This window comes from Haliotis rubra, unplaced genomic scaffold (genome assembly GCF_003918875.1).
Source record: "Haliotis rubra isolate DU_JTF1 unplaced genomic scaffold, ASM391887v1 Scf36, whole genome shotgun sequence".
In the NCBI taxonomy this organism is placed as follows: domain Eukaryota; kingdom Metazoa; phylum Mollusca; class Gastropoda; order Lepetellida; family Haliotidae; genus Haliotis; species Haliotis rubra.
This window is the reverse complement of record NW_025767035.1, coordinates 3,264,802-3,336,890: the sequence shown is the minus strand read 5'-3', so window position 1 is coordinate 3,336,890 and position 72,089 is coordinate 3,264,802. Positions and strand designations below refer to the sequence as shown.

General features: G+C 40.0%; 4 protein-coding genes and 2 long non-coding RNA genes across 8 annotated transcripts; 3 read left to right on the top strand and 3 right to left on the bottom strand.

Annotated features, from left to right (window-relative positions):
• The first annotated feature begins 2,933 nt into the window (after window positions 1–2,933).
• On the top strand, window positions 2,934–6,771 carry LOC124285340. The gene is made up of 3 exons (XR_006900797.1): window positions 2,934–2,966; window positions 6,576–6,651; window positions 6,757–6,771. It is a non-coding gene; the product is annotated as an uncharacterized LOC124285340 (long non-coding RNA).
• Window positions 6,772–29,584: 22,813 nt separating this feature from the next.
• On the bottom strand, window positions 29,585–31,832 carry LOC124285400. 2 transcript variants are annotated; one of them, XR_006900812.1, is made up of 4 exons: window positions 31,743–31,832; window positions 30,846–31,420; window positions 30,221–30,488; window positions 29,585–29,771 (listed from the first exon to the last, which is right to left on the bottom strand). It is a non-coding gene; the product is annotated as an uncharacterized LOC124285400 (long non-coding RNA). The 2 variants fall into 2 exon arrangements; XR_006900811.1 differs by lacking the exon at window positions 31,743–31,832 and having other exon boundaries at window positions 30,846–31,596.
• A 296-nt stretch (window positions 31,833–32,128) lies between these two features.
• Window positions 32,129–47,548, bottom strand: LOC124285445 (coiled-coil domain-containing protein 97-like). Its single transcript, XM_046721670.1, has 8 exons — window positions 46,755–47,548; window positions 45,561–45,603; window positions 44,460–44,468; window positions 44,308–44,416; window positions 41,951–42,222; window positions 33,143–33,218; window positions 32,587–32,719; window positions 32,129–32,140 (listed from the first exon to the last, which is right to left on the bottom strand). The coding sequence occupies exons 1-8, from the start codon at window positions 47,403–47,405 to the stop codon at window positions 32,129–32,131; spliced, it is 1,305 nt and encodes a 434-aa protein (XP_046577626.1). The 5' UTR covers window positions 47,406–47,548.
• A 315-nt stretch (window positions 47,549–47,863) lies between these two features.
• LOC124285404 (cytochrome c oxidase assembly protein COX20, mitochondrial-like) lies at window positions 47,864–55,183 on the top strand. Its single transcript, XM_046721627.1, has 4 exons — window positions 47,864–48,060; window positions 49,263–49,374; window positions 52,882–52,945; window positions 53,403–55,183. The coding sequence occupies exons 1-4, from the start codon at window positions 48,001–48,003 to the stop codon at window positions 53,539–53,541; spliced, it is 375 nt and encodes a 124-aa protein (XP_046577583.1). The 5' UTR covers window positions 47,864–48,000; the 3' UTR covers window positions 53,542–55,183.
• On the bottom strand, window positions 55,178–61,685 carry LOC124285403 (G patch domain-containing protein 11-like). Its single transcript, XM_046721626.1, has 6 exons — window positions 61,513–61,685; window positions 60,414–60,643; window positions 59,864–60,117; window positions 57,180–57,377; window positions 56,311–56,392; window positions 55,178–56,045 (listed from the first exon to the last, which is right to left on the bottom strand). The coding sequence occupies exons 1-6, from the start codon at window positions 61,569–61,571 to the stop codon at window positions 55,987–55,989; spliced, it is 882 nt and encodes a 293-aa protein (XP_046577582.1). The 5' UTR covers window positions 61,572–61,685; the 3' UTR covers window positions 55,178–55,986.
• A 1,493-nt stretch (window positions 61,686–63,178) lies between these two features.
• On the top strand, window positions 63,179–71,740 carry LOC124285339 (proton-coupled folate transporter-like). 2 transcript variants are annotated; one of them, XM_046721543.1, is made up of 7 exons: window positions 63,179–63,306; window positions 67,250–68,128; window positions 68,328–68,561; window positions 68,715–68,798; window positions 69,956–70,112; window positions 70,250–70,347; window positions 70,629–71,740. In XM_046721543.1, the coding sequence occupies exons 2-7, from the start codon at window positions 67,276–67,278 to the stop codon at window positions 70,664–70,666; spliced, it is 1,464 nt and encodes a 487-aa protein (XP_046577499.1). In that variant the 5' UTR covers window positions 63,179–63,306; window positions 67,250–67,275; the 3' UTR covers window positions 70,667–71,740. The 2 variants fall into 2 exon arrangements, with proteins under 2 accessions (XP_046577499.1, XP_046577498.1); XM_046721542.1 differs by lacking the exon at window positions 63,179–63,306 and adding an exon at window positions 65,014–65,134.
• The last annotated feature ends 349 nt before the right edge of the window (window positions 71,741–72,089 follow it).

Genomic DNA, 72,089 nt, shown 5'->3' with positions numbered 1-72,089 from the left:
AAAAATTACCAGCGCCTTGAGCATGCACTAGTTGCGTGGATATGTGCGCTATATAAATATCCTAATAATAATAATAATAATTAGCAGGCGTCCCTCAAGGATCAGTCTTAGGACCCCCTAATGTTCATAATATATATTAATGATATTGTAGATGATATTGCTAGTAATATTAGACTTTTTGCAGAGACGACACGTCTCTATATGTTATAATTGATGATCCTGACATTGCTGCAGACTGTTTAAATAATGACTTATTAAGAATTTCAAATTGGGCCAAAGAATGGAAGGTTTCATTCAATCCTAACAAAACAAAATCAATACACTTCAGTAGAAAACTAATTTATCAGTGCGATCAGTTAAATGTAGAACGATGACATATGCCAGATCATTTCTACCTGATACAATAAAACTATGGAATTCCCTAAGTTCTGAAATTCAAAATATTGATACTTTATCACGATTCAAAAACTCGATATTAAGACCAAATAACAAAACTATTATCTTTGACCTAAACTATGGACCAAGAAGATGCCAAATTATCCATTCTCGTCTCAGGCTCCGTTGTAGTGATTTGAATGCTGTTTGGTTTGATAGACACATCATCGACAGCCCCTCGTGCTCATGTGGTCATCCAGTCGAAAATGCTGTGCATTATTTCTTCACATGCAATAAATACACGGAATAGAGACAAAAATCATATTTCTATTTAAAGGGGTTTAGTATCAACACTGTACTATGGGGATGTACATCCCTCACTAGCAATGATCTACACAAATTATCAAAATCTATTCATGATTACATAATAAGATCTGATCGATTTGATGTTTCATAAATACTTTGATTTTGACTGCTTAACAAACGAATCGATATTAATCGATTAAGGTCATTGTCACAAACACAGCTATTACTTCCGCCACATGTCAATATCTGAATATCGCAATAATCTTCTGCGTGACCCTGCAAATTATCTAAACGTTACCGAAACTGTAATCGGAAGCCTTGATACAAAAAGCGAACAGATTCCATCCATTAGTTTGGGGGATATCGCAAGCATACTCGCTGTGACCTTGAACATTATCCGAAGATCACTGAATTCGACTGGCGTTAGACTATACTCCCAGCACATTTTCCTAACATACTTTTAAGCAGAGTATATTACTTCTTTCTTGTGTTTTCGCACTAAAAAGTTAGAAATGTGCAAAACAATACAATTTTCGCTGTAAACTCAAAATGAGCACAAGTTCCCCAATCAACTGGTGTAGGGGGAATCCCGCCAAGACACCTTGATATAAAATTGGATCAAAATCTATCAATTCTTTCTTGAGTTATCGCGCTAACAATCTTTATATTTTTGCTGTGACCTTGCAAATTATCTCAAGGTCACTAAATTCAACTGATGTCTGTGAATCTCGCCACAACACCTTGGTACCAAATTTGAACAAAATCCATCATTTCTTTCTTGAGTTATCGCCCTCACAAGCTTATATGATGTTTGATCATGAAGTGCAATCAAAAACGAACACACGCGTATTTACGAACGATTGAAACTGTCATTACAATTTACGTAAATATTTATTTCATTTTACCGCAACGAAAATTATTACAATTTACGTAAATTTTTATTACAATTTGCGTATTACAATTTACGTCAATTTTTATTACAATTGACGTTTTTATTACAATTACGTCAAGGGTTATTACAATTTGCTGCAAGTATTACAATTTACGTTTTTACTACAATTTACGTCGTAACACGCGTATTTACGAGTGATTAAAACTGTTATTACAATTTACGTAAATATTTTTTACATTTTACCGCAACGAAAATTATTACAATTTACGTCAATGTTTATTGCAATTTGCGTTTTACAATTTACGTCAATTTTTATTACAATTTACGTTTTTATTACAATTTACGTCAAGTTTATTACAATTTGCTGCAAGTATTACAATTTGCGTTTTTATTACAATTTACGTCGTAACAGGCTGTTGTCCAGAGCGGCGTCAATCTTCCATGTTATGTATTTCTTGTTCTGACTTTTGTGTCCATCTGCAACATGCCTATGGCACGTCAATGTCCAATTAATTGCAAATGTGGATCAATACCGTCTTAATGATTAAATAAAATATGTTTGATAAAGTGTTTTTGGTTCCAAGAAAACAAATGCGTTTGTTCACAATCTGGCAATGGTAAATCTGACAGACCACCCAGGGCGTGTTGTCAAGGCCACGTGCTTCACGACCGTCACAACATTGTGATTGAGAGCTTTACTTCTTTGTACATGTTCTTGCCACATAAATAACTTACGTTAATTGAGGGCGATGGAGTAGCCTAGTGGTTAAAGCGTTCGCTCGTCATGCTGAAGACCCGGGTTCGATTCCCCACTTGGGCACAGTGTGTGAAGCCCATTTCTGGTGTCCCCTGCCGTGATGTTGCGGGAATATTGCTAAAAGCCGCGTAAAACCAACTTACTCGCTCACACTACGTTAATTGACAGACATTGGTATAAGTTATCGTAGTTTCAAAATGTGTCCTCACTTTCATATAGTATATATGTATTACCACGAGGGGCGGTGTGGTAGTCTAGTGGTTAAAGCGTTGGCTCGTCACGCCGAAGACCCGGGTTCGAATCCCCACATGGGTACAATGAGTGAAGCCCATTTCTGGTGTTCCCCTGCCGTGATATTGCTGGAATATTGCTAAAAGCGGCGTAAAACCAAAACTCAGTCAGTCAGTATTACCACGATGATGATAACAAATCTTACCAGAGTGACTGCATCCAAGAATGAACCCCCTCACTGCTATATCATTCTGTTATTTCTGTCATTTACGCTTGTCCTAAACCTACTTAGGTTTGTAAGTACATGCACGAGACAAATTTACATTCAGTCTAAAGGTTACTGCATTAGGTGATTGACAGCCACAGTGAAGTAACGTCGTTCCGCAGGATACTTTCAATACGCAGGTATGTTATTAGTCGTGTATTTGGTTTGTGTTTGTTCTTCTGCTTGCATAGGTACTGGAAGTAACATTCCACATGGCTTGCTTCTGTTAGAGCATGTATATTACGTTATATTACCACATCATGTTGCAGTGTGGTGCTCGTGGCTTGCTTCTGACAGTGCATGTATATTACGTTATATTACCACATCATGTGACACGTACGGTGCTCGTGGCTTGCTTCTGACAGTGCATGTGTATCAAATTATATGACCACATCATATGACACGTACGGTGCTCGTGGCTTGCTTCTGACAGTGCATGTGTATTAAATTATATGACCACATCATGTGACACGTACGGTGCTCGTGGCTTGCTTCTGACAGTGCATGCGTATTACATTATATTACCACATCATGTGACACGTACGGTGCTCGTGACTTTGTTCTGACAGTGCATGTGTATTACATTATATTACCACATCATATGACACGTACGGTGCTCGTGGCTTGCTTCTGACAGTGCATGCGTATTACATTATATTACCACATCATGTGACACGTACGGTGCTCGTGGCTTGCTTCTGACAGTGCATGCGTATTACATTATATTACCACATCATGTGACACGTACGGTGCTCGTGGCTTGCTTCTGAAAGTGCATGTGTATTACATTATATTACCACATACTATGACACTTGCGGCGCTCGTGACTTTGTTCTGACAGTGCATGTGTATTCCATTATATTACCACGTCATGTGACACGTACGGTGCTCGTGGCTTGCTTCTGACAGTGCATGTGTATTACATTATATTACCACATCATGTGACACGTACGGTGCTCGTGCCTTACTTCTGACAGTGCATGTGTATTACATTATATTACCACATCATGTGACACGTACGGTGCTCGTGGCTTGCTTCTGACAGTGCATGTGTATTACATTATATTACCACATACTATGACACGTGCGGCGCTCGTGGCTTGCTTCTGACAGTGCATGTATATTACGTTATATTACCACATCATATGACACGTACGGTGCTCGTGGCTTGCTTCTGACAGTGCAGCGTATTACATTATATTACCACATCATGTGACACGTACGGTGCTCGTGGCTTGCTTCTGACAGTGCATGCGTATTACATTATATTACCACATCATATGACACGTACGGTGCTCGTGACTTGCTCCTGAAAGTGCATGTGTATTACATTATATTACCACATACTATGACACGTGCGGCGCTCGTGACTTTGTTCTGATAGTGCATGTGTATCACAGTATATTACCACATCATGTGACACGTACGGTGCTCGTGGCTTGCTTCTGACAGTGCAGCGTATTACATTATATTACCACATCATGTGACACGTACGGTGCTCGTGGCTTGCTTCTGACAGTGCAGCGTATTACATTATATTACCACATCATGTGACACGTACGGTGGTCGTGGCTTGCTTCTGACAGTGCATGTGTATCACATTATATTACCACATCATGTGACACGTACGGTGCTCGTGGCTTGCTTCTGACAGTGCATGTGTATTACATTATATTACCACATACTATGACACGTACGGTGGTCGTGGCTTGCTTCTGACAGTGCATGTGTATCACATTATATCACCACATCATGTGACACGTACGGTGCTCGTGGCTTGCTTCTGACAGTGCATGTGTATCACATTATATCACCACATCATGTGACACGTACGGTGCTCGTGGCTTGCTTCTGACAGTGCATGTGTATTACATTTAATTATCACATACTATGACACGTACGGTGGTCGTGGCTTGCTTCTGACAGTGCATGTATATTACATTATATTACCACATCATGTGACACGTACGGTGCTCGTGGCTTGCTTCTGACAGTGCATGTGTATCACATTATATTACCACATCATGTGACACGTACGGTGCTCGTGGCTTGCTTCTGACAGTGCATGTGTATCACATTATATCACCACATCATGTGACACGTACACCACGGGGACATAAAACCCTTGATATAGCTTTTACAGCAAAATAGGACTGCACGGTATTACCGGTATACCTGTAAACCGCAATACGAAATTGTAACAATTACGTATCACGATACGTTTATGACGTACCGGTATACCTCCAAAGTTTTATTTGTTCAATTTTAACCCATTCAACACTGCACATAGACTTCCGCCCGTATACCCCCTAAATTGCAATGGTGAGGAAAAAGATATATATGCATATTCAGGTAATATGGGTGGTGGTGGGTGGGGATTGGGCGGAAGTATTTCCAAATGATTGGCAAAAATGTCAATGAGCAAAGTATGGACGTTTCGAGGAAATCATTAAAATTGAATAAATTAATGAATAAAATCAACAGTTTTCATAAAAGTTGTCAAACGTACATCTAAGTTACTATTTCCATCTTTTCGTGCGATCATGTTATGCAAGTCAAGTGACATCTCAGCTTTCGTCACCTCGATCTTTATGCTCGGACACGATGTTTAATGAGAAAACATTTGCATAAAGAACATTTGTCACAGGTCGCCACCTTGCACGATGCGTCCAGTAAGTTCCATAAGTTACGTATATTGACGATTTGTTGCTTAACACATTCAGAAAAGCATTATTGTTTCCAAATATAAACAGAAGATTGTTCTGGATTTTCCTTTTTTCACTTTGAAAGAAGCTATACAATGCACAATGGTTACTCACATATACTGTGATTCAATTTGAAGGTAAAAGAATATTACCAAGTGGACAGATCTCACTATATATTGTAATACGTATCGCAATGCAGAAGAGTGTATCGCAATATATCGCAATACGAAATTTGGGGCAATACACAGCCCTTCAGCAAAACATTGAAAGTTTTATATGTACAGGGTTGAACCAGTATGAGCGTTATTTGCCCCATAAGAGCTTTTAGCGTATGTTTCCATAAGAATGTGTCGGATTTTGTTGGTAATAGCTTTCATATTTAAACATGAAATTATGTTAAAAATAAGCCACCCACTGTTCGAGTTCCACGAATCAGTAACTGGAAAATGTAACACGTCCAGCAACTGGCTTAATTTGTCAAAATCTATTCAAGAAACACAATACTTTTGCTTTCTTTGTGTCCAACTTAAGGTAAACCAATTGGCCGTCCGTTTTTGTCTTCTACGTTTAAGCACATTTATTTCCATGTCTTGTCATTTTGTCATGTTGTTTGCATGTGTCCTGCTGTGTTATGTCATGGTTGCTGCTTGCAAGGGTCTTTGGTGTTATGTCGTTTGCCGGTGTTTTGTTATGTTGTCATGTTGTTTGTGGCGTGGTGTCATGTTGTGCGCAGGTATTTTAAATTATATCGTGTTATTTGCATGTGTTTTGTTATGTGTTTCATGGTGTTTGCGGGTATTTTGCTATGTTGTCGTGTTGTTTGTAGGTTGTTTCTTATGCTGTCATGTTGTTTACAGGTGTCTTGGTATGTTGTCATTTTGTTTACGGGTGTTTCGATGTGTTGTCATCTTTTTTGCAGTTTTTTAAAATTATGTCGTGTTATTTGCATGTGTCTTGTTATGTTTTTTCATGTTGCTTGCAGGTGTTCTGTTAGGCTGTCATGTTGTTTTCAGGTATTTTATCATGCTGTCATGTTGTTTGCAGGTGTTTTGTGGACTGCTGTACAGAATGAAGTTTGCAGCTCTCCTGCTTTTGGGAATTATGATGTCAAGAGCACAAGGTATGAAAAGATTTAATCGAACCAAATAAAGTTACATAGGAGGCTCTGTGCTTGACATCTACCCATTTTAAACTAACAATATATCCAATGACCCTATCACTGCAGGTAGATGTAACCTTATTAGCTTCTTGTGGTACATTAACGACGTCTGTCACATGAGACTACTGAGATATTACGTCACCTTCGACGGTGTTCTGACACAGCTAGACATCCACAACACCCTCAACGCCGTGTGCAGGTAAACCTTGCACATCTTCCGCTATTTGGGGCAATACGTCTCGATTCCAGTATTGTCAATACATTGTACCGAGCTGGTGCCACAGCACGGTCTGAAATGACAGTCGTCCAGTCACATTGCACTCTCAACGCTGTCTGCGGGTATACATGGCAGTACACTAATATATATCCATTCCATCATTGTAAATCCCCGTACATATTCACTGCCTACCAACAGCAGAGTGAGTGAGTGAGTGAAATAAATGGAGTTCGCACCATATACCAATATTGGAATCGAACTAGCAAACGCTTTAACCGCCAGGCTACACCTTCCTCCATGGACCGTATAACCTTAAAGTGCGTATGGTTTCTTTTGCGGTTTCTGTTTGTGTGCAGTTTACATACAAACTAGACGGCTATTCAGTAATGAGAAGACATATCTATATTAACTCAGTTAGCTTTGGCTTGATAATTTGAAAAACATCCTCATAACTCAGTTGAAATAGAACATTCTGGTTATGCCTTTAGGTCATTCTGCTTCTTTTACCAACTACAACTGTTAAAGTTAAACAAAGCAGGGACACTTTAATATGGTTCGCCGCTGGCGACCAGTGAGCCGTTATGTATGTTCTTTTGTCTGCGCTGTCTTCATATCCCCACAGGAACGCGTTATTTTTGTGAGTGAGTGAGTTAAGTTTTACGCCACTTTTAGCAATATTCCAGCAATATCACGGCGGGATCACAAGAAATGGGCCTCACACATTGTACCCATATTGGGAATCAAACCCGGGTCTACGGCGTGACGAGCGAACGCTTTAACCACTAGTCTACCCCTCCGCCCCGTTATTTCTATAAACATTCACCATTTAGTGCACACTGTTAAAGTGACATATACGGATAGATATTATCATCAGCATATGCGTGTGTGTGCCAGTGTACCTCATGGCGGCAGCTAATACCTAAAGTAAGGGATCGTAAAACACAATATGGCCAGAAGACACCACCTACTCACGCGTTTTTAAATCTAACAGTTATTGGGATGTTTTCTTCCAGTGAGGTGACCGAGGAGCGACTTCTGTGTGCATCCCAGTGGACGTCGGCCTGTGACAACCGAGACACCCTCATCAGCTATGCTGCTGTCAACGGCATCTGTACCGACGACCACCCCTCCCAGTATGCTCAGCAGCGTAGGTTCAGGGATAATCATGCTAAAATGTTTTATCATCATCGTCGTTGTCGTTGTCACCACCACCATCATCATCATCTTCTTCTTCTTCATCATCAGACCGCCTCCGTGGTGTAGTGGTTAGAGCGTCCGCCCGGAGAGCGGAAGGTCGCGGGTTCGATCCCCGACCGCGTCATACCAAAAAGACGTTAAAATATGGTACTTGTTGGTCCTTGCCTGGCGCACGGCATTAATGGGTACGACAAGGACTGGTCGGCTCGGAGTCAGTATAATGTGTCTGAGTGGGGTATTCATGCTTCACTGCGGCATGGTATCTCAGTGGGCTAGCACTATAAAACCAGCTTCAGTCTGGGCTGGTACAAGCAGCCGCACATACACACGCATGCACGTCGTCATATGAGCAAAATATCTCAAGCACGACGTTAAACCCCATTTCACCTCACCTCACCTTCTTCATCATCATCATGAACAACAACAACATCAACCACCACTCTCTTTCTCTCTCTTGGTGCTTGTCGTCGTTGAATTCGTCGCTGCCACCATCATCATCATCAACTTCTTCTTCATCATCATCTTCTCTTGGTGCTTCGTAAAGTCTATATCCCTCTCTGCTAGTTCTGACGTCGATCCCTCCCAGTGTGAACGCTACCTGTATGTGGGGAAGAGTGGCTGCAGCCATTGGGGCCTGTGTGGAACTGATAGCGTGGAGAGCAGCCTTTGGCTACAACCGTTCCATGACGGAGGCTGACATTTTTCAGCATCACCAGACGTAGGTATTTTTTGAAACAATCCGATAGTAGATTGAAAAGAGATTTCGGTTTTCTTTGAGTAAGATTTCTAAAAGAATTCGCTCATAACACGAATAAGACCTTATACCCGAAAGACAAGTGAAGTGTCAAACTTGTGGCGTCGCCTGAGGCAAGTGACCTTGTCCAAAGTAGCAGGGAATGGGTGCATGAAATAGACATTAACGCCGTTTAGAAGTCTGGATTATAAACTTCCCAGAGAGGTTTTTTAGAATGATTAGATAAATGCATACGGATCCGATGGTCGTGAATGAACCCAAACAGACACCAGCGAGCATCTGGATAAGCGGTGTATGTAAGTGAACAGAATCATTAAACTATATTATCACAGAGGAGACCGCCTTTTATATTTCGGGGGATTGATCCCGAGCCTTCATTGTGACGAGTGAATAATTAAACCACTAGATCTACACTAACCCACCAGTTCCGATGCCGTTGCCAAGTTTACCACAACGTCTGAAAGTGAACCCGATGCAATGTTTGCTGTCACAGATGAGGTTTCTGCATCCATACGTTTGGTTCGTGGAAGCAATTCTGGGTCCAAATATCTAGCAAATAGTGTCGTCTGCTTCCAATACTAGGAGAATGCGACGCACCCGTGACGTCGTTTTCTATCCCGTTTTGTTCAAACGGTGGTGGATCGGGACAAGACTGTATAACCAGACACAAATTCAGCAGGAAGACAGCCGTTCCTTTTTACATTATGTTAGTTATTTTGTATACGACAATAATATGCAGGTTGGTTTCATCTAGTATGATAAAAGATCCAATTTCCTTGCTGATCGTTAAGCTGTAATCCTTATACAAGTGTTTTCTTAATATACGAGACAAATATTCATAAAATTCTATGCAAATCCTTGCTACAAGTAAACGGTATTTTATCGAACAGTATATGATATTAAAGAAAAATACTGTATGTATGAATGATTGAAATACTTTAAGAAAAGACAAACATGCCGATCACAAGTTGTTCTTCAGTGCAGGTTCCTGACACATATTCGTTCTCCATTTCAGTCAGATGAACAATGGCCTGTTGTGTATGTACTCGAGGGGGGAGAGCATAATGGCCCGGTGTGTGGAAGGGGAGGAAGTAGAGGAAGTGGAGGGGTTGAAAGCTGCCTATCTGTTGGCTCTCCTCGCATATGCTCCCCCAGGATTCATCTATAACATCACCTACATAACCGATGTCACTGACAGACATTAGACATCACCTACATAACCAACGTCACTGACAGACATTAGACATCACCAACATAACCAATGTCACTGACAGACATTACACATCACCTACATAACCGATGTCACTGACAGACATTAGACGTCACCTACATAACCGACGTCACTGACAGACATTAGACATCACGTACATAACCAACGTCACTGACAGACATTAGACATCACCTACATAGCCGACGTCACTGACAGACATTAGACATCACCTACATAACCAACGTCACTGACAGACATTAGACATCACCTACATAACCGATGTCACTGACAGACATTAGACATCACCTCCATAACCAACGTCACTGACAGACATTAGACGTCACCTACATAACCAACGTCATTGACAGACATTAGACATCACCTACATAACCGATGTCACTGACAGATATTAGACATCACCTACATAACCAACGTCACTGACAGACATTAGACGTCACCTACATAACCAACGTCACTGACAGACATTAGACATCACCTACATAACCAACGTCAAAGACAGACATTAGATGTCACCTACATAACCAACGTCACTGACAGACATTAGACATCACCTACATAAACGACATCACTGACAGACATTAGACATCACCTACATAACCAACGTCACTGACAGACATTAGACATCACGTACATAACCAACGTCACTGACAGACATTAGACGTCACCTACATAACCAACGTCACTGACAGACATTAGACATCACCTACATAACCGACGTCACTGACAGACATTAGACATCACCTACATACCCGATGTCACTGACAGACATTAGACATCACCTACATAACCAACGTCACTGACAGACATTAGACATCACCTACATAACCAACGTCACTGACAGACATTAGACATCACCTACATAACCGATGTCACTGACAGACATTAGACGTCACCTACATAACCGACGTCACTGACAGACATTAGACATCACCTACATAACCAACGTCACTGACAGACATTAGACATCACCAACATAACCGATGTCACTGACAGACATTAGACGTCACCTACATAACCGACGTCACTGACAGACATTAGACACCACGTACATAACCAACGTCACTGACAGACATTAGACATCACCTATATAACCAACGTCACTGACAGACATTAGACATCACCAACATAACCAACGTCACTGACAGACATTAGACATCACCTACATAACCAACGTCACTGACAGACATTAGACATCACGTACATAACCAACGTCACTGACAGACATTAGACATCACCTACATAACCAACGTCACTGACAGACATTAGACATCACCTACATAACCAACGTCACTGACAGACATTAGACGTCACCTACATAACCAACGTCACTGACAGACATTAGACATCACCTACATAACCGACGTCACTGACAGACATTAGACATCACCTACATAACCGATGTCACTGACAGACATTAGACATCACCTACATAACCGATGTCACTGACAGACATTAGACGTCACCTACATAACCGACGTCACTGACAGACATTAGACATCACCTACATAACCAACGTCACTGACAGACATTAGACATCACCTACATAACCAACGTCACTGACAGACATTAGACGTCACCTACATAACCAACGTCACTGACAGACATTAGACATCACCTACATAACCAACGTCACTGACAGACATTAGACATCACCTACATAACCAACGTCACTGACAGACATTAGACATCACCTACATAACCAACGTCACTGACAGACATTAGACATCACCTACATAACCAACGTCACTGACAGACATTAGACATCACCTACATAACCAACGTCACTGACAGACATTAGACATCACCTACATAACCAACGTCACTGACAGACATTAGACATCACCTATATAACCAACGTCACTGACAGACATTAGACATCACCTACATAACCAACGTCACTGACAGACATTAGACATCACCTACATAACCGATGTCACTGACAGACATTAGACGTCACCTACATAACCGACGTCACTGACAGACATTAGACATCACCTACATAACCAACGTCACTGACAGACATTAGACATCACCTATATAACCGACGTCACTGACAGACATTAGACATCACGTACATAACCAACGTCACTGACAGACATTAGACATCACCTACATAACCAACGTCACTGACAGACATTAGACATCACCTACATAACCAACGTCACTGACAGACATTAGACATCACCTACATAACCAGTCTCACTAACAGACATTACACATCACCTACATAACCAACGTCACTGAAAGGCGAAGGACTGATGTTCAAGGCGGTCGCCTTCAGTCGAGACAAGTGTCGCCATATTAACCGTCCTTTTTGCGGCCGAGTACCTGTACACTGGCTGAATATGCTCATAATAAATAAATATGCTGAATGATACCAAACGCTTTTGTTTTGTTTCTGGATGTGTCAGGTGAACGTTTCCGGATGCCTGTGACATCGAGTACTGGACTTTGGAGCATCGCGTGAGTGAATCCATAGTTTAGTTTCAATAAATCAGGAAATACACCATTCACCAGACTTTCTGGTCACGTGATTGTCTGGCTTGTTTACAAGTCTCAGTGGCATATTAGGTCCACTGCTGTGCACAAGCAAACAGTACAAGCCTTTATGGAAAAATGGGTGAGTGGGTGTGTTACCTCTGGGGCAGGGCATGCTCACCCTCGTCAGGAACACCTGTTATCATCACTGGTGGGAAATAACCCGGGTGTGTTTGTTTTAACTCTAATGATTGTACCGAAGACGAAACCCATGTGTTACTGTCCTCTCTGCAATGATTTTCGACAGGTTTGACTACAGAGATGTGCTGAAATGGAGTCCGACTGTAACACTGCTGATGACATCACCCAAAACAGCATGCAGATTGGTCAGTTTGACACCTTATATAATAAAACAATAAATTCGAGATTTCCTTAAACTGTGAGATATTTACCCGTCTTGTACATCTCACATATGGAAAGAAAAATACACTTAAAAGCGGCGACTGTTTTGCTCCAAAACACAGAGCGACGATGAGAGGTATCAGAGTGGGGGTATCCTCCGACCCATTACGCAGACAGACAGTTCGCAGACGCCTTAAAACAACAACATTTACGGTTCAATTAACAAATTAGCTACTATCTGTTGTTGTTGTTTTTTTGTGTTTTTTTGTTTGTTTTTTCCCCATTACATATAGTTTTTTTTAGGTTTTTTTTATTGTTCCCAATGTGATGAGTACAAAAACATGATGAGTACAAGCATATAGAGGAATGTGTGCACATACAAGCTAGTGGGCTCAATAGCGATATAGTACACTTAGTGCATTGAATATCAATGTTAGTGATATGTTCTTTGTTTAATAGTCATTCAGGGTTAAATTCAGGGATGAGAGGAAACCATTTGACTAAAAAGCTTTAAAAAGCTTTTAACTGTTACCTATACATTATAATTGAATAATCCAAAGAAAAACACAAGAAAAATATTTCATGCCAAGTATATATTTATTGATGACAAGAATGACATAATATTTTTTTCAAATAACAATGTATAATGATAGCACAGTAGCTTCTAGTAGATATATCTTTTTCATAGAAATATTTTATCTATATATATAGATAGAGTGGGGTATGTTACAACATCGCTTGAAGCGTATCTTATATGTTTACATAACTATTAATTCATCTCGCTCATACATACGACACTGCTTGTGCGAAGCTCACTGGGCATGGTACAGCACTCCATGACCCGCTGGTCAAACAGCACACTAAATATGTAATTCTAACAGATAATAAACGAAATACTAAAAAGAATCTACAAGCCTTAGGCGAAAAGGTAGAGTTCAAAAGTATTAAAACTGACAAAGTAAATACCAAGATTCAAATTCTACACAAAAACATCTACTCAAAAAAACCTCAAATACTACAAGTCTACATAAATCTGAAATATTGACAGGGAGATAACCAAATTACAAACATGCCACACAAAATTAATTCTCATATACATAAAATTTGAAAAAACAACAACAACAAACAAACGGGCAAATGCACGCACTGCAACGAAGCATATATCATCGAACATGTCCCTCTACTCTGCATGCACTACCAACAACACGGAATAGTGCTCAAGAGTTCACTGAATACTAACAAACACCTATCACTACAGACCCGTGAAGGTCCTTGTTAGAATATTGGTCTTAAGTCACCCATGCTTGTCGTAAGAGGCGACTAACGGGATCGTATGGTCAGGCTTGGTTGACACATGTCATCGGTTCCCAATTGCGCAGATCGATGCTCATGTTGTTGATCACTGGATTGTCTGGTCCAGACTCGATTATTTACATACCGCCGCCATATAGCTGGAATATTGCTGAGTGCGGCGTATAGCTAAACGCACTCACTCACACTAACACTACAAATACTCCTACGCCCACTAAATAACACCCAAATCTTCAAAGCCTTGGGTATATTTTTAATAGAACTTGTCTTCCAGGTCGCATAAAATCCCACATAACCAACTAGTACGAATATTTAAAATATACAAACCACATAACCTGAAAAAGAACAAAAAGCATTTACCAACCAAACTGTCTCACGTATATGTCTAGTTTACGTCTAATATTTACCTGAAGAGTGTGTATGTGTCTTAATGGTGATGTGATGTGATGTGAAATGGGATTAACGTCGTACTGTTTTCATAAAACCCCCAAAAGGTGACATCCACTAACAAGTGGGCTTATGTTGCATTATTGAATTCATTGACGTCAATGATTTCATACTGTTGTGTACACTTTTGGGGTTTACGATATAGGCAGTCTGTGATTTTTTTGTATTTTTGCATAATTTATGAAAGTATAAATTTAAGAACATGTGGGTACACTTTGCATAAAATTACCGTGCACAGTATTTATCTCAATATGTTTGCTGTTTATGGAGTAATTAATGTTGAAAAACAATATGCTCTGCAATTTAATCATGTTTACAACACAAAAAATATATTGAAGTCAAATTCCTAAACTGACTAATTAAGTGAGCTGTTATTGTGCTTATAAATTCTTCAAGGAGGTGAGGTGAAATGGGGTTTAACGTCATATATTTCGCTTATATGACGACGTGCATGTGTGTGTATGGGTGGCTGCTTGTATTAGCCCAGACTTAAGTTGGTTTTATAGTGATAGCTCACTGAGATACCATGCCGAAGTTAAGCATGAATACCCCACTCAGACACATTATACTTTCGTCTGTAGTAAGTAAGTCGAGGATCGACCCGCGACTTTCCGGTCTGAATGGTGAACGTGTATGGAGTATGTCTAATATTCACGTGAAGGATGACTAACGTATCTGTCTAGTTTACGTCTTATGTGTCTGAAGGATATCTTATTTGCCTTAAGTGAGCGAGTGAGTGAGTTTAGTTTTAAGCCGCTTTTAGTAATATTCCAGCAATATCACGGCGGGGATACCAGAAATGGGCTTCACACACTGTACCCATATGGGGAATCGAACCCGGGACTTCGGCATGACGCTACCCAACCGCCCCTATTTGCTTTAAGGATTTGCAAAGTATGTCTATTGTCTATAATTGCAGTAAAATGTGCGTTTTGACAAGTCTGATTTTTTCTGGAACCGCTAAAGTATGTTTCTTCCGCCGTCATGGCAAACGTTCCCTCACGTCGTTATAAGCCACGAGTTTAGGTAGAGAATGCCTTTGTTTCTTCAGAATGTCTACAGCCAGCTTTAATGCTTGTTCACTGGACGTGGCCATCAGCGCCGTGGTCAAGCCTTTCGTCCACGTCTCGTGAAATGACGTCAGTTTACGTGCAGGATTGTCCAGCATGACGTGGGGGATGCCGCACAGAATGGAGAGGATGTGTCCATGCAGGCGGTCAGTAATGACCACCCGGCCTCGCTGAAGAAACATGGCTCCGGTGCTGGTGTGAAGAAAGGCATTCTCCATGGACGTTTCGCCTTTTGGCGTGATGAAGGTCGTCCAGTCTGCCACGTGTACAGTGTAATTCGCTATCAATGACGGGATAGTGTAATTGGGTGTTTCGTTATCACTCCGTTTCAGCCACAGTATGTCATATATTGGAGACATAAACCTAGGGATAGATCCAATTTGGAACACGATATCTGGCACCAAGAGCAGCTTTTGCCCCGGAAAGAGCTCTCGTCCTATCGCAAGGGACTTCCGGTCTCTCATGAGAAATGTAATATTTGGATACTTTCGATAAATTTCCTTCACGTGAACCATTCGGTTTGCTGGTAGACGGCCTCCTTTGAGCCATATGCTTTGTGGAAACATCAAAACGTTAAAATGTTCATAGAACCGGCTTAGAATCTGGTTCCGGAGAGCGTCATTTAGTAAATAGCCAATGAGATTGCCTCCTCCATGGAGCAACACAATAGTGTTCTCTCTGCTGTAGTTTTTGCTTAACGAGAGGGCTTTATCTAGAATTCCACCTTCCAGACACACAAACGTGTTACAGTAGTACACGAGCTGAATACCCAGTCGTCTCAAGGTATAAACTTCACCTACCGTGATGGCAGGATCTCCTTTGTTCTCAAAGGCGTTTATGTCAAACAGAAATGCATATGTATAGTTTCCTATAAGAGTTTGGAAAATGCTGATTTGCACACGCTGCATCTCCGTGATAAGATCATTATTTGTGGTTATGAAAGGCAGGTAGAAATCTGTCTGGTATGGATGATCCACTAAATTCCATTTGTAATAGGCTCTGGAAGCATTAGGAGATGGTGGTAGACTTGGACGGACATGTGTGATGCTGTCTAGTCTGTTGAGGACAGACGTCCACTGAGAAGCATTTATTGCCAGCTTTTCATACGGCTCCCGTCTGTCAGGTGGAGCAGGTCCATCTGTCAGTGATCTTGTCGTATACATGTATATGCCACAATTGAATACCAGCAGTAGGAACAGTATTTGCTTTGCATACTTGGTACCTGAAAGTGTCAATGAAAAGAAACGTAACAACAGTAACAATGAAATAAATATAGCCATCTCTGATATCTTTATTTTGAAAATCAAAACTCGATTTTACGTATGCTGTCCGTTCGCTGATATTTGATCATTTCCTTGACAAGCTGAATCCCTGTATTAATATAAAAAAACCGTCATACTCGTGCATTTGGATCTTTTGTAGAACTCGTGGTTTCTCTGCTCCCATGACATCTCGTTCAATACAAAACATCCAAATGCACGAGTATGACATTCTATATATTTACAGTATTAGGGTGTCTATTTCCTAAAATGGCCCAGGTTGGTATTCTCTATTGGGCTAAATAAACTAACGCCCAAAAGAAACTTGGCAACTAAAAAATTAAATTGTTCAAAGACAGATACTTTCACCTAAGCGTAACCAAGCCAAATCCAATACCCAAACCATACAGAATACGAATTCGTGTAAAGACAGTAGTGTTTTGAACGGATGTTTTGAAAAAAGTGATTTTTTACAAAAAGCACGTGATTTACGTGATAAGAAATTGCATATGCACACAAGGTATAAAAAGTGTTCAGTTCACATGTTAGAGATGCAGTATTAAGAAAATCCACAAAAGAAATGCCTAGTTTAACACAAGAACAGCGTGAGCGAACCATAGCAATGCTACAAATGACCCACCACAGACCCATGTTGCAAGGGCATTGAACAGCTTCCGTAATACTGTAGGCAACTTAGTCCAGCAATTCAGAAAAACAACCAGGTCGGGTGACAGACAGGCCAAAAACAGGCAGATCAAGGGTGACCACACACCCCTTGACGATCGCTGCCTGCGCACCTTGCACCTGCGCAACGAAGAGGAGAACGTACTGCCCGTTGTTGCGTACAATAGGTCGTACCATTTGTGGGTAGCAGTGTCACTGCGTGGGAAGGCATTTGTGGTGACGAGAGGACGCCATTGGTCATCATTGATGGTAACTTGAATTTCGTACGCTACAGAGATGAGGTCCTACGACATGCCGTGCTTCCATTCCTTCGTCAACAGCCACTGGGTATTGTGTTACAACACGGCAAATCTAGGTCTCACACTGCTAACGTCGTGCAAAACGTCAACGTCAACAACGTTCACGTGTTACCCTGGACATCTCGCACTCCAGACCTAATCCCATGGAGCACATTTGGGATATCATGGACCGACAAATTCGACGGCGACAATTATTAACCTGCAAATACCGGTAATGAACTCATTGCGGACCTGCATAAAGATTGGCGACGCATTCCACGTGACGTCATCAGGGGACTGACGAATTAAGAGCGTAGGACAGTGTTTGCCTGCATTCAAGCCACTGGAGGTCAGACACACTACTAGGGTGGCACATAACACCACCTATGGTCATGTTGTGCCGAGCTGACCATTTGGACATGTATTGAAAAACTGTTTTGTGTTACCCAAATGGACATTACCAACTATATTTATCTCATTGTTCATGGTATTGTTATGACTGTTTGCACAAGGTTTTAGCACACATTGATGTTTACAATTACGTTTATGTTGATCATTTATGATTTGTTTGTTTTTTCGCCATCGAGCTTCAAAACGACTGCCAAGTGTCATTTGGGAAGTAGTTTAGTACTGTATGATATCTCATGACTGATGTATTTCTTTCAAAGGCTTACCTGCTTCCACCGCTACACCTTGTGATGTAACCTTCCCCATGGTATAAATCCCTAGGCCCAAAGCTGCTAAAGCAAGTCCAGCAAGGTTCCACATCGTCAGGGACCTCGTCCCAGCCAGCACCAGAAACATCACAACTGCGAGCCGCTTCAGATTGTTCAGGATGGCATGGGTGACGACAGACACTGCCTTCAGCACCACACACGTCGACAAAGACGAGTACAAGACGTGAAACTCACTTGATGAAAACAGGAGGAACACAATATGTGTAACACGCCCGAAATGATGAATATCCAAAATGGCCGCCGACGTAAATGCTAAGATACTAAAGATGAGTACAGGATGTGAACGCATTTTGATTTGAGATTCGCCTTTATATTTCATGGCCGTGTTCCTCAAACCAAAACCTAAATTTGACAAAAGTGCAAGCATGATCCCCGACACGTGGTTGATGTTTTTCAAGGACTGACCAGTAAAGATGATACATCCTATCACGACCAATGGTAGGCTGGTTTGCACCGACACCGGAAGTGACGTTCTGCATACCAAAGCATATAGCAGGGCTGTTGTGATTGGTTCCATGAGTCTCATAGCAATGGTTGAGGAAGCCTCTAGGAATGTCATGCTATAGATACTACAGAATGTACCAAGGAGGTGACCGAGGGCCGGCAGGTGGCGCCATACCATCCCGATGGCGACGTTATCTTTGGCAGCCGGTTTCATCAGAATGAGACAGAGACCCATCTGTGCTGATGTAGCAAGACACGCCCAAGCGAGACCGGGGACCCAGGGGATATGTTCTTGGGAGCTGGTCAGGAAACATTTCGTGGATAGGTGACACAAATATGATGTTGTTGCCCAGGCCAAGTAGGCCGAGGTGCTTGTGACGATTTTCTGAAACACGAAAAACTGTTTTGAAATTTAATGTTGCCCCTCTCAGAAACCATACATCGGTAAATGGTCTCTTCCCCACTTTAGACTAGATACGTTTCATTTATGTCAAAATAAAAGACATGTTATCTACTGTGAGACTAATTAAAATTAGAAGATTGATGAGTCTATCTGTAAAGCCATATTCTCCTTCCAAGATTTTCATGCACCAAGCAATGCATGTGCTCACGTTCACAACAGCCTGTGCGTATATATTATCTGTACAGTACTAATTCAACCCTGTCGTGTTATCATTAGGTCCATTCCATTGTTGTCCTGATGTCATCATGTCTAGGCTAAAGGCCGCTCATCGCATTGTTGTCCTGTTGTCATCAGGTCTAGGCTAACGGCCACTCAGCACATTGTTGTCCTGTTGTCATCAGGTCTAGGCTAACGGTCGCTCAGCACACTGTTGTCCTGTTGTCATCAGGTCTAGGCTAACGGCCTCTCAGCACATTGTTGTCTTGCTGTCATCAGGTCTAGGCTAACGGTCGCTCAGCACACTGTTGTCCTGTTGTCATCAGGTCTAGGCTAACGGCCTCTCAGCACATTGTTGTCTTGTTGTCATCAGGTCTAGGCTAACGGCCGCTCAGCACATTGTTGTCTTGTTGTCATCAGGTCTAGGCTAACGGCCACTCAGCACATTGTTGTCTTGTTGTCATCAGGTCTAGGCTAACGGCCACTCAGCACATTGTTGTCTTGTTGCCATCAGGTCTAGGCTAACGGTCGCTCAGCACATTGTTGTCTTGTTGCCAGTAGGTCTAGGATAACGGCCACTCAGCGCATTGTTGTCCTGTTGTCATCAGGCCTAGGCTAACGGCCGCTCAGCACATTGTTGTCTTGTTGTCATCAGGTCTAGGCTAACGGCCACTCAGCACATTGTTGACTTGTTGTCATCAGGTCTAGGCTAACGGCCGCTCAGCACATTGTTGTCTTGTTACCAGTAGGTCTAGGATAACGGCCACTCAGCACATTGTTGTCCTGTTGTCATCAGGTCTAGGCTAACGGCCGCTCAGCACATTGTTGTCTTGTTGCAAGTAGGTCTCGGCTAACGGCCGCTCAGCACATTGTTGTCCTGTTGTCATCAGGTCTAAGCTCACGGCCACTCAGCGCATTGTTGTCCTGTTGTCATCAGGCCTAGGCTAACGGCCGCTCAGCACATTGTTGTCTTGTTGCAAGTAGGTCTAGGCTAACGGCCACTCAGCACATTGTTGTCCTGTTGTCATCAGGTCTAGGCTAACGGCCACTCAGCACATTGCTGTTCCGTTGTCGTCCGAGATGTGACACTGTCAGTGAGTTATCTTTTGAATGCAATAGACAACCCATTGTAATGACTGTTGTATAAGAGTCATTCTCAAAATCCGTGGATATTTCACGAAAATTGTAAATTGTGTTTGCTTGTTTTACCTTGAAATGTTGATTACGTTTGTAGTATTCTGAATATACAAAACATAAATTATGCAAGCTTAGCGACATTTCATTTATCATATTTTACCATTTTTATAAGAAATTTCATGAAATTGCGTCATTTTGAAAAGGAAAAATAAAAGCTGAAATCATTTAATGAACATAGATATTAGAATATCTAGTTTTACAATATAACACAGCTAATGAGTTTTTCAAATTTTATATTTAATGCTTAAAAGGGGCCAACTAGCCAAACATTTCCTTTCACTTCTGAATTGCAATTATAAAGTAATGTGTAACAAAAACAAAATGAGAATATGAATTATATTATGTTTACTTGAAGCTCTGCTACCAAACATACTTGCACTAAACATTTTGGACACGAAGAGATAAATCAATTTTAATTAAATGAGGAAAATGATAATGTTATAGCATGGCCAGAGGCATTTGTTGTTACGGTAGTGACACAATAACGATAGCAACATTGTTAATAATAGCCAGTTTTATATGTTTACTTTAACAGCTGATTTCATTAAATTTGTTACTCAGATATTTCAGAATGTTTGAAGAATATGCAATAGGCAAAATATTTACTTAGATGTCCCTGTTACGTAAAAAAACAGGTAAAGACTGTATGTTACGGCAGTGACATTGTTACGGTATATACTGTCACTACCGTAACAGCCCTGTCACAGCCATTTTCTTCTTTGTCACAGCCGTTACCCTGTCCTTACCGTCACAGAATATCACACTTATATGATGTACCCATGGTCCCTAGTATGGTGATCTACCTACAGTCGTTGGCAATCTATGTCCTGTTTTTATATTGAATTGTCAGTTATAGGTGACATATTTTAGATTTAGTTACTAGTTTTAAATGGATATTTGTGATACACTAGTAGTTTTACTGTTCTTCGTCAACAGGTTTTTAATTTCTAACTTTATTGATCTTTGATATAATTATAAATTGTTCTCGTCACGATATGGCTGAAATATTGCCGATGTGACGATATAAATATTAACTCACTCACTTATTGATGTATTAATTTGATACTAAAGTTTTCTGTTAAATAAGATTACAAAACATCTGATGTCTTTGAATTGAAAAAAAATATTAGATACTAACAATATTCAATTAGAAAAATGACACTGCCGTCACAAAATCTGTCCTTACCGCAACAAAACGGCAGTGATCATATGGTTTCAAATGATTTCCCCTACTGCCTAAGGTACTTGGCGTTGTTTGCCTTCACAAAATTAATTGGTTTCAGTCCTAGCTACCGTAACGGTTAGGGCATGCGAAAAATTCTCAGATATCATTTGTACACGCCTTTTTCGCGATAAACTTCAGAAAAATGAAGTTTTTGTGTGTCATGATAGTCATGATATCTTTATTCATGAAGAATGTAGGCCTCCGGCCCATGTTCATACATACATGTGGTCAGTCAGCATATAATGTATATGACGATATATATAGAGAGAGAGAGAAAGAGAGAATAATAATTAATCAGCAGGTTATTCTGAAACAGTTTGCATAATAGATATACATGACCAGCTTTCTAACGACATTAACATCAGTTGATCCCAAGAGCATGTTAAATTTATCACGCGTAGGGTATGATATAAATTTAGTAGGTATATACCTCTCACGCAGTGTTTTATACCGAACACAAACCATCAAAAAATCATACTCATCTTCGATGTAGCCTTCATTACACACAGTGCACACCCTTTTATCTACAGGAGTATTAACATATCTGCCTGTTTCTATTTTGAGTCCATGGGAACTGCAACGAAATTGTGCCATGGCCACGCGGAAATTTGCAATTGTTAGTCTTTTGAGATATAACTCCGTTCCAAAGGTACGTTTAAAGAAAGTATAATTTCTAGTTTTAGAACTGCTGAAAAGAGAGGAGTGCCAGTCCTGTTCAAACGAACATTTTAATCTTGCCATAACTTCCGCAATAAAGGGTTCTTTACTAATTATTGCTTGTGACTCCCATATATAGCCAAATCCAAGTCGAAACAATAAGTACTTCAATTTGGAAACCCAATTATTTTTACCATTATTAGCTGCTTGTAAAAACATGTTATAATACTTCTTTAGATATCTTACATTAGGCATATATAACAATCTAATCCGAAATTTTATGGAACGTTCAAATGCAAAAATATACAAAGGGTATCTGCCACATTCACCCAGTACTGTGTAAGTTGGTGTCGATTTCTTCACTCCAAGGAAGCTTTTACACGCAAACATATGAATGGTTTCTATATTTGTTACACTATCTAACCACCAAACCTCAGACCCATAGAGTAAAATAGGCATATTTTTGGTGTCAAATATCCTGAAAAATAATTCAAACGGAATTGGTTTAAATCTAAATAATGTCTTAATATGCCTAACAGAAATTTTCTAGCCTGGGCAGCTGCACTTTTAGTATGTTTATCCCACGACAATGTTTTAGTAAAAGTAATACCCAAATATTTATAGAATGGCACGCACTCGAGACGTTTTCCTCTATAATACCATCTTTCCCTTCTCGAGAGAATACCCCCATTCTTGAAAACAACCACTTTAGTCTTATCCAAATTAACTGTTAACTGGTAATTGTTGCAATATGATTCCAGAATGTCTATTCTTTATTCATGTCATGTTTCCTCACGGCTATGGCTTGAAAACAGGAAGTAGGAAGTAGATTAGCAGACAGTCCAGGGAGTAATCATTATTGCAATTTATTTTTAGGGACATCAAACCTTCTGATAAAGTTTGACCTCAGCATGTAGCTGTAACATCATTAATTATGATACGTTAAAAAATTCTTTTGAAAAACATGAAAAAGACACAAAAATTCAAATTGCACATCGGCCACTTGAGTTGTGACACATGAAAATGAGTAAATTTGGGTGTGTGTTTTGGGGGGTTAAAATAAATATAAATTGTTTTCCCCAAGTCTGTTCCTGTAAAGTGTAGAATAAACTGAGATCGGTTTACATAAATGTTTTTATTGATTTTGACTTAAGTTTGTCCTGTACAAACATACGACATAACATGCATGAATTTTGACTGGTCACGCACCTGTCGAGGGTGAGTGCTTATAAACAGACATAATCCCCACGTCTACAGAACATAGAAATACAAAGTGACCGTAAGTTCAGTAGTGAATGACAACAGATACAATAAAACAACGATGTGTCTCTGCTAATTGGGTCAATATAACGCCTCTCCTATAATTCATGCTGATAATAAGTACATGTCAGTTAGAACACGTTCATGAGTTGTGTGATCACAGGTTTTAACACCAGTCCTCTGAGAAACAAACAGATGGTACTACTGGAGTAACTAGTTGAGACAGGAGACCCTACAGTTTGGACGACATGCATGATATTGTCATATCTAAATGAGAAGATTAAAAAATTACCAGACCATTGGGCTGGCTGTAAATTTAGACCTTTCGTCAGAAATCTAGACCGTCTCGGGCGATCGGACGGGCCTTATTTCATACACTGAATTAATACTTTTACAAATGCATCTGAGCTGAACTAACATATACGTATTATTTAAGTCTGAAATACACAACATCACAATGCTTCCCCAACACCTTGTCACTAATTCACGGTGATCTTCTCTATTGAATATATATTTGTTGTTACGGTAGTGACACAATAACGATAGTAACATTTTTAATAATAGACAGTTTTATATGTTTACTTTAACAGCTGATTTCATTAAATTTGTTAGTCAGATATTTCAGAATTTTTGAAGAATATGCAATAGGCAAAAGATTTACTTAGATGTCCCTGTCACGTAAAAAAAAACAGGTAAAGACTGTATGTTACACTGAATTAATACTTTTACAAATGCATCTGAGCTGAACTAACATATACGTATTATTTAAGTCTAAAATACACTACATCACAATGCTTCCCCAACACCTTGTCACTTATTCACGGTGATCTTCTCTATTGAATATATGTATGATTTCACTGCAGCTCCACCTCAAAGGAATGTGTCTCCGCAGATAATCAAACGGGATATTCTCTGGCGTGGATGTTATTTATTTAATTCGCAATGTGACGTGCAAACATGCTATACTTATCTTCTTTTATGCTGTAAGTAGTAAGTAGTGTGGTTTACTTACACGGGATGGTGTAGAAAAGGAATACATTGGTAGGTTCCACACGCTTCGCTGGCTAGACATGTGATTAACGTGATGTGCTCGACTAGTTTGTCCTGAGAACAGTCACAACTTGAATCACAATAGTACGAGGTATCTATCAATGTGCGTCGCGACTTTGCCGTAGATAACATTCCAGCCCGCGATATCATGTCGTGCAACGATAACCTTGTAGCGATAGTTGACGATGCTTAGTCAGACAGACAGACAGACAGGTTTATTCGGTAATGTAGGCCCAAGGCCCATAATACATGCATTTGGCAAAAGTAAATACATACTGAGTAAAGCTAAGTAAAGTTTAGTATTGTTTTGTTTCTGTCGATGTTTAGTTATGTAACTGGATCGATGGATGAAATGGAGGAATTTTGTTTTAGGCTATGAGCTTTTCAGAACGGACAAAATGTGGGATGTATACATTCTTTCGCATTCAGTGTCCTCCCGTATCATTGATTAATCAACCCGGGATGAGGACAATAAGTGAGATTAGAAGAATTCATTTATGTCAATATTATTTTCCATTTTGTTTGAGGATATGATAAGTTGTTAAGGTACGAGGGTGGGTAAAAAGCTCTAAAAGTCGATGACACACAAGGACGTTTTATTTGAAAGCACTTGCCAGGAGGCACCATCACGTCTACCGACAGACCCATCACTAGCGCATGCACAAATTCTTAAACTTTCCGCCCTGGTAGTCGTTGCCAAGGAAACGTTACTCGCGTTCCCTTTGTAAACCAACGTGGCTTCAGAAAATATATATTTGAGAATGCGTTAAGGGGAACAGACGTTTGCAGCTAAATCTTGGTACTGGCATTAAGATGAAATCACGTGACAAGCAAAAGCAATCTGATTTGTAGTTTACATGCAGATAAGTAACAAAATATACAATGATCTTTCTGGGTGCGCAAATGTCGTCTTGGAATAGACCAGCGTATAGCCCTCGCAAAGAGATGCTGAGGTGAAAATGAAGTCGTAACGGCGAGGCAAATCAAATGTGTGCTTTCAGTTGGAAGATGTCTAACTGAAATTACCTCGAATGTCATCCGCTTAAACTGAGAAAAATATTTCTGTGGACATTACATCATAGGGGTATGTCCGCTGCAAACTTGCTTTGAGAAGTCAGCAGCATAAACATGGGTGTTTGACCGTTTGGGCAGATTCAGGAAACATGCGATAGTACATTTATACTCATGCCAATAATGGTTGTCACCCCCTTCAATTTTTTTAATTGGAGAGGGGTGTGGGTTGGGGTGTGAGTGTGTGGGGGTGGGGTGGGGAGGGGGTGACAACCATTATTGGCATGAGTATATTATTCTGTTCTATTACTGATGCCATCGTGCCATTCCATCAATATCAAGTAATCAGAAAAAATACCCGTGTGTTATTGTTGCATTAATAGTTAATGTTATTACCTTGATCAAACAACCTTTAAGCAATAGTGATATGAGGCTCGACTGTAACTGAAGGTGGCGAAATGTGAACACCAAAGGGTCGAGTTACTGGAGTATTGCTCGACATTAAGGTAAAGGTGATTATTGGAAAATCAAATCATCCCTTTTCAATAAGGATATATACTCGGCGTCGTTAATGAAGGGTCAAGCTATTGGTAATACTATTTCTTAAAAGTTGTAAAATCTTCGTTTTTGTTTGAAATATATACAACTGAATGTGTTACAAACGTTCTTAACAGTATGGAAAAACACATCAGGCCGTTGAAATGTCATTATTACGTTCTTTGACGTCCGATACATTCTGTTACAAATTGCACATTTTGTATTCAAATTGTCAATATGGAAATCCACCTGCCACTTAATGTCAATACGTGCAAGTCGCTCTATCCATGGAATGTGGAGGACAATACACATGCATTGATGCTTTTCTTCACTGTCGTTCACTGTTCAGGTACCTGTTTGAAATCGCAGCTGAAAATGAGACGTTTTTTTACACTTGCTGAAGGGGGTCAGGCTATAGGCCTTTTGGAATCTGGTCAAAATCAGTGGCAGGTTGCTGTCCGCTTTAATGTGAGTCAGAGTGCCATTAGTAGACTGTGACAGAAATTTCAAGCCAATGGGTCCGTGGGATATGCACGTCGACCAGGTCGCCCCAGAGTCACAACAGTCCGAGATGATAGGCACATGATTAATACTGCGTTGCGTAACAGATTCCTTAAGGCAGCAGATCTTCAGACAGAACACTTCAATGTTAACAATGTAAGGATGTCCAGGAGCAGCGTTCGTCGACCTTTAACGACAGTCGGACTCCGCTGTAGGCGACCTGCAGTTCGTCCACCACTAACACCACGTCACAGGCAGGCGCGTTTGAGATGTAGTGGACATCATGGCCGCTGGAATCAACGTCAATGGTCTCGTGTGCTCTTCACAGATGAAAGCAGATTCAGTTTGTCCGTCCATGATGGTCAGCATAGGATTTATCGTCGCAATGGATTGCGAATCACAGATGCAACTGTGGTCATGCATAACCGATTTGGCGGAGGGTCGGTCATGATTTTGGTAGGGATAACTCCTACTGGACGTACTCCACTGCACGTAGTCGACGGTAATCTTACCGGACAGCGTTATCGGGACGAAATTCTGGCTCCTACAGCAGAACCATTCCTGCAAGCTATGCATGGCTTTTATGGTCGACCCTCTTTACTGCAAGACGACAACGCTTGGCCTCATAGGCCCAGGGCTGTCACAGACTTCCTTAGGATGTAGGGTGTAGAGCGGATGGAGAGGCCAGCATGCTCGCCAGACCTCAACCCAATTGAGCATGCCTGGGATGTGTACACACGTCACCCAGCAAAAGTGGATCTCCCAGGACTCCGCAGAGCTCTAGTAGATGAATGGAATGCGATTCCGCAAGCTTTCTTTATGAACTTGATAAGGAGCATGAGAACAAGGTGGATCTGTGTCTTGGACACGCGAGGAGGGTACACAAGATATTGAATATCTAAGTGCTTCATGTCATTTTCATTTTTAGGGGGTTGGTCTATACAACTGATGTTTGCTGTAGCTGTTTGAACGTTTTGTCTGTATGTCACGTTTGCCAACACATTAAACATTATGATGACACTCTTTGTTCTATTATTTCTGAGAAACTTTTCTTGACATGTGCTATATATCATTTGGCCCTTTATTAATGACGCCGAGTATACTTTTGCAGGAATAAAACTTGGCAGTTGTGGGATGATTGACTTTCAGTAGGGTAATCTTGCTACTGAATTAAAATAAGAATGAAAAATACCCTCTGGCCCTGGTATTTAGGTTTATGGAGTAAATGGTTTCATAATACGAACAGTTCCACTGATGTGCTTTGGTTACAGGTAAACGGCAGAGAATTCCCCAAATACACGACACACCGTGTTCAACAAACACTAAACAAAGGGTAATGCACAGGTAGGATTTCATTCATCCAATCATCCAAACCTCATTCCCACCACAGGGGCGTGTCAAGCTTAGAAACAGCGTTAGAAAGACATATAGGTATATAGACCCTACCCTAGTACTATATATATAGGTAGGGTCTATGTACCTATATGTCTTTCTAACGCTGTTTCTAAGCGTGACACGCCCCTGTGATTCCCACATCAATGGAAGTAAATGTTAACATCAGAATAATCAGATTAGAAACATGCATCTGCCACCTTTAGTGCCACACATTCATCCTTATTCCAAGCTGCCACCAAAACCGTCACTAGAACATACAGCCTATACATTTCCAGCACATATACTCAAAGATGCTTCGATGTCCATGTAGAAAAAGACAACAAGAAGCTCCACACAAGTGTCTATAGGAAACCAACCCACACGGACCAATATCTTCACTTCTCATCTTACCACCCACTACAAGTCAAGAGAGATATAATCTCAACCCTAGCCAGAAGAGCAAAGAACATCAGTTAGACGACCCAAACCCTTGACGTCGAGTTAGAACACCTTCGTCATGTCTTCAGAAACCTTAATCAGTACCCACCTAATCTAGTCAACAAAACCATCAAGGCCAACCTCAAATCAAAAGACAAACCACCACGTCAGCAATCAGCCAAGTTCATCAGCAGCATACCATACGTCATACCAGCCACCATATCCGCAGACTACTAAAAAAGCAAGCCAACATAGACGTCATGTTCTAGAGGGGCACATCAAATCAGCGTATCCTACAAGCCAACGGTAAACCAGCTATAAGCAACAAAGAAGATCCTTCGGTCGTTGTCTACCACATTCAATGTGAATTTGGTGACTCGTACGCAAAGCATACGAAAACATACAGCACGAAGTGGACACAGTCACAGACATACGAAAAAACACATACAGAAGCGTAAGCGGTCACAGGCATACGAAAACGTGCAACTAATATGCCAATGAACAAAACAAAAATATTTTGGCACCATTCATAACATATTGTTTATTGCGTCCACAATTACAGCTAATCCGTAAACAAGAAGCAGTTCCTCTGGCGGCACTGGTCCCACCTGTAGGCGAGCTTCGTGGACACCGTTTGTCAGTGACGTCAGTTATGTCGGTGATAATGTATGTGGGTGAGTGACAATGATTCTGTACGTGACGTCTGATGAGTGTCAGTGACAATGATTCTGTACGTGACGTCTGATGAGTGCCAGTGACATTGATTCTGTACGTGACGTCTAATGAGTGTCAGTGACATTGATTCTGTACGTGACGTCTAATGAGTGTCAGTGACAATGATTCTGTACGTGACGTCTGATGAGTGTCAGTGACAATGATTATGTACGTGACGTCTAATGAGTGTCAGTGACAATGATTCTGTACGTGACGTCTAATGAGTGTCAGTGACATTGAGTCTGTACGTGACGTCTAATGAGTGTCAGTGACATTAAATCTGTAAGTGACGGCTAATGAGTATCAGTGATATTTAATCTGTACGTGACGTCTAATGAGTGTCAGTGACATTAAATTTGTACATGACGTCTAATGAGCGTCAGTGACATTAAATCTGTAAGTGACGGCTAATGAGTGTCAGTGATATTTAATCTGTACGTGACGGCTAATGAGTGTCAGTGACATTAAATTTGTACATGACGTCTAATGAGCGTCAATGACATTAAATCTGTACGTGACGTCTAATGAGCGTCAGTGACATTGGTTATGTAGGAGAGGTCATAAATGAATCCCGGCGGAGCGTGTGGCAAGACAAGACAAGAGTATGGCAGCCTTCATCCCCTCCACTCCACCCTCCCCCATCACGCCTCGGGCCAGTCTGCGCTCCGACATGGAGTACGCGCATCGGGCACCCATGTTCATCGAGCTGAAACCAAGGAGCAGTATTACAGAATCTTACATTATGTTCAGGAATCAACACTTGTGAGAGGCGATATTGTTCATATTTCACTTGTGTGTCTTCTTAAAACATTTCACTCATTCAAACTATTGTGTCTTATTAATACAGGCTGGAGCAGAGACCGGTTTCACAAACCAATCTGATCGCAAGCCGATGATGAAGTACTAGAGCTGCGATTACCGCAGAGGTCGCTTTGAGGAACGGGATCTTTGGGCTTGCTTAAAGTTTTTAGCATATGTGGACATGTTTTTATCATATGAGTTGACATGAATGCAATCTTTTTGGTATGTGTGCAAATAGCTAACATGGTGTAAAAAACCCTACCTATCTTCCTGACGAATCTATATTTTGTTACAGTATGTATTGTGAATAATACACGTTTTGAAAAACGACGTCCATCCAGCATCATTTTAATGTACAAAACGTGCGAATAAGGAAACCTTATCTATGATAGCGAAAAGTAGCACTGGGTCAACTGTCAGCACAGTAATTTAGAAACCGAATCGCGGACTGTGGGATAGTCCAGAGGTTAAAGTGTTCGTTCGTCATACCGAAGGTTCGGGTTCGATTCCCCACAACTGAAGACACGAGTATGTTACACCCTCCGTGAAACGACTTAAATAAAAGGCACCTGAAAACTTATGCTAAACCCTATTCACCCATATTGAACAAGATTCATAACTCTTTTTACACAACTCGACTATCGCCACCACACTGTGTTAGTTATTTTACAAACAATACCTACGTCTGGTGATGCTGATAAATGTCAGCCTCCGTCATGGTACTGTTGTAGCCAAAGGCTGCTCTCCACGCTATCAGTTCCACGCAACGATCAACAGTTGAAGACAAATCCCCCCACAGACAGGAAGCGTTCACTCGGGGAGGGAGGGACGCCAGGACTAGCACAGAAAAAGAAAACATAGAATGCAAGCTTTACTAATCTTAACTTTTTTCACAGTATTAGAGGCGAGAGACATACATTAACGGTTAGAAATTATGATGATAATGATGATGATGGTGGTGATGATGATGATGATGATGATAGTGATGATGATGATGATGATAGTGATGATGATGGTGATGATGATGATGATGATGATGATGATGATGATGATGGTGGTGGTGGTGGTGATGATGATGATGATGATGATGATGACGATGATGATGATGATGATGATGATGATGATGATGATGAAGGTGATGACGACGACGACGACTTACGCTGCTGAGCATACTGGGAGGGGTGGTCGTCGGTGCAGATGCCGTTGACAGCAGCATAGCTGCGGAGGATGTCGCGGTTGTGACAGACCGACGTCGCTCCTCAGTCACTTCACTGGAAGGAAACAGCCAAGTAAATATTAGATATGAAAACGCGGGAGTTGCTGGTGGAATCTGAACGCCGACGGATTTGGGGCGATATTGTGTTTTAAGTAGTTTTGTTTTATCACCAGATTTTGAACAGTGAAAAGAGATCATTTTGTATTATTTTAACTATCAGGACATGTCCGTTAGATACGACGTAAGTCGAAGGAGGTGAAACCAAACAGTGAAAACGGCATACGTTATTGACTCCACCAAGAACACACTGACGGCATACGTGCATGTGTTTAACAGCTGTGCTTAATAAAGAATAATGACAATTATTATGGATATACAACTTCTTTTATTCTGTGGAGGCGACGTTTCGACATAGATTCTAATGTCGTTGTCAAGCAAGTGGTTAATAGTTTGACACCAAAACAGGGTCCAGGTAAGTCCAAACAATTGGCATTGTTCGGGGTTCCGTTTGGATTATATTTTATATTTATTGAATCACACGATATTTCTGGGACTAAAATATAATGTTAGTGTAATATATGCTTGAACCCATTCGCCACCATGAGTTCATCGTCATCAACATCCCTATGTTTGCCAGCTGAGCACAGAAGGTCTCTTGCTGACAAGTGCAATGTGACTGGACGACTATCATTTCAGACCATGCTGTGGCACCAGCTCGGTACAATGTATTGACGATACTGGAATCGAGACGTATTGCCCCAAATAGCGGAAGATGTGCAAGGTTTACCTGCACACGGCGTTGAGTGTGTTGTGGATGTCTTGCCGTGTCAGAACACCGTCGAAGGTGACGTAATATCTCAGTAGTGTCATGTGACAGACGTCGTTCATGTACCACAAGAAGCTGATAAGCTTGCATCTTTCTGCAGTCATAGTATGACTCTTAAAATTGTCACAATGAAATGGAAGGGTATCAAACACTGAGCCTCCTTTTTAACTGAATTTTTCGGTTCGAATGATTTTGTAAAAGACAATTCATATATGAATATATGTTATCACCTGTCACGAAGCATTCATTTATTCTGTTGAGACAATTTTAATTAAAGTTTAATTTTAGAAAACTTTGAACGACACTGAGTCATACAAGAATAGTCCCAGTTATGAATTTTGGGACCACATGAACTAATTATCAAATGAACATAAATGATGGCATTTTGGTCTCTTTTATTCATTATCGCCATATATAGTTATACATGTAGTTATATCAGTTACGTGTGATTAAGTGTCTATATTTGACTGCGAAATTCCTTAGGAGAAAACAATATCTAGACTGTGTTCACCCATACCCTGTGGTTGGGACATCACCAACCCCAGAAGCAGGAGAGCCACAAACTTCATTCTTTAGAGTAGTCCACAAAACACCTGCAAACAATATAAGAACATAATATACTGCGAACAGGATGACAGCATACCTAAATATGACAGTATGCTAAACAGTATGACAGTATGCTAAAACACCTACAAACAACATGACAGCATGCTGAAATACCTGCAAACAACATGACAGCATACCAAATTACGTGCAAAAAACATGAAAGCATACAAAATTACGTGCAAAAAACATGACATAATGCAAAAACCCTGCAAACAACATGACAGCATACCAAAATACGTGCAAAAACATGACATAATGCAAAAACCCTGCAAACAACATGACAGCATACCAAATCACTTGCAAACAACATGACAGCATACAAAAATACCTGCAAACAACATGACAGCATACAAAAATACCCGCAAACAACATGACAGTATACCAAAATACCTGCAAACAACATGACAGCATACCAAAATACCTGCAAACAACATGACAGTATACCAAATACCTGCAAACAACATGACAGCAAACCAAAACACGTGCAAACAACATGACAGCACACCAAAACACATAAAAACAGCAAGGCAGTATGTTAAAACACCTGCAAACAACATGACAGCATACCTAAACACCTGCAAACAACATGACATATTGCAAAAAAACCTGCAAACAACATGACAGCATACCAAAACACCGGCAAACAACAAGTTGGTATACCTAAACACCTGAAATCACCATGAGAACGTAACATTAATTGGGTATCTTTATACACCTTTAAATAAAGTTAAGCATCCCTGAATATGTTGAACCTAACAAAACCATGTTCAAGTTCAGCGTTTGTTGGATGAGACGTGTGATAACAATGTTCATTTAAGGAAGTTAGATGAGACGTGTGATAACAATGTTCATTTAAGGAAGTTAGATGAGACGTGTAATAACAATGTTCATTTAAGGAAGTACTTGGTGGAAGGTGTCTCCCAAACACACCCTGTGGAGCATGTCCAGAAGCAACCCATGCATTCCGCGGTATTAAAACGTTGAAGGAAGTCCCTGTTTGTGCATTCTTGTAGTTAAGACATGCTATTATTCCCAACACTACTACAGACCCGTGCAGACAGGGGTTATAATTAATCTTCGTAATTTAATGAAGTCTGCAACATTAAACACAACACAACAATTGATATTCAGTAAGCCATGCTTGACTAACGGGATCGGGTGGTCAGGCTCGCTGACTTGGATGACGCACTTCATCGCATCACAAATGTATAGATTAATTCTCGGTATGTTGATCACTGGATTGTCTTGTCCAGATTCGATTATTTACAGACCGCCGCCACGTAGCGGAAATATTTGCTGAGTGAGGCAAACAACAAGCAAGCAAACGTATGCTACATGCGTTGATATATGCAAGCTACATGTTGAATGTTACATTCTGTTCCTTTACAAGCTGCAGAAACATCATAAAACAATTACAAGTCCAATACCTTCGTCCTGTATGTAGTCTGCAGAAAATGCGTCGTTTTCACTGTGATGTTCAGTCACTAATGTAATAACCTTTAGACTGGATTGGAGTGTCTCGTGCATACACTTAGATACACAAGTGGGTTTATGTCAAAGGTTAAACTACAGGGCAGAAATGAGGGGGTCCAATAGTTGGACACCGAAATATTAGCTTGAATGAGTGAATAGTGTTTTACGGCACATCAACATCTTGCCTCTGTTCGATGTGATACGTTCATGGAATGTTAGGGAGTGAAGAGTGTTTTACGAAGCATCAACATCTTGCCTCTATTCAATGTGATACGTTAATGTAGTGTTAGTGAGTTAACAGTGTTTTACGACGCATCAACATCTTGCCTCTATTCGGTGTGATACGTACATGTAGCGTTAGTGAGTGAATAGTGTTTTACGACGCATCAACGATCTTTTCTCTATTCGATGTGATACGTACATGTAGCGTTAGTGAGAGAATAGTGTTTTACGAAGCATCAACAATCTTGCCTCTATTCGATGTGATACGTTAATGTAGCGTTAGTGAGTGAATAGTGTTTTACGACGCATCAACATCTTGCCTCTATTCAATGTGATACGTTAATGTAGTGTTAGTGACTGAACAGTGTTTTACGACGCATCAACAATCTTGCCTCTATTCGGTGTGATACGTACATGTAGCGTTAGTGAGTGAAGAGTGTTTTACGACGCATCAACAATCTTGCCTCTATTCGATGTGATACGTTAATGTAGTGTTAGTGACTGAACAGTGTTTTACGACGCATCAACAATCTTGCCTCTATTCGGTGTGATACGTACATGTAGCGTTAGTGAGTGAATAGTGTTTTACGACGCATCAACGATCTTGCCTCTATTCGATGTGATACGTTAATGTAGTGTTAGTGACTGAACAGTGTTTTACGACGCATCAACAATCTTGCCTCTATTCGGTGTGATACGTACATGTAGCGTTAGTGAGTGAATAGTGTTTTACGACGCATCAACAATCTTGCCTCTATTCGATGTGATACGTTAATGTAGCGTTAGTGACTGAACAGTGTTTTACGACGCATCAACGATCTTGCCTCTATTCGATGTGATACGTACATGTAGTGTTAGTGACTGAACAGTGTTTTACGAAGCATCAACAATCTTGCCTCTATTCGATGTGATACGTTAATGTAGTGTTTGTGACTGAACAGTGTTTTACGAAGCATCAACAATCTTGCCTCTATTCGATGTGATACGTTAATGTAGTGTTAGTGAGTTAACAGTGTTTTACGACGCATCAACAATCTTGCCTCTATTCGGTGTGATACGTACATGTAGCGTTAGTGAGTGAATAGTGTTTTACGACGCATCAACGATCTTGCCTCTATTCGATGTGATACGTTAATGTAGTGTTAGTGACTGAATAGTGTTTTACGACGCATCAACAATCTTGCCTCTATTCGATGTGATACGTACATGTAGTGTTAGTGACTGAACAGTGTTTTACGAAGCATCAACAATCTTGCCTCTATTCGATGTGATACGTTAATGTAGTGTTTGTGAGTGAATAGTGTTTTACGACGCATCAACAATCTTGTCTCTATTCGGTGTGATACGTGCATGTAGTGTTAGTGAGTGAATAGTGTTTTACGACGCATCAACAATCTTGCCTCTGTTCGATGTGATACGTACATGTATCGTTAGAGACTGAACAGTGTTTTACGACGCATCAACAATCTTGCCTCTATTCGATGTGATACGTACATGTAGCGTTAGTGAGTGAACAGTGTTTTACGACGCATCAACAATCCTGTCTCTATTCGATGTGATACGTACATGTAGCGTTAGTGAGTGGACAGTGTTTTACGACGCATCAACAATCTTGTGTCTATCCGATGTGATACGTACATGTAGCGTTAGTGAGTGAACAGTGTTTTACGACGCATCAACAATCTTGCCTCTATTCGGTGTAATACGTACATGTATCGTTAGTGAGTGAATAGTGTTTTACGACGCATCAACAATCTTGCCTCTATTCGGTGTGATACGTACATGTGTCGTTAGTGAGTGAACAGTGTTATACGACGCATCAACAATCTTGCCTCTATTCGATGTGATACGTTAATGTAGTGTTAGTGGGTGGACAGTGTTTTACGACGCATCAACAATCTTGCCTCTATTCGATGTGATACGTACATGTAGCGTTAGTGAGTGAACAGTGTTTTACGACACATCAACAATCTTGCCTCTATTCGATGTGATACGTACATGTAGCGTTAGTGAGTGAAGAGTGTTTTACGACGCATCAACAATCTTGCCTCTATTCGATGTGATACGCACATGTTGTGTTAGAGATTGAACAGCGTTTTACAACACCGTTTTATTCTATGGGATGAGTGCGCGCAGTTTGAGTGAATACTACATTGCCAAATATTAGCAATCTTGCCGCTATTTGATTATTTGATGATTACATGTAGAAGGACTGGGGAAATACAGAGGCATATACATGTACAACTTTTAGCTTGATAACGGTGTGCGCATCTACATCGAAACGTTGCTTGGTGCAGTAAACATGACATTATTACCTAAATGGACGTTCCCTTACATGTATTTCACATTCTAAGATGCCTAGCGGTTAGAACAATCGAAAAAAAAACACATTATCAGACAATAAAGGTACAGTTTTTTGATGACGTAACAATTGAATGACGTTATCCCGTCATTGCGCCATTCTAGTGTGCCCCCTCGTAATCGAACCATTTTACATTACGTCACAATGTAAGCGACGTCACGATGCATGTCAGTTGTCATTGCCTCGTACGGCCTCCTACAGTAAACTACACCGTTGCATCCAGTTTCTTGGTTTGCTGTTGCTTCACGCAGCTAACATCACTGGTGGAAACATTACGTTTATGTTTTACGACGGTTAAAATGTGTCATCTCGACTCACAAGTTTTCAGCGACACGGTAACGTTCGTAATGTTTACATTCCCACAATGCAATTGTGGAATGTCGCTTGACTACTCAACTTCCTCTGGATGTACTGATCTAAACTTACGCTGGTAGTAGAAATGCAACGTTCATATTGCCCCATATGGTTTACGTTAATGACAGATGTAATTAAAATAATTCAGAGAAGATATTTAATCCGAAAGTAAACCGTCATCAAACTGTTATCATTTGTTTTTTTCTGGTAACGTTCGTCTTAACGTAGGGGGCAGACACATCAATAGAACAGCGCGCCAGTTAGCCCTGTGCGAGGATTCTAAATTTTGGTCACCGACACCGTCGTTTGTTTTCTGCCTTAAATTAATCGTAATTATCTTTAGAAAGTATTAAATTTGGCATCTTAGAAAAGAAATACACTTCGCCCTACCACCATGTATAGTGTAATAAAACACACTTTCGCCCTGAACTATTATAACGTTAAAGCACTCGGACGCAAGCGTAGAGCGAAGTGTATTTCTTAATTAAACAGCATGCCATCATGGCTTGATAACCAACTAAAGACGTCAAATTGGCCAAAAGAAAGATAGCTGATAAGTCATGTTATTCTACATCCGGGGAAGCCGATGTGCTCCGGCCCTGCGGGTTTTTTGTTCATTATATTGATCACACTGAAGTGAACAGCAGTGATGTAAAGGTGTGATGTGGCTATTACGGTGAGTTTTAACGCTGCTCTAAGCAATATTCCAGGAACAAGTTGGCAGGGAACACAAGAAATGAGCTTAACACATAGTACAAATGTGGGGAATCGAACCGATGCTAAACCACCGCACTTGCAGATATTACACCTGTTGTCCAGTTCTTCACAGGTTGTGCCGTGAAACAAGACACTTCAATGACTGCTTTATTGAGGTAAAAGGGAGCAGAGTGCCACATCCGGATGACACAAAAGTCACTATCCACTTTCTAATGCCCATACTGGTTTCTTGGGTATTCGGGCGGTGGGGTAGCCTAGTGCATGGTTAAAGCGTTCGCTCGTCACGCAGAAGACCCAAGTTCGATTCCCCACATGGGTACAATGTGTTAAGCCCATTTCTGGTGTCCCCGCCGTGATATTGCTGGAGTTTTACTAACTCGCACATATGATATACTGAGTCAAAAAAGAAACTTCACAAAATGTAATTTGAAAAATAATGAATAATCTTTCTCTGATGATACATCTATGTATCCGAAATGGGATCCCTATCTTTCGACTCTAGAAAAACGTTAGCAAAACCCACTCAAACCCATTCATTCGTCGTGCAAATGACGTTAGTGCCAAATCAGGTTGTGCACGTGCAGTCGATCACGTGATCTTCGCATCGAAGTTTTCTTCATATGCACGTGTTTGCATTGGCCTCAAGAATTGAAAAAAACACTTTTAAACCACAGTTCTAACGGTACTTGAAATGCCACGATTGTCAAATGTGCAACGCGAACGTGCCGTTGGCATGTTGCAAGCGGGAAGATCAGTTATTGACGTCGCAAGAGCAATGGGATGCAGCCGTCGTACTGTGTATGACTTGCGAGGTCGTCTACAACAAACTGGCACCACTCCTGATCGCCCAAGGTCGGGTCGTCCACGTGTGACGTCACGAGCAGAAGACCGTCAAATCGTCCTACGTCACCTACGTGACAGATTTCTGCCGGCTGCTGTTTAGAGGTCGACTGTCCTCACAGACCATTCGAAATCGGTTGCGGGCTGCCAATCTCCATTCTCGACGTCCATATCGTGGGCCAATATTGACGCCGTTTCATCAACGTCAACGTCTGCTGTGGGCCCAACGTCACCTCCGATGGACCCAGAGAGACTGGAATCGAGTCGACTTTAGCGATGAATCCAGGTTTACATTCAGATTCGCGGACGGCAGGCACTGAGTCTGGAGACGACGTCGTGAATGGTATGCCAAATGTTGTGTACAGGAAGTCGACAGATTCGGGGGCGGAAGTTGCATGGTGTGGGGTGCTTTCTGTGGGAACAACCGTTCCCGACTTCTTGTCATCCGTGGAAACCTCACAGCTGCTGCTTACCGAGACCAGGTGCTCACCCCTGAACTCGTTCCTTTCATGGCGGCTCATGGCCCAGGTCTACAGTTCCAGCATGATAATGCTCGGCCGCATATCGCGATGTTGACATGAAATTTCCTTCAAAACGCTGGAATCAACGTCATGGACTGGCCATCGAGGTCCCCTGACCTGTATCCAATAGAGCACGTTTGGGATGCACTTGGGAGAAGGCTTCGTGGTCTTAGGAACCAACCTCAGAATTTGCAGGAACTTGGCGCTGCCTTGCAAGAGCAATGGCGCAGAATCCCCAACCAAGTGTTCACAAGCATCAGGCAGTCGATGAGGAGACGGTGTTTGGCAGTGGTGAATGCGCGGGGCGGCCATACACGATATTGAACTGAGAAATTTCGCATTTTTATTCTTGTGACTTGACATTCTGTATACCCATGTTTTGGAACGGCGGTGTAGCCTAATGGAACTGATTATGGCACTGTCAGTGTATCGAGTACATCACACAGATCTCAGCAATGAAATAATAACAATTTAACCATCTTACCATCTCTTGTTCTTTTATAGTGCCCTGAAGAAAGAATGTGAAGTTTCTTTTTTGACTCAGTATATTATCAAACTTGCCTGGTCGTTTACAGCCCTTCGTCTACAGCGTGCGTGCATGCGTGCGAGCGAGATGATGATTTTCATGGAGGAGCATGTACAATGTCAATGCCCCCACACACACACCACCACCCCCACCCCACCCCAAATTTTATGTACAAAGTAAGTCCCCAACCCCACCCAGCCATAAATTATGAACGGTCCCTTAAGGATAATGTTTCTAAATACTGTAAAACCAGGACATGGAATGGGTTCAAAATGTATAACCTCAGTCACTTGGCATAGATCACATCAATAGTGTCAAGTGAGTGAGTGAGTTTGGTTTTTACGTCGCACTCAGCAATATTCAAGCTATATGGCGGCATTCTGTACATAATCGAGTTTGGACCAGACAATCTAATGATCAACAGCATGAGCATCAATCTACGCAGTTGGGATACAATAGCATGTTACAACCAAGTCAGGGAGCCCGACCACCTGATCCAGTTAGTCGCCTCTTACGACAAGCATGTGTTACTGAGGATCAATTCTAACCCGGATATTCTTCCCCGGTTAACAGTATAAAACCACACAACATTCACTCCTAATGACTCATATTTATCAGTCATTTTTTCTGTAGGACTTCACAAAAGAGTCGTGTCTCTCTCGCTATCTTGACAAGTGAGAAATGTCACAACCCCGTTTAGAACACTTGATACTGACGATCCCGGACATGCCTCTAGATAACTATGTGCATGGACAGGATCAGAATTTCACCTCAGGTTTATGGTATTAACATGGCTACAGCAGCTGTTGCACACTATGCCAGGTTCCAGATAATAAGAAATGGAACTGCTTTTCTTGTCAAATGATTCCTGTCTGAATTATCAATATTTCAGGACATATTGTTGAAGACAAGTTTAGCATTTGCATTAACAAGGGGACTGATAGATTAAATTGTGTTACTTGTCAGTTTATAAAATTCAAAAAGTTTGAAAAATTCATAAATTTTATAACCAATTTTTTCAAAGCGTTAAGGCCTTTGTCCTATGCTCTTTAGCCTACTGCATACTGCTTGAAATCTTTGTCTAAGAATTTACTGAAGCTACATGAATAAATTTATCAAAGTTCTCTAAAACATACCTGACAATACCAAGCTGAAAATGTTACCACAAGTGATTTTATTGTACAGTTATGGCCCCGTACCCATGTCATTTTACTGCACAGTTACAAATATTCTCAGGAAACTGAACTTACATGAAAGGTCTCCATGCTTAGGTAAGAAATACTTGTCTGAATCAATTAAAAAATTGGCGAGGTTTCATTCTTCCAGAGTTACATGCCTTCCTACTTGTTTTCACATTCTGTGCATCATGTCTTCAGTGGAGACACATTTCATGAGAAGCTGTCTGAGACACATATTCTACAGTTTACGTTAATTTCAATATTTCTCACTACTATACGAACAAAAAACTATTTCAAACCATTTTTAAGCCTTTGTTCCAGCCAACATTTGTTTGAGGAAGGTTTCATATGATAGTGCTCCGCTGCAGAATCACAAAAGAAAACCTTTGATTCACCTTCTGCGAAAATACAATTCCCGACTCAGCTAACCTGGACAGATAATTGCATTTAAAACATGACAAACAACAAATGTACTGAATTATTTTCTTTTAAAAAACAACATACACATTCATGAAACTTCATCAACCTTTCTCTAACATCTCATCATCTTCAGCAACTTGTGAGACTGACATCTTGTTCATATCTGTGGTAGCCTGACTTAAATCAGGCTCTGCCTCGTAACTCATATAGTCCTTGATTTCCCCATCATCAACTGGCTGTAAGCTTCCGGCCAGTCTAGGGGAATCGGTTCTCAGTGGGGAGTCAACTGTAAATGGCTCCTCACCATCGAAGTATCTCTCCTCCTCATCCTTCCCTAAGGTGTCCAGGGAATCATAGTCAGCGTTCTTGTCTACCTGGCTGAAAAGTCAAACAAAAAGTCAGCATTATTGTCTACCTGACTGATGAGTCAAACAACAAAGTCAGTGTTCCTGTCTACCTGACTGAAAAGTCAAACAACAAAGTCAGTGTTCTTGTCTACCTGGCTATTCCCCACATGGGCACAATGTGTTAAGCCCATTTCTGGTGTCCCCCGCCGTGATATTGCTGGAATATTGCTAAAAGCGGCGTAAAACTCAACTCAGTCAGTCAGTCAGTCTACCTGGCTGAAGAGTCAAACAACAAAGTCAGTATTCCTGTCTACCTGGCTGAAGAGTCAAACAACAAAGTCAGTGTTCTTGTCTACCTGTCTGAAGAGTCAAACAACAAAGTCAATGTTCCTGTCTACCTGGCTGAAGAGTCAAACAACAAAGTCAGTGTTCTTGTCTACCTGTCTGAAGAGTCAAACAACAAAGTCAGTGTTCTTGTCTACCTGTCTGAAGAGTCAAACAACAAAGTCAGTGTTCCTGTCTACCTGGCTGAAGAGTCAAACAACAAAGCCAGTGTTCCCGTCTACCTGGCTGAAAAGTCAAACAACAAAGTCAGTGTTCTTGTCTACCTGTCTGAAGAGTCAAACAACAAAGTCAGTGTTCTTGTCTACCTGTCTGAAGAGTCAAACAACAAAGTCAGTGTTCCTGTCTACCTGGCTGAAGAGTCAAACAACAAAGCCAGTGTTTTACATGGTGAGTATCAAAGAACATGGTTGTTTAACAGGGAATACAATTTCCAATGTCCACATCTACCTGATTGGCACATTAAATAGGGGAGCAGAGAATGTTATTCATGTTGCATTCGTGCAAAGCATACATACATCGATTCGTTACAGAACCTGTTCCGGAAAACAACTCTTCTGAAAAAACCCAAATCATATTTTAATTGAATTGTTTATACAGTTATGTGCTATCTAGTTTGGTGTACTTACTTTACAACGTACAGATCTAGACGTCAGTTACTTTCACAATCTGGTTCACTCTCGCTATCACTCTCTACCATCTGTAGCTTCTTTTTTAAAGAAAGTTAAAGTTCGACACTGAGATGTCAAATGACGACCTGTCTCGGCTGTTCAGACAATGTTGACAATCAACTGAGAAAGGTGCACCCCTCACAATAATAGACCCAACCAGTTGTGACACGGTCACGCAGTTCATTAGTATTCACTTGATCAGGTCAAGCTGAATAAGCTGTAGTCAACTATGGTATGAAACTGTTCTTGCGTTATTCTTTTTCCAAATATGGGTCAGGTTTACCTGTAAAACAAATAAGATCCCTTTTCTTAATTATCACTTAAATTTAAATGTGTTAGCCATTGCTCCTGGTGCATATTGGACTGGTGTATTCTACGTATGACAACTATGAACAGACAGCAACTTAAATCATATAAAATACACAAGCTAAAAGAATTATACACTTTCATGATGAACTGTTATTATGCCTATTCTGTTTCTTCTACAAAATGTTCTTCAAAAGATTATATAACCTTTAATAATGTTCTACAGCTTGTTCAACTTGACCTGATCAAGTGAATACTAATGAATTGCATGACCGTGTCACAACTGGTTGGGTCTATTATTGTGAAGGGGTGCACCTTTGTCATTTGATTGTCAACATGTCCGAACAGCCGAGACAAGGTCGCCGTTTCACATCTCAGTGTCGAGAAATCGTCAGCAATATCCTAACTTTCTCTAAAACTGAAGCTACAAACATATTCCAGTTGAACATGAAATAGAAAAAGTGATAATTGAACTGATGTAGAGAGTGAGAACGCGAGTGGAACGGATTGTGAAAGTAACTGACGTCTGTACGTTGTAAAGTTAGTAAACCAAACTAGATAGCATATGACTGTATAAACAATTCAATTAAAACATGAAATGATTGTTTTTCAGAAGTGTTGTTTTCCGGGACAAGTTCTGTAACGAATCCATGCACGCATGTTTTGCACAAACGCAACATAAATAACATTCTTTGCTCCCCTATTTAATGAAGTTAACTTGACCTGCCGTTTGTGCCATTTGACCTCCCGGGCCATGCATATTTAAAGTAGCTCAGGTCAAGCTGTACGAACTGTACCTGTAGTCAAAGTCCTTGTCTTTCCCTGACATGAACCTCTCCTGCATAATCTGCAGAAACTCTGACTTCAGCATCTGTTTCTCAACATCAGAGATCTTTGGTTTCTTTTCTCCCCTCTGGCCCGAAACCTGCATCTTCATCTTCCCCACTACTCTCCATCTCTGTAATACAACACGATAAATCAGGTCTTGTAACCATGGTAACAGGGTTGTCATTTCATCAATCTAAATTCATCTTGACAACTGAACTGGTTTATCATGCTTATTATTGTCATGACTACACAACAAATGTTTAAAAACAATTCTGACAAAAAATGTGAATAACAATAATTAATTAAGGTGAAAGGCCCAATTTCTGGATCCATTACTAATCTCAAACCCACCATACCTATCCTTGTGTAAAAGGTATGAGAAATGTTTGATCAATATTTGGCTGGCACACATTGGTGATAAAAATATTTTTAGTAAGATCTCAAAACTAAGCATGGATGTTGTTTTTAAAATGCTGTTGCCTTATTTGTGAAATGTGAAATTCAGAAAGACAGCAAAAAGGCTCTGTAGCTCCCCTGCTTATTCTAGATTATATGCATTCACTGACAAATGGTGTAATTAGGAAGGAATATACAAAAAACATTGCACATTCTAGATGTTTAAACATTAAATGACACATTAAGCATGTTCAGACATAAATGACCTTGCTAAGCATAGGGCTAAAAAGAAACATTTTCAACAAGGTTCACCTTTGCCACAGCAACCACATCATGTTCAATACTCATAGTAACAATTCTAACTATCCTACCTATCAAAGGTTTAGACTCACTGGTGTAAATATAGCCACTTACTTCAGTCAACTGTTCTAAACTAGATTTTGCAAAATACTCCATACTGTTTGAAGGCACTGTTTACACATGAAATGATGTATTGTAAAACAAATTTGTAATGTTGAAAAGATTATTATCGTCAATATATGATAAAACTCAGTAAAAATAGGCAAATTATTAACAAAACTTTACACCAAAACGCAACTGTTGATATGCACGATATTTGCACATGCTTTTCAGCAATTTGATGCATGATCCTCGTGCAATTCATCTGCATAGTGTTTGCAGTTGGTTCACCCAAGTTAGAGGAGAAATTCATCTTCGATGTAACCATATATGCATACATAACATATCGTGAGTGCTTTAAGTGAGTCTAAACTTTTGATGGGTAGTATACATGTTTGGATCCTGAGATCATGTCAGTGATTCTCACCTTCTTCCTCCTCACTGTCTTCTTCCTCTTCTTCCTGACATTCCTGAAATGAGACACTGAGTGTCAATACAACATAGTGATGGTGACCATGACAAAAACACAATTGATCATTATGATGTGTTTATCAAAGAAATCGAAAACTTTCTATCCTTACAGGTATGTAGAGGCAACATGAATAGTGATGTAATATGATGAAGGCAAAAACACATGTCACCGATAACATCATCCTAACAATTTAAACATGTTTTAAATTGGTAAAATATATCTGAATGTACCTTCAAGATGTGCAACATTCTAAATCATGTCAACAATAATATGAATAAGGATGATGTAGAACATATTTCATGATGCATTGACATATTGCTTGTCAACATATCAAATAATGAAATTAGTTCACACATTCATGCAAATAATCCACATGAAACCAAGTTAATAAACTGTGAAACTTCATTACAACCATAACCATGATAACCAAAATGCTACCAAAGTAATTAATTTTACATTAATGTTGTAACATCCACTAATAAGTGGGCTTATGTTGCATAACAGCATTCATTGTCGTTAATGATTTCATACTGTTGTGTACACTTTTTTGTGTTTACAATATATGCAGTCTGTGAAAATGTTTATTTTTGCATAATTTATGAAAGTATAAATTTAAGAACATGTTCGTACACTTTGCATAAAATCACTGTGCACAGTATTTATCAATAAGAATTTCCTTCAATATGTTTGCTGTTTATGGAGTAATAAATGTTGAAAAACAGTATGTTCTACAATTTAATTACGTTTACAACAGAAAAGATATATTGAAGTCAAATTCCTATAAATGACTAATTAAGTGAGCATTTATTATGCTTATAAATTCCTCAAGGTATGTGTGGCTGCTTGTGCTAGCCCAGACTTAAGCTGGTTTTATAGTGCAAGCTCATTGAGATACCATGCCACAGTTAAGTATGAATACCCTACTCAGACACATTATACTGACTCAGAGCTGATCAATCCTTGTTGGACCCGTTAATGCTGAGCGCCAGGCAGGGACCAACAAGTACCATATTTTAAGTCTTTTGGTATCACGCGGCCGGGGATTGAACCTGGGACCTTCCACTCTCCAGATGGACGCTCTAACCACTACACCACATAGGCGGTCTGAATTCCTCAAGGAATGAAACATGTTAACTAATCAGTATATACCTCTGCTTCCTTCTGTCTGGCATACAGTGCATTCTCCTCTATCTGGTCGATGTGTTTCAGCAGGATGTTCGAGAACCTCAGATCAGTTTTATCCACTTTACTCTGTATTTCTTCTTCAGTCAAGAAGTTGCCGACCATCTGTTCATACAACAGTGGGTCCCGCCACTTCATTTCCTCCTCACTAAAGTAATCTCCCTGACTAAGCAATTCCTGCATTGCCGCATATCGCCTATTTTTTACCACTTTTTGGCTGTGAACTTTGTCTTGTTGTTTCAAAATTTCTTTCAGGTAGAAATCAACCTCATAATCTTCTTTAAAGTCAACAAAATAATCTACATCCTCTATTGCAAGAAACTGTCCAAATCGGGCCAAGAACCTCCCTGGACCTTTTGAAAGAACTTCAGTTGCAATTTGTACTTTTTCTTCATATGATAAATCCGGATCACCTCTTTGCTGGTGTTTGAAATGAGCCTCTGACTTAGCAACACGTGAGATCATATTAAATTTCAATTGATCAAACTTATCTCCACATTTATCACCTTCAACAGTATCAGCATTAGTTGGGTCAGTGATATGATCATGAAATCCTTCATTTGTTTCCCCAGTTGTCATCGCATCAGCACATGCAGCAGAACTGTCATCAACATCCATTTTCAATTGGCTGTAACAAACTATTAACAACAGATACAAGAACAATACTTAGCAATGCTGTCATTCAAGCTTATACGTCTTAACTACATTCTACTTTCTTCCACAAATTCAACAAAAACATAAAGGTCGCCATGTTTGATATCCTTAAAATCCGGACACTTAAAAAGATTTACTTAAAGCTGAAATAAGGAAACGGAAAGAGAGTAAATCCCTCCTTGACCACCGAGTTTTGCTTCATAATCGTTAAAACTTCCTGGCGGAAATTATAATATGTTTTTCTGTTTGAATTTAAGTCGAAATACGGTAGTAAATATAAATAGCTATTATTAATAAATCGTAATTCGTTGCAAGTTTATAAAATGACTACATGTTTTGATACTCACTCAATTTTATCCTGGTTAAAGGTATAGATCTATTTTAGCCAATGACAGTCAATTTTACAAATGTGACGGCCCAATTAAAGTAGAGTTTACTTCACCCGCATTTACGTAAACAATGTGCTTTCCAAGACCGGTAGCATGACATTATTATATCGTTGAACTGGGTATTGTAAACCGAATGTTGGTTCTGTTTTTCAAACAGCGAAAAAATAGTCATGGCAGAAAACAAGGAAAGTGTCACATTAGTAGATGACAAAGAGGAGAAGAAACGGGAGGTGAGTTATCACTAGATTCTACCAGTTCATTACAGGGGTTACATTGCTGTTTTCACCTCACCTGTTCACCTTCAAAACTGATAGACCAGTTGTCTGTCGGACAGTGTGTTCATATCAATAGCTCAGGCGGCAGTGATCAGAACTAACTGGTTAGTAAACTCTTACCAACATTTCTTCACACAGATTACTCTGACAGAATGTTTCCAGTACTCAATAAAGATCATCACATGCTAGACTCAGATTACGCTGACAGAATGTCTCCAGTGCTCAATATACATTAAAATACACTGACGTCTCATTCTCTCCTAACTTATCAAAGACACCTTTATCTGAAACACGAGTCATGATACAAGTATTTACAAGGTCTGCACAATGATACCCACCTCGGTCAAACAAGAATGAACCCAGCCATCAAGAAACGTAGGACATAAAACACACAAACTGATAATATTATATATTATTCACTGATACAAAAATGTTTCAACTGTTAGGATGATCATAGTTCAGGAATAACATGAGATGGCAGGAAGTCTAAGCAACAGTACATGAAAGGTTTTGAGTGAGTGAGTATGGTTTTACGTCGCTTTTAGCAATATTCCAGTAATATCATGGTGGGGAACTCCAGCAATGGGCTTCACATTGTACCCATGAAGGGAATCGAACCCGGTTCTTCAGCATTGTGTTCAGCTTGACAAGCAACAGCTTTAACCATTTGGCTACCCCACCACCCCTCAAAGGTTCTGAAGCATTGTTTGTGAACAATACCCTCAAGCTAACTCAGCTTTTGTTTCTTGTCCTGGAGTGACCACACTATGGGAGTAGGTTCATCATGCAAATGACCTCTTTCTTGTTTGTACTCTGCACAGCTGCACTTAGTCTATTGGATAGGTATGCACATAGAAATAGTTGTTTACATTTAACAATATTTTCTCAGTAAAATTTAATCATTTCCTAGTGTGTGTTTATCAAGGTGTGTAGACTTGTCTAAAGTGAAACAGATTAATGACATATAAATTGGCTTTATCTCCAGAGTAACCTGCCCCTACGACAGTACAGTTCATCCTGCATAAGAAACTGATTCTTGGCACTTTATTTTGTAATAAATCAAATGCTTTCCATGATCTTGAATACATGACTCGTTTTATGGATTTTACTTTAGTCAAAGTCCATATTAAACATGATGTCTTTTTTAATTATTGCAGTCCCTGTTGGTGTTTGGGAACAACATAGCTGAGATCCCCTGTTTCCGGAAATCGTTCCTTGTTGGTATATCAAGTGGCCTTGGAGGGGGCATCATATACTTCCTATTGACAAGTAAGTGTTAGTTTTAACTGATTAAGTTGCTTTGTCATTTGGTATGATCACACTGATGTGTGTGACTCTTGCTTAAAGACCTGACTAGTTTTGTCTTCTGTAGAACAAAAACATGATGAACAAACATCTAAAAAATATCGAAGATACTATATACATGGCTATTAAATGACCCAAGTACAAAGTCATATATGTAAAGGGATATGAGTGACCTTACGGTCCATCAGGCCACAATTTGCTGGGCATAGTTGCTTCGTTTAGCCATACCAGGATCTGATAAACAGGAAATCAAAAGTCATGGTGATGATGATGATGATGATGATTTGACGTTTTACGTCGGCTTCTGGCTGTAGCCAATGTCGCCAACGGGGAAGGGGAAGATAATAATTAATAAGTTTATAATAAGGAATAAACCACCTTACCCCAAAAAAATGTAAATGATGGGGCATACCCATGTTCCTGGTTTTCACTAGTAACTTCCCTCGGTGGCATTGTCTCTGTCACACATCATTGATTTCATAGCCACAGAGGGAAATTGAGTAAAGGCCACGTGCCACAGAGGTACGGGTGACCAGTTTCAATTAACAAGGTGTGAATGGCTCAAGGTTGTTAGTGCATAATTAACTAGTTGTTAACGGGGTATAATTAATTAATTGCTAAATCGCTACTGTGGTATTGTGGTAGTCTCTGCTGCTCGCCTGCCGATCGCTACTGATGGCATTGTGGTAATCTCTTCTGCTCGCATGCCTATTATACTTTTTACCCTTTTTAAGAAATTGAGAAGGAAACAGGAAATGGTCTCCTACGTTTTAGACTTGGAGAAGGATTGAGAAGGAAATGGGTTGGTATATAATATCAGTTACCAACTATCATGTCACTTATCAAAGTTTCGAATTCACCATAGAGATAAGAGGGGAGACTGTAGACAGCAGACAGGGAGGACAAGATATTCTATTACAGGGTTTCAACACAGGAGCATGTCATGCATAGAAACAGAGAAAATGAGCAATAAATGGTCACAATCGGATCATTATTTCAAAAGTTATATTCCACGACTCACCAAAAACAGCTACCTTCGCAATTCCAAGCCAAAATCATGGATCAGCCAAGAGAGCGAAAACTCACCTTTTAAATTAGTTTATTAATTCCAGCCACGTCGACAGCACCTATGTAGGGCTAGATTCGATCGGCAGAGGCATTCCACAGGTCTAAAAACTTATTGCAACATCTACAAATCATTTCCTCGACAGTAAGCAGGAATTTTCTCCAAAACCATCGGCAATCATACTCACATGTCGGCCATAGATGGCCTTGACATGTAAGTGACCCGAGCAGTAATTTGGTAAGAATTATTTTCGAGGTTAAATATCTGTAAATATAATATCCTAAAAATGAATCAATATCAAATGCGTTTTTCCAACCTCTAAAATTATTCTTAACAATTTACTGTTCCGTACATCATCCAAACTAGAAGGAATATTGCAAAGTTCATATTTCGAACCCATTAGCAAACAGGCAAAATCATACAGTATATTATATTTTCCACCAATCAGATGGCCCAATTCAGTTTCTGCGGATCTGCTCAGATCACTTGAATGTTTTGCTCTTTCATGTAAAGTCTTTAAGGTCACATGCAACCCAAAAAACAATCATAATTAAAACACAGTGATCACTTATTCATGACATAATATACAATGCTGATTATGAAAAAACAAATATCCAAAATTATAAGCATACAATCGCAAACCAAAAGTGCAATATTTTGTACTTGGGTTTACTTCCCTCGAAACGAAGCAGCCGGGATACCGAACCCAGTCAGAGCGGGTGGGTGTGCACTTAAGTGTAACAAAGGCTTTCATTGGCAGGTTCATTTGGGGATACACTCTTTGTGTGTGTATAGAGATGTTGGGTTTTGTAAATACATGCTCATTTTTTGTGTATAGCATTTTTGCAATCAACAGACACCATAACATGTCATGTGTACAAGTATCACACCTGCTTGTCTGTGTAATTACATAATGTGACAGAGACAGAGCTCGGGTGCATGGGCCATAAATCAATGCGTTTTGTTTATGGTGTATAGCCTGATAGGTGTTCAGTTCAAATTGCATGTGGTCAGTGATCGCAGTTGTGTATTGAATATTGTCATTAGCAGACAGGCAGGCAGACACATAGATGTCAATAAAACAGACATTGAGTTTTGTGACAGAGGCATATCTATATCACAGTTAGAAATTGTGACAATGTTTAACATTGATGTTGATGTTAAGTATCGAACTGAGAAAGTGACTCGGTAAGAAGAACGTGTGGTGAAATAGTTAAATGAAATTATATAAACAGTTAAATCGGTAATCTCCTGTCCTAACATATAAAGAAGCTCGCGACTGTGAAATATCAACAAAACATCAACAAATAGCTCACATCAAAGCCTACTCCAAGTACTCACCGCCAGCGAAGGTTTTCCCACCTTGAAATGTCAAACGCCTCACTGGTTGACACATATCTGAGTAGATCTAGATCCTTAACAAGGTTCTTTTATGTAACAAGTAGATTATTTACTGTTTGTTGTTTGTGTACACAACCAAGATTAGACTACTCCTGCACGACCTTATAATCCGGACATCCCGCTTCCAACGTGCGCTTCCAACACCACTCTTTCAAAATTTCTATTTTTTTGTTTCCCCCTCATTTCTTAGTAAGTGTACTACCCCGTCGCTGAAATACCTTAGTTGTGCGTGCGATGCTAAATAAAGCAAATAACTAACTAACTCCAAGCTGCACGAACCTATTCACTGCACATGCGCCATGAGCGCAGTGCAGTGCAGCAAAGCTGCTGAAACCACTTTTCACCCCAGCTGGGTTGAATTTTGTGAATCGTTAGAACTCCGGGGGTTTTATTTGGTTTTTTTGTTTTGTTTTGTTTTTTTGTTTTGGGTTGTTGGGGTTTTTTTTGTTTGTTTTTTTGTTTGTTTGGATTTTTTTTTTGATTTTTTTGTGCGTGTGTGTGCGCGCGCGTGCGTGCGTGTGTGTGTGTGTCGTTATTTTTCAACTTTTATAAGTTGAATTTGCATTTTGGATCATTTGTTACTGGAAGTCCATACCGAATCTGCAAAGTTGTGTTTTACGTTGCATGTGACCTTTTAGAAATCTCCACAGTGTTAGACTGTTCTGAAAGTTCACCTTAAGGTTCTACTATGGTGTCTTCATGTCTTTACAGGGGCGGTGGGGTAGCCTAGTGGTTAAAGCGTTGGCTTGTCACGCCGAAGACCTGGGTTCAATTCCCCACATGGGTACAATGTGTTAAGCCCCTTTCTGGTGTCCCCCGCCGTGATATTGCTGGAATATTGCTAAAAGCGGCGTAAAACCACACTCACTCACTCACTCATGTCTTCACACAGGGAGGTATCATATCAGAGATTTTGACACCATTTTTTATGACAGTATGCTAATATAGTTCATGATACTGGTATATTCATGTTTCAAACATTCTTGTACCATTTTGATTCACAGGCAATACCAGGAAAGCACCACATGTAGCTTTTGGAACATATTTCCTGGGAACCCTTGGAACATGGTGAGAATCTTGACACATTGGGATGCTTTATATATTACTTGCAAAATATAAGTTCTGTCATTTTGCTGTGTCACTGAATCAACATTCTTGTTAAAAGTTCCATTCGTACAAAGCACGTATTGATGTAAAAACATTATTTGAATTCAGTTGAAAATGTCAGTCACGAAGGGGTCATGTTTGAATTGTCATCCATGTCTGTCCTGAATCTGTGCTCCTAAAACTGCAGACCCAGTGTTTCAGAATAAATCCTCAGCTCCCAACTCTTGCGTAAAGAACTAATTAAACAAAAAAAAATGTAGGTGCTAGTAACCACCTGAGAATCAAACCATGGACGTTCTGATCCAAGGTTGGGCGCTATGTCCGCATGATCAAAGAGGTTAATCCACTCAGCATGGTCTGATTTGTTGGGTGACACCCTGCCCGCTTACTCCAGCTGTATTACTGCATGTATTTCCAGGGCCTACTGCAGGTACAATTGGTCAGCCACTCGATTCAAACAGCGCCAGCTGCAGAAAGGCCTGGAGATGAAGGTTATGTATGAGGGAACTGATCTTGAGAGGAAAATGCTGTCAAATGCTGACAGTAAGGAAGTATGACAGAGGCAACATATAGTTTTATCAATGAAGACTGAATGTATTAAGTTCATGACACATCATGGAGGGCCTGGATGCTTCGATGACAGCAGTAAACTAGTTTCAGCAATGAGTGTGTCAAGAATTACACAGACTTTGTGTCAAACCCATGATTCAACTGGATTTGATTACACTACCCGATGTGAAATGTATGTTCTGTTAGTTGGTTATTCAAGCTGAGAAGTAAATTTACTCTTAAGAATTGAAAATAGATGCTAATGTCAACTGCAAATCCTTTTGGATACAAAAGAGTTATCATTGTTATAGCTGTCTGAATTATTAAAAAGTAATGCATTTTTACCATTCGTGTTGAAGGTTTCAGGCTGCTAAGATTTCTGTACTGATAAGAAATGTAAGAAAAGCATTCAAAGGTCAGAGTGCACCTTGGAAAGTGTCAAGTTTATTTCGAACAGTCATCACCAGTTAGACTTAGCAAAGCGCATTGAAGCAAGTGTGATGTTATTACCGTACTTTTGGAAGTCAAGTGTGCTTCCTTGTAAACATCAAACAAGCAGCCTGGGACACTCACAATCCTAAGGATTGCAAAAAGAGCAATGTAAAAACAGTGTTGTTTAGAGGTGTGACGATACAGAAATTTCACGATACGATATGTATTGCGATACGATTCGATTCGATGCATATCACGATATGCTATCTTTAGTTATGTTCTTTAAAAAATCTTATTTTAATAGCAAGTGACAGTGTAAATTTTGACATAACCGTCAATATCTAAAAACAATTAACAATTTTAAGGTCAACGATACATATCACGATACGAAAAAACGTATCGATATATTTATCGTTAGATAAAGTATCACGATTATCGATATATCGTCACAGCCCTAGTGTTGTTACATGTACCTATGTAATCCCTGGGAAATATATGGGCCGTTTCTTTCATGTTTCATTCTTGATACATGTACATTGGTAGAATATTTGGAGTCATGCTACTCTGATATAATTGTTTTCTAATCATATGGAGATTGTCATATTTTGTTAATATATGTGTGAATGAACTACATTACAGAAATATACATGTAGCAATAATGTTAATGCACTACATGGTATATTGTGATAAAGCCAAGCACAAATATTCTGTTTGTGATTTTCATAAGAATATATCTTTTCTTCAAATGTTTATAGATTAGGAAAATCCATCTTGGATGTATGACAAGGTGCCAACTATCCTCATTAAAAAGCCACCCCAATATTACCCCTTAGGGACATTTGAAATTAAGTTAATAGTAAAAACAAATTTACTCTGATACATACCCAGCATTACATTTTAGGTGGCAATTTTCATAGGGAATTATTTTTCCAGGATGATTTCCCAAGAATTATATGACAAGACTTTTGAGATAAATTAGTGAATATCTTGATACATTCAGTATTTTGAATAATTTGTTCAGTAGTGAGAGGGTAGAAACCACCTGGTACAGACAACATGAGTCTTGTGTGGGCAGTGCAGTGTGTGCTTGTTGGAATCTGTTAGGGTACTAGTACATATATTTCCCATAGCCAAAGACTACCAGTCCAGCCGAAGAATTGTACTGTGTGAAAAAATCAGTTTTATGTTTTGTTGAAATAATAAACAAGGAAGTTTCAACCATGTATTGTTTATTTCATGTCTGCATTTTCACTCCACGCTCATACACAGGCACACATACTCATCCACTTATTGACACAGTAAAACATTGCAGCGACACAAACCTCCATTCACACACACCACAACATGACATCTTGCTTGTCATACCCACACAGGCTAGTGTCTTTATATCTAGACGTCTTGCATGCCATACTGACATGGACAAAATACTGTGTAAAGACACAGTGATCTGAGTTAAAACTACTGTGAACAGTATTTCAGTTAGGTCAGATAATTCTGGGAACAAATGAAGAAAACCAGAACCGATTACTACTATCATTGTCTGACAGTCAGGAGACAAGATCCGTAATGAGGGCACATCTTGCTGAAAACCCTGAACCAGTTGGGTCTGGTATCAAGGGACACAACCCTGCACAGGGTGTTGCAGTGTCATAGACCAATGAGTGAGTGAGTAAACATTGCTTAACACTGCATGAGAAATCTTACAGGTATTTATGAACCCACATATCACAAGGCCACTCATGCCCACTGTTGTTCAGTATGTAGACAGGTTTTCTCACAATGTGAACCAACTGACATTTATTGGATGTTAGATTAGCAAATATATGAAAAGTGCTTGTGGTTTTCATTAACTAATGATTAGTGCTGCTTTCTGTCATTCTCTTCTTTAATGTAACCTATGAATCCTTGAAGTCCACAGAAAAAACTTGTGTGCAGTAGGACATGCAGTCATCCAGCAGATAGCATCCTACTGCATCATGTAAAACAAAGCCCCATCATTTCAGACATAGCATGACAAGGTCTCAGTCATCATGAGCTTCTGCTGTGGCACCAGGGCAGTTGGATGCTAGATCGGCAGCATCTGTAACATTGTATTAAAATAATGTTCACACTGAACTTTGGAAGTTTACAAACTTCAATGAAAAGCCTTAAAGCTGATTACAGTGGGATAGGGCAAGTACAAAATGTTATCTTTATTGACAGCCATGAAAGTTTTGATTGCAGACCCTTGTCTTAATAAACATTACTATGCCAAATGAATTGTTTTAGGTTTTGCACAGAAACTGAGCATGACAATGCTCATAAACCTTTGTGACTCGAGTGACATTGAGGGTAAATCAACATACCATTATATCTAGTTCCACACCAGACACAGTACTTATAGGTTTTCCTAAGGTACAATGTTAAAATCTCCAACATCTCTGCAGCCTGAAAATAAAAAACAATGAAATTTATGAACTACTGAAGCAGTGTATCAATACAGTGAGACCCAAACACTACAATCTTCAGTAAGCGTACCTATATAGTGCTACTTCTTAACATTCTCAAACTTTGCATTCAAGGCAATCTTGCTTGAAATCTGTTCACTACTATGAATTAAGACATAATTTTACATAACCTGGGGGCGGTGGGGTAGCCAAGTATCTAAAACGTTCACTCTCCACACTGAAGGCTATTACTTATGTAGTTCATAGGGCTGCGCAATATAACCGGTTCAGACATGAAAACGATACTTATTGCGATACGCTGATCGAAAACCGGTATTTTTGACTTGCATTCGGAAAACTTCGTAACACTCGGAAATCTTCGGATATTTCCTTTTTTCATTTGTGCCAAATATTATTCACATTTTTATTTTTAATCATGAATAAAAGTTGTTATTAAAGCTTAATGAAGCATAGTGATTTTGCTGTGTATTTGCTCTATAAATCAAGCATTACCTCGATTATAAGTAGTTTTTTGTTTAAAAATACTTCATGCAATATATTGCAATACATATCGCAAAACATGTTTTCGCATCACAATATATCGCAATATGAAAATTCTCTGCAATACCCATCCCTAGTAGTTCACATATCTAGACAAAATAATTGCATAGCACTGGCAGCCACAACATTCCACAGTAGAATGGGGATTTCTGTCCTTGTAATAAGTGAAGCTAATTGATAAATCCGTCACATCAGCTTAATAATAGCCATACGATCAAACTGCTTACAGTAAACAACTCCATCTTTTCTTCATCTTCCTCTTCTTCCTCGTCCTTATCATCTTCATCATCATCTAGAACCGAGTCGTAACCTCCAGCCATGTCAGATAATCCTTGGTTCAGTCTGTCATTCTCAGCTTTTAATTCCTTGTTTTTAGGATGGAATTCTGCTGGCCAAAAGAAATACTCTGATGGCTTGGTAAGACCCTGAAACGAATCAAAAGCTTTGAAGTGAAAAGCAATGTTTCCTATATTGCATAAACAAACATACAGATGAACCATTTTTATCCCCCTCAACGCGTTTTGCGGGGGGTATTAAAATGGACTCCGTCCATCCGTCCGTCTGTCCGTGCACATTTGTCTTTTCCGGAGCAGAACTCTAAAACCGTTCAATATTTCTTCACCAAACTTGGCACATACATGGATCTGGCGGTGTACTGGTGCCTTTTGGTAGTTTTGGAATTCTGAATAAAATATTTTTGGCATTTCCATGGCAACAACAAATTTGACTAAAACTGAAATTGGTAGGAGTGCTCTTTTCCGGAGCAGAACTCTAAAACCGTTCAATGGTTCTTCACCAAACTTGGCACATACATAGATCTGGTGGTGTACTGGTGCCTTTTGGTAGTTTGGATTTCTGAATAAAATATTTTTGGCATTTCCATGGCAACAAGTTTGACTTAGACTGAAATTGGTGATGGTGCTCCTTTCTGGAGCAGAACTTTAAAAACCTTTCAATTCTCTCCTTCCACTTTTCTATATACACGCCTAAATATTTGACAGAATCATAACTCGTAGACATAATCATGAAGAGTATATTGCCATTGCGGGGGATATTGATGACTTTGTCTTCTTGTTACTTCACAGTTTTAACTGTACAAAAGTACTGGTATACTACTCAAATGATGTCAAAGAACATCCGTTTTTTACACAGGATTATAGTTAACATGATCTGTGATACAGTCATTGTTCTTTAAAGGCACAATTTGACACATTTTCGACAATATTTTAGCCTGTATATAATATATATATTTATATATATTGGGGTATATCCACTTACTTTAGCTTCCTATTGATGAAAAATCCCGCCTTATTATCCCTTATGACTTGCCTGAAATCGATACTTAAAACTTCGAGGCAAACAGCTTCCAAACAGATACTCTTGCCATATATGGAATGTAAACAATTGCTCTGTACATCGAAAACTGTTGCACACATTGTTGCTGAACTGGTTTCAATCACAAGCTGCACGTATGTTTTTGTGCCAGACATTGCAACATTGCATTAATTCATTTGAACTCTTCAATTTAACATTGGAATCTAAATATGTAACTTTGTTTGGACTAAATTATATATGGTAACTTCCCTGAGGGCTGATAGTTAGTATTATTGAGTAAATGCATTATTTATTGTTGAAGATGTGTGGTGTGAAATAGTGCCTTTAACTTCCTTTGAGTAGTTTACCAGTACTATATATTACACCATATTATTATTCCCTCGGCATGTAATGCGGGAGGATATAGTCGACGCCTCGTCCGTCCGTCTGTAATCTTTTTGTTTCCGGAGCATAACTCAAAAACCGCTGAATATTTTTTAACAAAAATTGGTAGATGTATCAAACAGAACCTGAGGTGGTGCCTTTTGCTATTTACAGATTTTTGTCATTTATATTTTTCTCGGTTTCCATGGAAACGTTTTGGACTTAGTCTTAAAGGGAGGGTGGGCTTCGTTTCCGGAGCACAACTCAAAAACTTCTTAATATCTTTCAGCAAAACTTGGCAGATATATGAGACAGATCTTGAAGTGGTGCCTTTTGGTATTTACAGATTTTTGTCATTTTTATTTTTTTCAGTTTCCATGGAAACAATTCAGACTTAGTCTCAAAAGGGAGGGGTGGGTTTCGTTTCTGGAGCACAACTCGAAAACTTCTTAATATCTTTCAGCAAAACTTGGCAGATATGTAAGGGAGATGTGAAAGTGGTGCCTTTTGCTATTTGCAGATTTATGTGATCTATTATTTTCTCGGTTTCCATGGAAACGTTTCAGCTAAAAAGGGAGGGGTGGGTTTCGTTTCCGGAGCACAACTCGAAAACTTCTTAATATCTTTCAGCAAAACTTGGCAGATATGTGAGGCAGATGCCAAAGTGGTGCCTTTTGCTATTTGGCGGACATTTTTGGCATATTTATTTTTCCCGGTTTCCATGGAAACGATTTGGACGTAGTCTAAAAAAAGTCAAGCTGGACTTTAAGTAACTGTCAGATGATTTGTTCTTTCAAATATGTGGGGGCTGGGGGGATATGTCATCTTCTGGTGACTCTTGTTGTATTTGGCAATCTTCACCTTGCAATTATTTGTATGTAGTTGGCCAAAAGCTGCCTTCAAAGGTTGATGTTCTGTATGTTCAGGCTGTGTGAGGACATCCAAATGTTAGCTGGGTTGTTGGCATCAGCAATGGTGAAACCCACAAGCATGGATACGGTGATGACAGACAAGCATCACAATCAGTTCTTATCGAGGATAACATTTAAAACCATGACCAGCAGTTTGGGGACAAAATCAGAGGAGAGGGATTTGCAGACACTACTTGACACGGTTACACATTAGAAGACCTTAATTCAAAGATTAAGAGCTTCTAAAAGGTAAACATCAATACAATGCCAACTGAAACAAGGTCAGTCACCTATAAACTTACAGCTTCAGCATCAAGCTGTTCACAGACTTTCTGACTTTTTCTGAGATCTCCATCTGCTCTTTTTTCTGCAAAGCGACCTCCCATCCTCTGGACAAACTCTGTCCGCTGTTTGCTGTCCCTCTTCTGTCTCTTGGCAAACATGCTGGCTCTCATGAGCCTCTGCTCTTCCTGCTTCCTCTTCTGATGAGCTTCTTGACCCAGGCCACCACGGCCAAACTTCAGCTGAATGGGGACTGGCTCTTTCCTACCAGAACCTGGTAAAGGAGCAAAATACTGTACATAATTCAAAACTCTTTGTATGTTTGATTAGAAATATTTTTCCTGTAAGAATGAATTCTTTTTCATGTCAGAGTTTGTTTACAAGCTATATTTTATCTGTAAATACTTGGGTCCACACCAGACAGAACAGCGATTGACAACACAATGAAAAATACCAATCTTCACACCACAATCATAACTCTCTGTGTAAACATGTTGACAGTTATATCAACATTGCCAGCATCTTTGACTATCTGAATCATGTGGCCATAACCAAACACTGGTATAATACCTGCTTTGCCAATTGCCATGCCAGGTTTGTAGCCCATCTTCTGCAGCATAGCAAAGCCCTTGTTGTCGCTGCCAATGTTCACCTTCAGACCCTCCTCTCTCTTCTCCTTCTCTAAGGTTGCACGAGGCTTGTACATCTGTCTATGCACACTGTTCAGCGCTTTCTTCTTTTTGTCTTTCTCAAACTTCTTGGCAACGCGTTCTGGCAGCAACCCTGGTCTTGTGTCGCTGCTTTATGAACATGATAAAAAGAATTTAATCAGGGTTTTATAGTTTTCAGTAACTTCTGGGTCATTGAAAATAAATTGGTTAGCATTATTTTTCAGATTTATGTATTCAGGTTGTTTTTGCAGTTAGGAATAATGTGGTTTTAAGGAGGGGGGGAGGTGTTAGTGGAAAATGATGCAACTTGCTACTTTAAAGTGATGACTAATACATCGTGAACATAAACTTCCTGGAGTCTTCAAGAATTATCCAGTCATGACTTTTCAGTAAGTGAAGTGAGTTTTCTAAGAATTTAACACATTTTCAGGACTTCTAAGATATGTTCCATTGTCAAGTGTTTCAAACACTAACCAGTAGTTGCAAAATCGTTTGTGTTCGATTATGATCAAATGGGATCGAATGCTTGGTCGTTTGGTCATTGCGTAATCAGATCATATCATATTTGCCTGTTGTCTTTTTCAAGCAACATTTAAGATATCACAATTGTCTGGATCAGCAATGTTCAGCTGGTCCGTGGAAGACTCTTTAATGATAATTTTTCTAAGATTAATATTCTCGAAATCTTTGTTATATAATTTCACGTTTCAGATGTGCATTTTATCTTTCCTCAAATACACAACCTAGACGGACGTTGTTGAGCATGTAGACAGGTTGAAATGTACTGCACCCGCTGTCTAAACATGTCCTAAATACTTTCGAGTAGTATACTTTCGCAATGTGAAGGACTGATTTCACATAGAAATTATCAACATAGTATTGTGTCATATTTATACCTATAACACCGGTACTGGGTTGGTTATAACTTGTGTATCATGATTTGATGTTTGAGTCCGATTGATGTTAGTACCACTACCAATATCACAAAGTAAACATACCATTGTTTAAGAAATGCGTCTGACATATAATCATCTTCGTCATCATCGACATTTGACATTTTTTAGAGTGGTTAAGTTGAGCGAGCAATGACAAAATCGTAGTTTTGTGTGAGTTGTCAAATGTTACAACCAACTCGTACGAAAATGTTTACATGGTGAGTTATTTCCCCTTGAAATCTAAGGGAGATAATAATACCAAAACGACAAAATCATCCCACTAACAAACAAGTAAAAGCTATTTCTGTTAGACTGTTGCCATCAGTCGCTAGACTCTTCTAAGGCACTGCATAGCCGCATCGCTATCCCTTTTCTCCCCAACCACACTCCCACCTCATACCCCCTTCTTTTTAAAAAATATTCCTGGATCCGCCTATGAAATATGTAGGCATATACAGTGGATACATCATTTTCAGTGACTTAAATTAGGGACGGTTCTTTTAACATTTCTATGTATATATGACATTAGTTCCTATTACAACGAAATCGGGTAAGTGACTGGCGTAAATCAGGAAGCATGCTTCAGTCTGTTATCTCCCCCAAGCTGTTTTCATGCTAGTTGTTCATGTAGATAATGGGTGGTGGGGTAGCCTAATGGTTGAAACGTTCGCTCGTCACGCTGAAGACCCGGGTTCGATTCCCCTCATGGGTACAATGTGTGAAGCTCATTTCCGGTGTCCTCGCCGAGCTATTGCTGGAATATTGCTAAAAGCGGCGTAAAACCATACTCAGTCGCTCTCTCATGTAGATTATGATGTGCATTATGATGTAATGAGACACAAGGTCTCTTGATTCAATTCAATTCTTTTATTCTCATAAACCACCTTGGTGGTACAAGAGCATATATTGTAAACATATATACAAATACAATTCAAATTCAAGATGGAAGTAAACAACATATTAACATTTTTTTCTGACAAGAGATGATAGACGTAGGATATATTTTGATAGATTTACTATGTCTCGAGATGTTTTTACAGATAATATTTTCGTGAACTTTGTTTCATTGGGAAAAGAGGTTAGATGGGAGGGTAAATATTGTTTCCTCAATGTATCTAATGCTTTAAAATGAAAAATATAGTGGTATTCATCTGCGATGCTTTTAGAAGTGCATAGTTGACACGTTGTCTCGTCCCTTGGAATATTATACCAGAGGCCCGTGAATGTAGTGGCATCTCTCCCCACCAGAACATCACTGGTGGGGAGAGATTATATCCATGCATGAGTCACATTCTATTCAACTCTTAAATTCGTGATTTAATTTTGAATCATTTTGCTGTTAGTGTATATAGAGTTTCATGACCATAAACGACCAAACCGAGTTCATGCATAAATACTATCTCGGTCGCGTTCCTGCATCAATACTATCTCGGATGAGATGTAAAAAGAGCCAGAAGGATAGTTGAGGAAAATGAATTGATATATACTTTCTTTTATTGTCCTGACGGGATCGGGTGTACGGTCAGGATCGCTGACTTGGTTGACACATGTCACCGGTTCCCAATTGCGCAGATCGATGCTCATGCTTTTGATCACTGGATTGTCTGGTCCAGACTCGATTATTCACAGACCGCCGCCATATAGCTGTTGAGTGCGGCGTAAAACAAAACTCACTCACTCTTTTATTGGCTTCATTGTCATCAGTACAAATACATGTGATGGGAACGAGGACGATGTCAATATTACCTCATTGCATAACGGCCACTTGACATTGTGTTAGCCTATGCAGGTAATGATGTCGTGTCGGAGAACAAGGTGAAGGTCACCTAGTTTAATACTATCTCAAGATACGCCCAGGTAAGTGGAAATCTCTCTCTCTCTCTCTCTCTCTCTCTCTCTCTCTCTCTCTCTCTCTCTCTCTCTCTCTCTCTCTCTCTCTCTCTCTCTCTCCTCCCTCCTCCCTCCTCCTCTCCCTCCCTCTCTCTCTCTCTCTCTCTCTCTCTCTCTCTCTCTCTCTCTCTCTCTCTCTCTCTCTCTCTCTCTCTCTCCCTCCTCCCTCCCTCCTCCTCTCTCTCCCTCTCTCTCTCTCTCTCTCCTATTTAACCTTAATACTTGATAATAATATACAAATGACATGTGCAGTGGGATAGCTGACATTGACGGTCACGTTATTATCTGTATTAATTATATAAACAACGTTGTAGAGCGCTTACAATGATTACTACATGTACTATACTCTCAGTATCGTGACACGTGGATAAGGGATAGATTGAGTGACAGTTATCGGATGTTATACATGCTGTACATATTATGGGCAGATGGCTATATCAAATGTCTGAGGTCCACTGTATATATTGTAAAGGGTATTGTATGGGCTAGTATTTCAGTCCGGTTTTATTGAAAGAATCTCAGAATTTGTGAATTCCCAGAATGGAGGAGGAATCTTACAATAGTATAAGATAAACCCCAGGGATTCGATTGTTCAAGTTCTACTTAGTTTGAAACGTATTGTACATAGTGAGTGAGTGAGTTTAGCTATATGCCGCTTTTAGCAATATTCAAGCTATATCACGGCGGGGACACCAGACATCGGTTTCAGACCTTGTACCCATGTGGGGAATCGAACCCGGGCCTTCGGCATGACGAGCGAACGCTTAACCACTAGGCTACCCCAGCGCCCGTATTGTACATAAAAAAGCATCAGATACTAACGTTTCATACGCAAATATTATGTTGGGCTCTTGTCAATAACTCTTCCCAAACTGTTAAAGATTTGACCCATTTAAGTAAGTAAGGCTGTATGGTATTGAAAGCTGAAAATATGTCTTTTTGATGCGTATTTCATCAGAACCCCATTTTTAGTCGCATAAAGCAAGAATTCATCAGAAAATATGGAAGACTGTCACCCTCCGTTAAGACATTTAAGATATATATCTTGCACAGAAAGTGCACAATCATACCATTTGTTATTTGTGAGTAAAAGAGTTTAGTTTTACGCCGCTGTTAGCAATAATCCAGCGATATCACTGCAGGGGACACCAGAAATGGGCTTCACACATTGTACCCATGTGGGGAATCGAACCCGGGTCTTCGGCGTGATGAACGAACTAGGCTACCTAACCCCATGTGCTACGAAGATGATGCACATACCAGTGCAACATCGCATCTTTCTTTTCAGTTTTCATACCATACAAGTTCACTTAGGATGATAGGGCACTTTGGTTTCTTTTTAGAATACTTGGCAATGGCAATACTGTCGAGACGCCTTAAACAATGTCTTGCCAATGCAGTTGTGTGTGCAATGCCTTGTGTGTATTAGACTATTAATCACAGCAAATGGAAGGAGGGCTTGTACTGATGTACCTTGATCGATGGCCAAACACTGGATGGGAGGGTTGGAGGGAGGGAGGGTAGGGGATATCAGAGGGTTGGAGTGCACCTTTGAGATACACCGCCACAACTTCTCGTGAAGATGGTCTCTGCCATAGGGCACATGTCTCAAAGACATGCAGCCAGTTTCGGGAGGAATCTGGCAGTTAACTGAATCTACCCCCACTCTCTTCAACTACGAATGTACCTGTTCAGGCCTGTTCAGGGTAGGCATGGTGACCCGTTCACTGGTTTCCGCCCATATCACCCGGACACAAGCCCTGTACAACAAACAAACATATCTACTTTGTGACCGGTGAGAATGTATTGGTAGTTCTTATTATTGTTGATATTTACTTATCCTATTTACATATTTTCGCGTACGTGCGTGCGTGTGTGTGTATGTGAAGAAGATGGATGATAAATGGTATGACTTTCAAGAGTACTGAAGTCTGTAGTCTACTGACTACTCACCCAAAAGACGAACTATTTTAGCGATTTGATACATATTGTTTTTTTCTGAGGATAGCCACCGGCTTACAACTAATACTCATGTGCACTTAATTGTGTTGCCATGCCATGATGATGGAAACCAGATTAGATTTGAAGAACAACCCTAAAAAGTTTCAACCTTGACGTACGTTCACAGACCTGGAATTCTACGTCATATGTAGGTTTGATAACAGTTATCTGACCCACAGTTGAGGAAGAAAATAAACTACATTTTAAGTTATCGCGAAAATGTCATAGTGACACATACTGTTCTACTTTTCGGCAAGTGGGATAACATTCCAGTGTGAAGTGTGCACTTGTCTGCATAATAATGTCATGGTCAAAACGTTGTTTATTTCAATGCTTGCTGCTCAGATATGTGGATAGGTCGCGCACTGTCTTTCACTTTATGTTTTATAGTAAACTATGTATTCGTATCTGTCATTATTACTGTCTACGAAAATAAGGTATCATTTCGTCTCATGGCTTTGAGATCGACATTAACACCAGTCACACAAGGCGACATCTCTGATAAAATAGTTTTAACCCTTTGTTCAAATTAACATCAGAATGATCATTTGAATTAGGCCACATCCATTTGGTAAAGTTTAATGCAACATGATACAATCAGGTGGCAACTGAATACTTTATTCAACTAATATGCCATCATCTTTTTAAAATATATATTGAAGGTCTTTTGTTTTTAATACAAATGTAATTTCAGATTCAAACTAACGGATAATTTGTGGTTTTTTTTTGCACAAATTGTATGAAGTCGTTGCTCTCTTATTAGTCCAGTATAGAAGGTCTGACATTCTCTTTAGTCTAAGCTTCCATCAAGACGGCATCCAGCTCCACCGTGACCTGTGTTGGATAGTGTTTTGTTTGTTTGTTGTTAAACACCACACTCAGCAATATTCAAGCTGCATGGTGGTGAAGTGGAAACTACATCATTATGTTCCACAATACCCATTTTGTCCCAACTGAGACAAAAAAAACCAGCTCTATGGAAACATGCACCAATATAAACGGATTGGTGAATCACCTACCACGCCTCCAAGCAAAGACAAACATTATGCACAATTGATGTTTCCTTGCTTGGTCACTGAGGTGATGAAATTTCACCATTTGAAAACTTGTAACACTAGTATTGTGCAACAATTTGCCTTCAAGGTACATTCTGTAACCCTGTTTTAATATATCTGCCTTAAGACAACAGGGAGAAATACTTTCTGTCAATTTAGATGTTTCGAACATTGATTTCATACAGTATATTTCACTGAAAATCATTTATTAAATGATCATATGATAGTGTGTATCCTATGTTTTATATACACATTTAGCAGAGAAGAACACGATTTTTGTAACCTATGTTTAAGTAATTAGTATGAGTAGGATCAAATTATCTGATCGAGCAAATAACAGTAGCTTCAAGGGTACTTAATATGGCATCTGTCATTACACTGTTAAAACCAATAGAATCAATGTCGTACAAAGTTACTGTTATATATTCCTTGTCTCAAATCTCTGCCTTAAAGCACTTGTATAAGTACTTTATAACATTATGTGTCACTGTATATGTTGTCCATTGGGCTGATGCCAAACACCAATGTACCGAAATAAAGAACTATGACCTTAAAAAGCATGAAAGACATATGTATAGATCTTTGTATTTACTGCTGGACAGTGAATGTGATCATTCAGGAGTGTCTGGTAATAAATTTCAACCCTTTTGCCAACCGTGTGCTTTAGTATTTGGGTATTTTGCAGTACATCATTCAGATTTAAGTGAAGGAGATTTGTTCGTCAACTGCACTGATTTCATATTTTCCATGATTTATTTTTTTGTCTGTTGCACATGGGATATGGAGCACTTATGTAGCTACCATCAGTTAAACATCTTCTTGCTTATCATTGTAAAATAGTATATACTTTGCAGGTTTGGGCCCTCTCAGCTGACACAAAATGGCCGTTTTGAAATGTGGCAGACGACAGTTTGATCTCAATCTCATAACAGTCGAACCGGTTTTGTTTCTTTACATGATCGGATCCTTTCTGACGTACCCAACTTTCCAGGCATTTGTGTTCGACAAGATCTGCATTGGCAGCTACAACGACACTTTCTGTAGCAATCTGCAGAACAAGACGTTCCAAGATGACCACAAAACGGAAGAGGATTTTGTCCAGTCTCAGACGTCACACTGGATTTTGAAGAAAAATGTTGTGGAACTTGTTATATCTTGTTTCATGGTTGTGTTCATCCTGGGACCATGGGGTGATCGATTTAGTCGGAAACCACCAGTAATAGTTCCATGTTGTGGTGCAATGCTGGCTTCCATTACCTACCTGATCATGTCGATTTTTCCATCAATCAAAAAAGAATACATGTATATTGGGTTTGCGCTTAACGGCCTGTCCGGGGCTTACACAGCTCTATTGATGTCCGTGTACAGCTACGTGACTCACATCGCTGATCCCAGCACTAAAACAATGCGAGTGGGAATCCTTGAGTCCATGTCATTCCTTGCTGGAACGGTTGGGGTCTTCATATCAGGAGTCATGTTGGACAATACAAGCTTCATATTCGTCTTCGCCTTCATAAGTGGAAGCTTCTTCTTGGGAATGCTGTACGCTATCATACGTCTGGAGAACATCACAGCCAACACAATACCCGAGGGTGAAGGTGTCTGTGCTTGCTGGTTTCTGGCATCCATCAAGGAGTCTGCTCGTTGTGTGATGAAGAAGAGGCAGGAGAAGAGAACTCGCTATATCGTCTTACTGCTTGTTGTCTTCATCGTACTTAATCTTGGAACATCGTGTGAGTCCGTGGTTCTAATTATTGAAAACGAACCGAAATATTTCGAATTGAATTTGTTATCGTTTAAAATACACAATCTATTCATTTGACCATTAAACGACATAACATGAACTGATTATTCAGATTTGTGTGTGCTCATTACAATGGATATCGTGAGAAGGAAGTAGGTGTTCATGTAGTATGTCGGGCTATTCTTCAGGTGAAATTGATGTCCTGTTCCTGTACACAAGGCGGGCACCCCTCAGCTGGTCCTCAACAATGTTTGGTTACTATAAGGGTCTGGAGAACTTCACTCGCAGCATAATCCTGGTCACTGTTCTGCCCCTGTGTAGGAAGATGAGGGACACCACTCTGGGACTATGGGGCCTGGCGTCCAAGATCATCGGCCTTGTTATTATTGGTGTCAGTCAGTGGACATGGCTCCTATTTCTAGGTGACTCCAACGGTTTGCAACACGTATCTTTCCTAATTGTGACAATGTTCTGATTTTATTAACGTGATTTTTGTCAGTAAGTATCAACATCAATAATCAGTTTTAGTTAATATGTATTCAGGTTTCACCAAACATCATGAATGTATGTTTCAGTGGCGATATTTGCCATGTTCCAAGGCTTTCCAGCAGCTGTTGTTCGGTCACTCTTGTCCAGCATGGTCAGCCAGGCTGAACAGGGTAAGATCAGATCTGACATATCATTTCTATTGTAGTCAAGGATGCATTTAGATGATAGGATATGTATATAGCGCACATATCCACGCAACTAGTACATGCTCAAGGCGCTTGAGTGTTCCCTTGATCAACGGATGTCCTTTTTCTGGCATTCTTTTAACCAACTCAACTCCCTGGGGAGAATTCAACTCATGCGGTCTGTTAGTCGCAGCGAGGTATCACACAGCCTCATCCTCACAAGGCACCCATCTGCAGCTGGGAGAACTGGGACACATAGTCACAGTATTTTGTCCAATGAAACTGCACGTTACTATACCCGCAACTAGATTTAGCCAGTCATATACTAGGCATGATGTGAATAGTCAGAGAGAAAGGAGTGAGGCTCAGGTTATGCCTTTCCAGATTTGAAGTCTTGGCGACACAAATTATGTAATTCCTCAATTTGACTAGAACTACTGTCTTTTTTAGGTGAGCAATTGACTTACCTTTGCATATGATTATAAACGGTCCATTCCTACTTATTCCAACGTATACAGGCTGTTCTTTAACCCAAAATGGCGAAGCAGAAGCAAGTAATGAAATGTGCCACCTGTCTAACGAATGACCAGATAACTCATCCATCATTGTCCTGAAAAGGAACAATAGCTCAACACTTTCAGATCAGTTCTATAAAGAGAGCAGTGGCGAGGATCAGCGATCGTCCTCTTCCTGTCTGCTGCAGACGTTATGACGACAGCAAGACTTGCTAGACTGGTCAATCAGTCAGATTATATACGGGAATCGAACATCAAGGGGCATGAACTCGGTCAGCGTGTTCGGTCAGATCAGATCAATGGTTCAAGAACTTCAGAGTTCCACTGACCTACCGCTTGTGTTTATTCACAGACCTCAAACCTACATACTTCAAGCTTGCATCGCCGACTAAGGCAGTGACACTCGATATGAACTACACACATCCCTGTTGTCATTTGACGTTTTTGTGACGTCATATGCACGTTATGATTTACCGTCTCTGCGCAGGTTCTGTTGCACTTCCTCTGCCTCTGATATGATTGAATCCTTCTACGTGCGTTCAGCTATATATCACTTTCAGTTTTCTTTGTCTTATCATCATATGTAAGCATTTGGCTATTTATGACTGTCTTCTTGACTGTCACCAGGACGACTGTTTGGAGTGGTAGCTGCTGTGGAGAGCATTGGAAGCTTGTTGGCATCCCTCCTCTTCAATGAACTCTACCCAGTATCCCTTTCTTTCTTCCCGGGATTCAGCTTCCTGCTGGCCGCTGGTATATGTGTCATTGGGGCAGCCATCATGCTGTAAGTGGACTATGTACTTCCTGGTTCAAGACTAATGAACATGATATTGTACCCACATTTATCTATGATGCGTATTTAGCTGTAACAAATAAACATAATTATTTCCACTATGTAATAACAAATCTGCGTTATTTTAGGTGGCTACATTTTGAACTCCCAACCATGGTGTACTGTGATATACAGCAAGAAGAAACGGAAGAAACGTCACCGACAGACAACACAACTATCAATAAAGGTGCACATATATAGTAGATTTACAGACTGATGAAATGATTATGGCACATATAGTCATGGTATATTACAGCGGTTAATAAATCGTGGAGCCAGGCTATCCATTGGTTGAAAACATGAGCAACGACCTACGGTTTCATGGAACGATGTCACAAAATCAGCCGAGTTCCACATGTAACCACCCTCTGTTTTCCTCACCCACACATACTTCAGCGGGCAGTGGAAATTACCATTCTAACAAGTGAAGATCAAATGTGATACAGCAGTTCTTATGTTCTGTTTCAGGGGACCTGCAGACAGACCAAGTTGTGGCCCACATGTAATGGAAGTCTCTTTCATGATGTACCTGAGGTTTTCCTACTGACAAGCTGCATCACAGATGTTCAGATAGTTTAATATATATATACTATTAACTCCTTACCTTTTCCTAACGTCATTGCTTTAAGTGAATACACAATGCCATTTAGAAAGTAGTTAATGGTATTTGGGATTTCATTTTCTGTGTTGGCGATTTGGAGCCTGACTACGAGAATGTGGGTTCGAACTCAGCCCAACAAAATTACTAGATTCTGTACTTTACTGAGAAAGTGTAATCCCAAATATAACATGTGTTACGTTGTCACTGCTGTACCTATATATTACATATATTAAAACATTAATGTTGATTCTAACAAAATCACAGCAATCGCACACAATAGAATGTTTAGGAGCGACCAGAGTGCATTTGAGTAAGCGTAATAGTATGCTGTACGCTCGCTATGGACAGAGAAGTTTTACCTACAGCACAGCTGTAGAGTGGAACAACCTCCCAGTACATGTGAAAGACTCATCTTCTCTTCAGTCATTCCGTAGAACAAATACACTTATTATTATTATTATTATTGTACTTAAAGTGATGTTCATTCATTCATTCATTCGATTCTTTCATTGCCATATATTTCTTAATACTGGATTCAGTAATTATGTATTGTTTGTTATTTGATTTGACAGTGTTGTTGTTCGATGGATGATAATAACACCATGCGTTGTATTTAATACAAAAAGGGTATATCTGCATACATGCAAGGCTACCGGGGATTCCCGTATTTACGCCCGGCCTTCAAAATAGCACCTTCACATTTAAACTATAAGTCCGCAATCACGTCAACAGCAGCCACAGCGGCTCCACAGATGGCACAAACACTGCAGGAAGAGCGGGTGAATATTCCCCAAGCCACAATTCACCAGGCAGTACTGGGCCTTCACATAGGGGCTGTTTGACTGTAGACAAGAAGGGATAGCCTCCCCGTTGCCATTCGATTGTTTGACAGACCTCCCTCAGTGACAATGCCTTGTGCCACATTGGGCAATTTATTATGATCTTTTGATTATTTATATAATAAAAAATACATCTGAAATTCACTTTTGCGTTTCTTCAGAGAGCACAAAGTCATATCCAAAGCACTACTTCAGCTTAAACGCGTGAAGCTCCGGGTTAGAACTGGTTAAGCAAACCATGTTTGTCATAAGATGCGACTAACGGCATGGGCGGGTGGGGTGGGTGGGTGGGTGTTTCAGGGATTTGAACACCCCACTACCCTTTGCCTTTGAAAAAAGACTTAAGGCCACATTGAAGATTTTTTTGCGTTGGCGGAGCCAAGGGGATTCAGGAGGTACGAACCCCCACCCCCACCCCCTTTTTCAAAATTCCTGGATCCGCCCATGAACGGGATCGGGTGGTCAGGCTCGCTGACTTGGTTGACAGAT

Excerpts from the sequence above, each read along its gene's own strand:
- LOC124285445 (XM_046721670.1), bottom strand. The coding sequence starts at position 47,405 with ATGGATGTTGATGACAGTTCTGCTGCATGTGCTGATGCGATGACAACT. Across the intron at positions 45,604-46,754 it reads CCAGACAGAAGGAAGCAGAG|GAATGTCAGGAAGAAGAGGA; the intron begins GTATATACTGAT and ends GTCTCATTTCAG. Across the intron at positions 32,720-33,142 it reads GGTGATGTCCCAACCACAGG|AAAGATGCAAGCTTATCAGC; the intron begins GTATGGGTGAAC and ends CTATGACTGCAG.
- LOC124285404 (XM_046721627.1), top strand. The coding sequence starts at position 48,001 with ATGGCAGAAAACAAGGAAAGTGTCACATTAGTAGATGACAAAGAGGAG. Across the intron at positions 48,061-49,262 it reads AAGAGGAGAAGAAACGGGAG|TCCCTGTTGGTGTTTGGGAA; the intron begins GTGAGTTATCAC and ends TAATTATTGCAG. Across the intron at positions 49,375-52,881 it reads CATATACTTCCTATTGACAA|GCAATACCAGGAAAGCACCA; the intron begins GTAAGTGTTAGT and ends TTTGATTCACAG.
- LOC124285403 (XM_046721626.1), bottom strand. The coding sequence starts at position 61,571 with ATGTCAAATGTCGATGATGACGAAGATGATTATATGTCAGACGCATTT. Across the intron at positions 60,644-61,512 it reads GACGCATTTCTTAAACAATG|CAGCGACACAAGACCAGGGT; the intron begins GTATGTTTACTT and ends ATGTTCATAAAG. Across the intron at positions 56,046-56,310 it reads GTGTGGAACTAGATATAATG|ATGCTGCCGATCTAGCATCC; the intron begins GTATGTTGATTT and ends ACAATGTTACAG.
- LOC124285339 (XM_046721543.1), top strand. The coding sequence starts at position 67,276 with ATGGCCGTTTTGAAATGTGGCAGACGACAGTTTGATCTCAATCTCATA. Across the intron at positions 68,129-68,327 it reads ACTTAATCTTGGAACATCGT|GTGAAATTGATGTCCTGTTC; the intron begins GTGAGTCCGTGG and ends GCTATTCTTCAG. Across the intron at positions 70,113-70,249 it reads ATTGGGGCAGCCATCATGCT|GTGGCTACATTTTGAACTCC; the intron begins GTAAGTGGACTA and ends GCGTTATTTTAG.